General features: G+C 32.7%; 4 protein-coding genes across 5 annotated transcripts; 3 read left to right on the forward strand and 1 right to left on the reverse strand.

The window, feature by feature from the left end:
* Nucleotides 1-17,191: 17,191 nt before the first annotated feature.
* LOC107892206 (glycosyltransferase family 92 protein RCOM_0530710) lies at nt 17,192-23,105 on the forward strand. The gene is made up of 8 exons (XM_016817222.2): nt 17,192-17,549; nt 17,654-19,270; nt 21,400-21,697; nt 21,804-21,865; nt 21,942-22,057; nt 22,141-22,190; nt 22,299-22,373; nt 22,462-23,105. The coding sequence occupies exons 1-8, from the start codon at nt 17,372-17,374 to the stop codon at nt 23,009-23,011; spliced, it is 2,946 nt and encodes a 981-aa protein (XP_016672711.2). The 5' UTR covers nt 17,192-17,371; the 3' UTR covers nt 23,012-23,105.
* Nucleotides 23,106-31,845: 8,740 nt separating this feature from the next.
* On the forward strand, nt 31,846-40,394 carry LOC107892204 (uncharacterized). 2 transcript variants are annotated; one of them, XM_041101787.1, is made up of 19 exons: nt 31,846-31,937; nt 32,228-32,567; nt 32,703-32,948; nt 33,224-33,414; nt 33,495-33,666; nt 33,814-33,951; nt 34,120-34,300; nt 34,505-34,650; nt 34,923-35,099; nt 35,716-35,826; nt 36,588-36,704; nt 36,820-36,973; nt 37,070-37,230; nt 37,336-37,422; nt 38,142-38,458; nt 38,718-38,799; nt 39,173-39,312; nt 39,457-39,688; nt 39,767-40,394. In XM_041101787.1, exons 2-19 carry the CDS (start codon nt 32,241-32,243, stop codon nt 40,085-40,087), a joined length of 3,300 nt encoding a protein of 1,099 aa, XP_040957721.1. In that variant the 5' UTR covers nt 31,846-31,937; nt 32,228-32,240; the 3' UTR covers nt 40,088-40,394. The 2 variants fall into 2 exon arrangements, with proteins under 2 accessions (XP_040957721.1, XP_040957722.1); XM_041101788.1 differs by lacking the exon at nt 31,846-31,937 and having other exon boundaries at nt 32,443-32,572.
* Nucleotides 40,395-41,104: 710 nt separating this feature from the next.
* On the reverse strand, nt 41,105-43,870 carry LOC107892202 (probable protein S-acyltransferase 7). The gene is made up of 5 exons (XM_016817217.2): nt 43,478-43,870; nt 43,181-43,363; nt 42,399-42,695; nt 42,046-42,279; nt 41,105-41,964 (listed from the first exon to the last, which is right to left on the reverse strand). Exons 1-5 carry the CDS (start codon nt 43,571-43,573, stop codon nt 41,443-41,445), a joined length of 1,332 nt encoding a protein of 443 aa, XP_016672706.2. The 5' UTR covers nt 43,574-43,870; the 3' UTR covers nt 41,105-41,442.
* A 460-nt stretch (nt 43,871-44,330) lies between these two features.
* On the forward strand, nt 44,331-48,857 carry LOC107892203 (subtilisin-like protease SBT6.1). The gene is made up of 7 exons (XM_041100169.1): nt 44,331-44,551; nt 44,652-44,780; nt 44,909-45,061; nt 45,352-45,468; nt 45,873-46,057; nt 46,451-46,583; nt 48,696-48,857. The coding sequence occupies exons 1-7, from the start codon at nt 44,405-44,407 to the stop codon at nt 48,855-48,857; spliced, it is 1,026 nt and encodes a 341-aa protein (XP_040956103.1). The 5' UTR covers nt 44,331-44,404.
* Nucleotides 48,858-72,089: the final 23,232 nt, after the last annotated feature.

A 72,089-nucleotide genomic window follows, 5' to 3' on the forward strand; every position in this document is an offset into this window, starting at 1 on the left:
TTGACCGGTATCCTGAGAGTTGCCAAATTTAGTATGAGAAACTGCCAAAAGTAGGATCTATACGAAGTTCACCTTAAAAGATCAGTTAGTATAAGTATCCACCAAGAATAATATCGAAGAGTGCACCATCTTGGGTGAAGTGTTCAACATCTGCCTGTGTGAGAAACCGTCAAAAGTAGATTTTGTATGAATATCTTTCCGAGGAATGCATTTCTTTTTTAAAAGGAAATGAAATCTGTATTGAGTGGTGTAATCTATAATATGCCTAATGAGTGAATTGTGTATGTGGTGGTCAAGTATAGAAGTTGGCATATCTGTAAGTGCTCGATATTAGAAAAGTATTCACCAAAGACTGAAAAGAAATTCATAATCTTCAAGTTGTGTAAATCAACAGTAAATGTTCAAAGGTAAATTTGGATTAAAATTCACTAAGTTTATTGAACTTATTAGCACCTGTTGTGATGCATGTTCTAATTAAAGAGTTGGAATGCCTGGAGGGACCAAGCCAGGAAGAAATGTGTCAGGGTGGCAGTTCAAGTTGCGATATTATGCATTCAGGGGACACCTTAGGAATATGGCGCTTAGTACTCTACGCCATGAAAAGTTTGTTTTTTATAAATTTTTAAGTTGTAGCGTCATATGCCATTTTTGAAAATCTGATGTAATTATTAGACATTCTCTTTCATTAATTTTTTTTCTAAGAATAGTAAATAAAGGAATAAGAAGCATGTTTTAAAATCATTTTATGCTTGTAATAAAAAAATTTGTTAAATGTTTAAGTTTTGTAATAGTCGATATCCGGATCTGATAATTCAGGTTGGGTATATTGTGTTACAGACGCTATCGATTTAATTATATATATATTGTGTGCTATTTTCACTATAAACAATAACGCATTTATAGGCGATCAAGTTATTGGCCTCATAGCCGGGGATTGCGACAATGAAATTTTTTTTAGATTAACTATTGTAAAATAATATTAATTGAAAGACGAACGAGCTAGATAGTGTTCTAACTTTTATTTAATTTAATTTAATTTATTTTATTTTATTTTAGAATTAAAAAACTTATTTTGAATTTTTTGTAGTTATGTAAATATTTTTATTTTAATATTTTTCATTTACCTTATTGATTATTAGATTTAATCATGAATATTGATTTTTATAGGTCGGTGTATGAGCTATCCAAATCGAGTTGGTTGTATAGAGATTCAACAAACCGATAGAGTCAAGATTACAAAGAAGAATAGCTTGAATGTTCGAATGAACTCCCACCTAAGCCGAACGAGTATACATCCAAGAGGGGGGAGGTCTAACAAATCACTGTAGTTACGGCAAAGAATGTGACATGCCCGACTACTTAGTTCAACAAGAATTGGAATTAATAATGGACGATAATGCATAGAGGCACTTGCTTGAGCAAAATAGGAGAAAAAAAAGGCTAAGTCGGGCACAAGAAGTCTCAACAAATCAATGGAGTTATGATCGTAGGATTGTATATTACGATTATTCATCTAAACTCCCTTATAAGTCGGATTTATATAAGTCATTTCTCCATGATCTCGAATTTCAAGCTAACTTAGAAGAAATTCAAAAATGGGTGGACCATTTAAAAAAATCACTCTGAAAGAAAACAAAAGTAAGCGACACTTGGGAACATCCAATTATTTAACTGAAACTCCTAGTGATTCGTTTGACTATACGTTTGAACAAGAAAGTCGCGAGCGATAATTCCAAGCTAAATTAAAGCGAATCCAACAATAGTTGGATCAATTAAAGGAATTCTTTTGGCAAAGATCCCAAGCAAGTACTCCATTGGAAGAGTTTGGATCTGGAGATGGGAACAAATTGAATACACCCAAAGACATTTTTGATCTAATTAACATAGATGTAGATGTAGAAGTAAAGATAGAATTAACATCTAACTTTGAGCTACAACCGATTCTGAATGAAAGTGTAGACGAGTCGATACACTTTCTGGCCATAACCAAGGAGCTGCCAACCGAAGAAATTGATGAGTTTATCTCATTCTCATTTAGAAATGAAGATAAAGCTCAGGAAACCAAATTTTCTCGCGACATGAAGGGGAGGAAGCTTGAGCCAATAATAACTCGAAAAATAATTTGGGGTTGGCTCGGATATGACACCAAGTGGTTCGTGATATGGATGTTGCGTCCGTCAAAGATAAAACGATATCATTGAAATTAATTGAAGGTTTTAGTTCAGATTTATTGATGATGGAACAAATGACGGATCAAAGTGTCGAGGACTAGTTGGAAGTTCTTCTTCGGAGGCGATACGGATTGTCCCGGTTTTGAAAAAGGACATCGTTTTTAATTTTTTTTATTTCAATTTTTTTTTGTTTTTATTGCTAGTTAGATTTGAGGATTTAGATTTTTAATTTGATGTTAGAATTAGGAGAAATCAGGTTTTTGGACGTAACAGGACAAATAGAAGGTAATTAGGGACAAAAATAGACGACTAGAGGACTTCGACACATCTTGTAAAACTAGAAGCAATGTTGTGTCATGCCATGCATAGGCTATGGCGCGACACAAGCAATTTGAAGCCAACGTATTTGATGTTAAGGTGTCGTGTCGCGCCATGCATAGGCTATGGCGTGACACAAGCACTTCGAAGCCAAATTAAGGGATGTAAATACCCTCATATAGCTGTCACACCTCTTCCTCAAGATCTAACTCCAAGTTTTCGCATCCCCTACCTCCGAATTTCATAAGTAAGTTCTCTTTCTCTCTTTTCTTCATATTTTTCTAGTTCACATCTTCTATTTCAGATTAAATTCCACATCGGTTGAAAAACAAATTTCATCGGCAACTACTCAAGGTTTTGTGTTCTAAATTTGTTTTCATCAACTTTATTGTTTGGGTTGTTGTTATTTTGCTTTAATTCATAAAATGGCACCACGAAAACAACAACACACCACTCAGGCACCGAGCAATATTGATACCAATCACTTCCATAACATGGAAGTCAAGAGGTTCTATCTCCAAATGAGTTGGCATTTTTTTTATTTAGGAATGTGGGTTCAATCCCACCATGTTCGCTTGTAATGATATTTAGGATTTGTTACAATCGCCTCATTGGAACAACTTTTGTGCGACCCTAATTAAACCTGCGGTCGACGCAATTATTTATGAGTTTTATGCCTCCTTGAAGGATAAGGAAAATCGTAAGCAATAGGGATGATACAATCACTCGTGTCACCATTCAGGGCAAATAAGTGTCGATTACACCTCGTGAAATTTTTTGATATTACTATGCCTCGTATATTATACCCATGACCATTTAGAGACTTTAAATTTATTCGCATTTGAAGATTTTTTATATGGAGGGTATAATAGATTATTTGACGAAGGGGCGTGACAAGTGGACTCGCCATCCTAATACCGAGGTGCCCCTCAAATTCAACACGGGCATCATGTTCCCGATGGCCAAGATGTGGATGCAATTCATTTGCACCCACATAGCACCAACACATAACACTTCTGACGTTACTGCCTATCGAGTGGTTATGCTTTATTCTATTTTACAAAGAGACCAGATATGTATTGCTGACTGGATTTACGAGGAAATGCTAAAATGCATACGAAGCCAAAAGCAAAGTATGTACTTCCCACATTTGATCACTATTCTATTCTTATGTCTCCAATCGAGTCATTCACGAGACCTATGAGAAGCATGATTGGGGACAAACTTTATGGTCAGTTCGTTGATCTCCAACAAAAACAAAATCAAAAGGAGCAACGAACTAAACATAGGAGCGATCCTCAAGGGCCGATAAAGAGAAAGAGTAAAGCTCACATGTCAAAGATTACGAGACTCGCAAACATGCCTATCTCGGAGTGGCAGACACGATGGATGTAAGATATTGATGGCATTCTAATTTGCATTGTAGAACATAATGGATGGCCAACACTTACACCACTACCGGACATGTTCGAGTGAATTTCATCGCTGGGAGAGAAAGGCGCCAATGAAGAAGATGAGGAAGAGGAGGAGATCCCTATCGTGCCATCGTATTATGAGCAAGTATTGCTACTAAGTCGCTTATTCAAGAATAGCATTGTGATCTGCGACCCAAGCTATCACAACCTGGGCCAAACTTTAGGAAGGTGGACTACTAAAGCGTCGACGGGGCACTAGAGGGGTAAAGCACCAATGATGGAGGAGTTAGAACCTGATTTTGAGTAATACTAAACATTTTTATTTTTTATTTTAGGTTTTTATTTTTAAGGCTTATTATACATATAGTTTGTGTTTAGTTAGATGATTTTTATTTTTTAGTTAGATTAATTAAGACTCTATTTTATTATATATATAATTTGTGTTTAGTTTTTCTTTGCAAGAACCCCATATTTTTTACGACACTACAAGTATGAGCCAAATCGCAAGGAGGAGGAGTCTCACTAATTGAATTGCACATATCACGTCAATCAGGTAACCTCTTTCTTTTACCTTTCATTGCACATTAGGGACAATGTGTCAAATAAAGTATGGGGGTGACTTGGGAAATTTTTTAATTTTTTTATTTATTCTGATAGATTTTTAGTAGTTTATTTTTTTTATTTTTTCTGTGAGTGTGTGTGTGTGTGTGTGTGTGTGTGTGTGTGTGTGTTTTGTGCTTGAGCTTGTAAAAGTACAATTGGTTGGTTAGGAGCATATACCTAGGTTATTTGTTAAAATTGTAAATTTAGCCTGAAATTGGATAATTTAGGTTGTTTATATTTAGACTAATTAGTTCAATTTATTAAACTATAAATAGAAAAAATATATTAAATATACCAAGTGATAAAGGTAGATACGAATAGGTAACTATATTTGTATAATTATAGGATGTTTGAATTAAAAACAAAATACTCAATAAAATCCATGATTATTGAAACGGTATTGTATGACTAGTATAACCCTTACAAAAAGTGCTTGAGAAAAATCTCAATCGTATTGGCACAAAAAAATCATCATAAGGGATTATATGGAGAAATATCACTGCATTAGAGTTCAAAGCATGGACAAAAATAAACTGAGTAGGAAAAAAATATCCGAACTGATTATACCCTGCAAAAATAAATACTATATTCGTATATACATTTTGATGGAAATATACATTTAATTTTCTTTAACTTCTTTATTTTGTAATTTATTGAACTAATTTGTTTAAGTGTAAATAACTATAAATTGTTTAAATTTCTAGCTAGAGTTATATATTTAGGCAAATTTTCCTAGTGTTGATGCTCTGGTCTAATATCATGTATCATGTCGGCTCAAGTACATTGTTTAGCTATAGTTTTTATTTTGCTTTCGTTTGGTTTGCTTGAAGACAAGCAAAGACTTAAGTGTAGGGGTATTTGACCTGTCGTCAAATGTAGTAGTTATTTCATTCTATTTCTGCACTTAAGGAGCTTGTTTTCTAACCAACTTAATATTTTATATTATGTTTTTGGTATTTATTTATTAGGATTAAAAGTTAATTAAAATAAGTGTTTTAACACATTTTTTAGTACTGATGACCTATTAGGTAGACACGGGGCCTTAGGTAGGTTTGATTTGTGTATTTAAGTATGCAAGAGGCTTAATTTTAAGCCCAATTGACGTAGGAACTTAGGGCGAGTGATGCACAAGCTTCCCGAGCTATGAAGGCATGAATGAAAGGTCCAAAGCCACAAAAAAGCTGTCATGGAACGACACGCAATGTTTGTGGCACAAGACGCGCCCTGTGTTAAGCCATAGCAACCCTATGTTGAGTCATAGCATGAACGTAGGTCACAAGCAATGATGAAACTGACATTTGTATTTTGGCAGATTCTCGTAGATTTTATTTCTTATTTGCACCCAAATTATCAAAGACACATGGGGCATAAAGTGCACATCTTTTAGCTTATAAATAAGAGGCTTCTACACACAAATTAGGGCATCAATCAAACCATCCATCCATGAAACACAATTTTTAGTTTTCTTTTCTTTTCATGTTTGTTTAGTCGGAACTTTTCTATTCCAATGTAAAGACAATAGCGAGCAGAGATTGCTTCGGATCCGCGCTTCAATATATTTATAAATGAGCATTCTCTTTACTATTATATCTTAATTTTTTATTTATATTTCATTAGCCTAATCAACTAATGTTTGTATGAATATTAGAATAAATCTTGTGCTTTATTCATATCTTGCATGTTTCAATTATTGAACTGATTAATTAATCAAGTCAATTAATTGACAAAAGAATAAGGGTTCATAATAGGATTAGTTGATATAGATTACGCGTTCCTAAACCCTAGGCTTGATAACCCTAAGAAGTTATCATAGGGGAGACGAGATCAAGAGATAAGTAAAACCGAGTAAATCGTAGTTTATCCTAGTGGAGAAAGTGAGGTCGGGAGATAAGCGAGTATCTGTCAATTAATTAATTAGTAGAGGCCGAGAGGTAATACTAGTTAATTAATAGCTAATTCATATTAAAACCCCGAATTCTGAAATTAGTTAATCTATTGTTTATTAATTAGGGCTTTAATCGATCATAGGTTAAAGGCTTGTATTGTTGACACTATTAATAAGAAATTCCATTGGGGTTAATTCAGGTTAAGTAATTTAATTAGTTTAATCAATAATTTAATTTGGATTCACACTACAAATTCGTGACTCGATTAGATTTTAGTAATTATTTTCTGTAATTAATTTAATAATAAATTTCTCCAATCTACAATCTCTTGGGTACAATCCTCGAAATACTTACCGGTGTTTCGTTGTAAACTTCATTATATTACAATTTGACTCATATGATTGTGGACACCGTCGATTTAATTATATATATTTTTTGTGTGCTATTTTTACTATAAACGATAACACGTTTATAGGCGGTTAACCATCATCATAAGCTTTATACATAGACAAGATATTGAAACGTTATACAATAACCGGTTCGAAGAAAGGAACTCAACCTTCTATATTGGATTTCGTCTTTTTTTGGAAGACTGTCGTAAGACAGTGGAAGAAAAAGAGAACATGAGAAAGGTTGTGCACATGTCCAGATGTCTATTTCGCAATAAGGTTGGTGAGCTAATATCAGGCGAATCCCGATCCAAGACACGGACAATAAGTTAAGCATATACTCAAGTATTTACGAAGAACGAGGGATTATATGCTTGTGTGTTCCAGAAGAAATCTTACTCCTATTGGATATACTGATTTTGACTTCCAAACGTATCGGTATTCGTGGAAATCAATATCGGGCTATGTCTTTATCTTAGACGATAGGTCCATAGTGTGAATAAGTGTCAAGATTGTTACATTGCTAACTTCACTATGAAGGGTCGAATATGAAGTATGAAAAAAGCTATGACACTATAACAGTGAAGATATAGCTAAACCCCAAAGAAGCCACATGAGGACAAAACACATTGATAGAAAGTATCATAAGAGAGATGGTAGTGATTGACAAAACAATGAATGTAATCAAAAATCGAATCTAAGGACAAACCCTATGGATTTTTTTACTGAGACTATACTAGTTAGAGAGGTTTCGGGAAACATATGGAGGACATGAGAATGCAGAATATGACTCATCTATTTCACTAGGGCAAGTGGGAGGTTGTTGGGTTCAATTTCAGGGTACAAGGTTCTGAGTTCGAGATCTGGGTCTGGGTTAAAAAAATATTAAAACTATGTATTAATGACATGAAAAAAATTTATTGAAATGTCATTAAATAATTGGAAAAGGATACAAGATAAGTGACGCCCCTATTTCATACAATCCTTTATCTACATTCCCATGCGTGAAGGTGTTCCAAAATTTTAAAATGCTGAAGAGAACTTATATGTCAAATTCTCAACCTATATCACCTCTTCAACGTACAAATTTAACAACTTTTATAGCAAGGAAAAACAACTCTACGGGCATTGGGACAACTTTTACTATTATGAATCAAGATGGGACAATTTTGAAATAAGAAAGTAATTGTCTGAAGATTTGGGACCTTAACTCTTGCAAGTTACATGTCATACGAGAAGTCTTATTCCAAGCTTCTAATTTGGGTTCTCAAATCCAACTTTTAATTCAGCCTAGTAACAGAATACTTGGTCTTCTTCTAAAAAAACAGGAGAAATGGAATTGGAAGTACCAAATAATGGAAATAGATGAAATTTAACAACGGACAAAAAAATTTAGATACCAAATTAGAAAAAAAAGTGTCAAGTTCAAGTACCAAATGTTATATTAAACCGTTAAATAATAATATGGCTTTTAAAAACTATCCACTATTATAAAAAAAAACTACTCTTTTTATCTTAAAAAACTACTGAAAAGTAAATGAAATATAATAATTTGAATTCAAATAAATATAATTTTTCACATATGAGCGGATTTCAATATACTTCAGATATTTAATTTTTTAAAAATAAAATACTAAAATAATATAATTTATTTTCATAATTTTTTAACTAAATTGGTATCATGTTGAATCATGACATCAATTTACTATTCATTATTTTTTAGAAAAAAAATACTCTTTATCTTAAAAAACATCTGGTTAAAAAAATAAATGAAATATAATAATTTGAATTCAAATAAATATAAGTTTTCACACATGAGCGGGTTTCAATATATTTTGGGTATGTTTGATAACCCTTTGAAATTTTTTATTTACTTGCAAATAATTTCAACTTTTAAATTTTTAATTGTGTTTGATAACTATATTATCTTTTTACTTAATATAAAACATTCAATAAAAGTTTTGAATATGATAAGAAAGTAAATAGTTACTTATCACTTAATGTTGAAAATATTAAGTTAATTTTATTTCTAAAAATCTCATTTTATTAAAAAATTAAAACATTCAAATTATTATCTTTAACTTTTATTCAAAACTATTCAACTAAAATAAAAAATATCATATTAATAAGATTAAAATTATGAAATAATGAATTTTCAAAAATCAAAACATACCATTACGAAATAAAAAAATTATATTTCGTGCTTAATATTTACTAATGTATCAAACAATTTTATAATATAAATTTTATGCTTATAAAATACGCTCTTCCACTATTCCAGTACAAATATCACTATTGACATTTTTTAAGTTTTTTTACATACATAATACAAAAAAAAATTAAATACTTAAATGGTATGCCAATACCATTATTTACCAAAACGATATGTTTGCAACAGTACCAAGGGGTAAAGGTTGAGAGATGGGCGACACCTTTTTTTTTTGACACAATCATCGACACATCATTACAAAATGATGTATTTTTTAAAATATATATTTTAAGGGTGGAGGGAGAGAGGTGGGCGGCACCAGTATTAAAAAATATTTTTTAAGAGTGGATGGAGGGAGATAGGCAGCACTAGTATTTTCTAGTGTAGAAATACAATTTAATTGGTGGAGGGTGAGAGAGAGGCGGCACCAGTGAAGGGTGAGAGAGAGGCAACACCCATGCTATACCTATTTAAAAGCAGTGTTTTCTTAACGTTTTTGAAGGAAGAGTAGAAGGGAAAAATTTTGGTTGTAGAATGAGAGAAAATAGAGAAGAATTCAAGGTTAGTATATATGAAAATTTTTTGTGATTTTTTTTAAATAAAATATTTAGAAATTTAATTATTTTTATAGATTTATTATTGAAGATGGATAATTAATTTTTCGTAGTCATTTATTTTGATGGAGTAATTTTGACAACAACAGTTGAATGTATCTTTGAATGTAGCCAACAAATAGCAATGAGATTTAATAGAAATGTCTCAGTTGATGATATGAAAGAAAGGATCAGTGCAAAAATTGTTAGATGTTATGGGAGGAGGATCTCGAGACTATTCTACAAATTTCCAGTTTCGATAGATCCCATAAAATTCACCGAGATAAAACTTGTAGACGATGAAGACATGGAGACAATGGTCGCACTTTATTTTCGAGATTGAAGTCGCCAAACTGATCCGATTCAGTTGTTTGCTGAGTTAGTTGATGTGGAGCCAGTTGAAGATTCCACTCCATTAGGTGAAGAGCGTGGAGTTCAAGATCTGTGTATGGTGGTTTCGAGAGCGTACGTTGATAAACGATCGACTGTACGCGGTATCGACATTGATCTTAATGCTCCACCTACATCTAAGAACCTTAACTCGGGTCCCAGTTTACAAATACATCCGGTGGTGATTATGTATATGATAATAATGGTTCTTCTGATTACGATTTTGAAGATTATAGTTATCCTGATTAAGACGATGTCCTAAATGATATTGATGACAAATGCGGGAGTGACGATGGAAATGTTGGCACATCTTCAGTTTGGAACTTGAATCGAGGCATTATGATATGCAATGATCCTAGGGCACATATGTTGATCATAGATCTCGATGCGGCGCATGCGTCCGAATTCCCGGAGTACCCCGATATACTACTTGCTCACCGATCAGCCACAGATTCTGAACGTGGGGAGTTGTTTGTGGGCCAAAATTTCACAACCAAAGAAGACTATGTATTTGTCATTAAGCGATATAGCATGAAAGTGTCGATTGACTACAAAGGCATTGTGTCTAAACCGGCATTGTATATTGAGGATTGTTGGAGGTCGACAAAAGGCTGCAATTGGCGGGTACGAGCCACATTTATCCAAAGGATGCAAATGTGAGAGATTCAAAATTTTGTTGGGCCTCACGCATGCACTTCAACACGTATGATATAAGATCACTGCAAACTTGATTCCGAAACTATCTGCACGTGCATCATGCCGATCAGTTTTGTTTATGTATTGATTACCGAAATGTAAGAGTGATTTTAGTACCGAGTGTCATACCAGAAAGCATAGATAGCTAAATAGATGGTTAAATAGATGGCCATGGAGCAGTTGTATGAAGATTGGGATGCGTCGTACAATGAGCTTGTGATAGCCCGAAATAGGGCCTAATCAAAACAGTGGTTTCGTAACCACAAATCCGAAGTGAAATAGTTTAATTTTATAAATTTTTATTAATTACCGATTGATTGAAATATTGTGTGAAAATATAGATAGGAAATTTTAATGATTTAGTTAGTGCCTAATTGAATTTTTAGGATTAAATTGAGAAAAATGCAAAGTGTGACTAATTAGTGACTAAAGGACTTAATTGAATTATTGCATGAAATTGGAAGTGTTTATGTGACAAATATACCATAAATTTGTGCTATGGACACATAAGGATAATTCTAGAAAAATATCTAAGTAAGTGAGTTAAGGGAATTTTTGTCAAAATTGAATAAAAGACAAAATAAGATGAAAACAAGTGTTCATCTTCTTCAAAAATTAAAGATCTTGCTGCTGAAAATTTCATGTCCCAATAGCTAGGGTTCTTGATTTTTCTAAGCTCAATTGTAAGTGATTTCTTGCCCCGTTTTTAATTATTTTCGTATTTTTATGCTTATTGAACTTGAATTTCATGTTTCTTCCATTTATTTTAAATGGAATTAGAGTTAAAAAATTGACCCATTCATGATATAGTTGTAATTTGATGAGTGATGATAGATAATGAATGTTTGAAGTGCTAATTACGAGTTTTACTAGATGAATTTCGATAAAAATGTTGAAAAATGACTAAATTGTGAAAGATAGTAAAGTGTACATAAAGTTGTGATTTTGTGAAATTAAGGGCTGTTATGAGCATGAAATATGATTTAGTGAGGTATGAAATTTAAGAAATTTAGTGAATTTTATTTTTACGAGCTTTGGGATGAAAGTGTAATTTTTGAAAAGTTATGGGAAAAAATGTAAGTTTGCCAAAATATTGTGTATGAATTGTATTTGAATGGAATGTTGATAAAATATATTAAATTGTGTTAATATAGATCAAGAAAGAAGAAATAGTGAAAGTGATCAGGGAAAAGAGAAGGTTATCGACTAATTTACGAAAATAGTCGTTTTGCATCCGAGGTAAGTTACGTGTAAATAATAGCAATAAATTTTTATAAATTGTGAATTATATTTGATATATGAATTAATATTGAATGTGGAAGGAAACTTGTTCATGAATTATTCAAGTGATAAAGCGTTTAAAATAAAGTGTTAATTGTAAATTCTCGGTTGAACTTAGGAATAGAAGTGGATACAAGTGACATGCACTAGAGACCAGTGTTACAGTGTTACAGTGAGTCCCGGGTGTTGGGTGATCTAGCATGTGTTGCAGATTCCTGACAGCTTGTATGAGCTGGCCGGTGGACATTTCCAGTGTTATTGATCAGTGGTAGCTTCGACTACAATTCAGTGGTAGCTATGGCTACATATCAGTGGTAGCTTCGGCTACATTTCAGTGGTAGCTACGACTACATATCAGTGGTAGCTTCGGCTACATATCAGTGTGGCACTTATGTGCTAATTCTCTACGTATCCGTGTATATTCCGAGTGTTCAACGGGATTAATAATGAGTTAAAGTGAACATAAAATGAAGTGTGTATGCAGGTACATTTGAAATAATGAGCATATGTGATAAATGTTAAGTGTATAAATGTATGTGCAAGTGAATTGGTAAGATTGTGCATGTGTAAGTGATTGAAATTAGTAAGAAATGTATTGATTAGTTATATGTTAAAAATGTTAATTATTAAATGAGTACTTATTTTTTACATGTAACTTACTAAGCTATTAGTAGCTTACACCTTTCTTTCTTTCCTTTGTTTTATAGTGTTTTGAGCTTGCTCGAATTGGGGATCGTCGGAGCCTCGTATCACACTATCAACAAACTTCTCGGTATTATGTGATTTCAAAACGTTTAAAGTTATGGCATGTATAGAGACTTATTTATTTTGAGTATGTTCATATAATATGGGTAAAGATTAGCTATTGAAATGGTTAGTAAAGAATATGTTTTGGTGTTATGTATGCTTAAATGGTAATGAAAACAAAGAAACTATAAAAGAGTAAAAATTTTGCAAAGAAGCAATTTTTGGACAGCAGCAGTGACATGAATTTGAAAAATCACCAAAAGTATTAGAAATGGAATTAGAGAGTGAATGATATATATAGGATTAAAGCTTATCAAGTCTATTTTTACATGAAAGAAACGGTGTAGGCAAAGAAATTTTATATTTTGAGATATTTGAATTTTAGTGAAACAGGGTCAGAATGGTTTTTGAAGTCCTCTGTTCTGACTTTAGAAAATTATTAAAAATTGTACAGAAATAATTATGAGTCATAATTTATATGTATAGATTCCTTAGTAAGTCTATTTTCTATAGAAACAAGCAGAAACACCATATGAAATCTGTACATTGTGATAATTGATTTTTAGTGAGTGGTGGTTAGAACCGTCGGATAGTGAAATAGGGGAGTCTTCAATGAATAAATTGTACTAATTGGCTAAACCAAAAATTCTAAAAATTTTATGGTAAGAAGATAAATGAGTCTAGTTTTAGGAAAAATTTACGGATTTAAATTTTGAGTTTCGTAACTTGAGTTATAATTAAATTAGTGACAGTCATGCAGGTGGACAGTTTTGTTGTGAATAGTGAAATTAATTCTAAAAGCAAATTTTTATGCTCTGAACTAGTAAGTTAAGTTAGATAACGCCTCATCCTTGACTCAGGCAACAGTCTCAGGTAAGGGGTGTTACAACTCTACAGGGGTGGATAGCTACTATGCGTGAGTACATGCCACGGACTGTCTTTGAGTTGTAGGCACGACCTTATTACGGCCCGGACGACCAACTACAATTGGGAAGAACAGTTTTCCAACGGATGTTCTGGACGTTCGATCCATGCGTGCGAGCATTTCCCACTGCAAGTTGATTGTGTAGGTTGATGGGACCTACCTATACGAAAAATATACGTAGATCTTACTTGTTGCAGTTGCTTAAGATGGGAACCAGAACTTGCTCTTAATAGCATTTGCCATCGTGGACAAGGAGAACATGGAATCATGAGAATTCTTCCTGATGAACTTGCGAACATATGTTGTTAGGGAGGATAATATTTGCATTATATCCAATAAAGGGAAGGGAATAATTGTCGCAATTAGGTGTACCGGTGTTCTATGGAGATCCATTTACTGCATCCGACATATTGTGTCTAATTTCTACTGAGACAGCAAGAATGCAAACTGGTGGAGACAAGTTGTGAAAATGTGTAAAATTTAGTTTCAACATATATTCTAAATGTTTTTAATGATTCAACAAATTAATTTTTCATATTGTAACTTGTATTTTCTTATTACATACATAACGTACGAGCTAGAGCCACACCTTTTTAGGCAAAAGGTGACCAGACTTGAGGGTGACATGCAAGGTGAAACGAATACTTCTTTCCGAGAGTGGTTGGGTACCATGGAGCTGTGGCAATGGGCTTAAAGTTTCGATGACTGGACTCGATATGGTCAAATGACCACCAACCTGGTAGAGGATGTTAACTCAATATGGTCAAATTACCCAGGCCTTGACGTGTGTCTCATTCATCTGTCGGTAAATGGGAAGCATATATGACCTCCTGATACCCGGAGAAGTACTCCATTTATGTGTAAATACTCAAAATTCTCCTTCAGCCATGAAAATCTGAAAGTCGTTAATTTATCCTCACAATTATTAAGCGAGAGCCCTATTAAGTCATAACAAAGGGTTTTCAGATCGGACAATGTACTAAAACCCATGACTACAAAACCATCGATGGGGAGCCTTAATTGCAATGTAACATCTTCCAAGGTGATGATGCATTCCCTACACGGCAAATGAAAAGTGTAGGTCTCTAGGCGCCACCGCTCGACCAACGCGGAAATCAAGTCTTACTTCAAATCAAACATGCGGACCAATGCTGCTGATTCAAATCCAGATGCCTCCAAGTATGGCATAATACGTTCATCCGACAAATAGCCCACACCGTTGACACGATGTATGGACCACCATTAGGACTTGAATGCATAAATTAAAAAAAAGGCACATCTTATTTGGGCTTAGGTCCCCGTGACCAAATGGTCACTCAACTGGTGATGCTGCCTACAGTCAGCCCTCCACCAGCACTGGTGTCACCGATGGTTAGCCCTCCACCCCCGTGCACAAAAGTCCCGATGGCATTCAAGTCCCCATTAATTACCAACACCCAACACATTATTTTATTATTACTTTTTTAAATTAAATTTATCATTTTATTAAACCATATTTCTATTTTTTTTAATATTGGTATCGCCCATCTCTCTCCTTCCATCCTTAAAAAATATATATTTTTTAAAAAAACACATCATTTTGTAATGACGTGTCAATCATTGTGTCAGAAAAAAATAGGTACCACCCATCTCTCTCCCTCCACCCCTTTATACTGTTGCAAATATACCATTTTGGCAAATAATAGTATTGACATACCATTTAAGTATTTAATTTTTTTTAGTATTTTATATGTAAAAAATCCCATTTTTTAGCTTAATTTTTTAAATTTTGAATTTGTTTATTTTAATTAATTAAATTTTATAAAAATATATTTTAAAACTACTTCAATGAATTTTTGTACTAAATTTTCTCAATCTTTTATACATAATAAATTTAAAAAGTAAGAGTTCTATGTTGAAATTCTTTTACTATTAAAATTTAATATGTGACCAATTTAGTAGGCAGTATTTAAAATGAAATATGAAAAAAAAAATTGGATGTTAAAGTTTAATCATTTTGAAAAGTAGATTGAGTTGTAATTTAGTTGGTATTTTGAAACAATTTAGTTTTTTTTAATTGTTAAAGTTATAAATCATTTCGTTTTTAACTTTTTTATTTTTTTAATTTTTTAAAAAGTTTTAAAAAACGAATATCATTTTCGAGGAGAGCTGAAAGGTAGTTGAGTTTCCATTTCCCAAACTGTTAAAAAACAAAAATAATTCTTTTTATATTTTTTTTTCTTTTCATTGAATCTTTATGAGAAGGTTGTAGTTTAAATCTGTGCCAAAGTTTCAAGCAAAAAGAAAATAGAATTTTTATTTGAATATCGTCTCTTAACCAATTTTTTGAAAATTATGCTTTCGAAAATTGAACACCATTATAAGTACATTTAACATGCATTTCTCAATCTCAATCCTTTAAATCCTTAGACCACTCAAGAAATTGAAATAATAACATACGGGTAATTTGAGTATACTGAAACCCATTATCTTTTATTTAAAAATTTGAGAGGGGCTATAAATAATTTTAGACATAGTATCAAAAAATAAAAACTAAAAATTAAATTCAACGAAGTAAATAAATAAATATATATTTCTTTTGAAAAGGAAAGGAAAAATTCCATTCCTCCCTTTTCCTACTTTTTAAGAGGATTGATTTTCAACCTTAACTCATGGGTGATGTGGCAAGTTCTGAGATCATAGGTCTCACTTTGAGAATAGTGGTCCCTTCAATCATGGAGGCATTTGAGTTTGCATAATCAACACGAAAGGTAGCTAATTTGCTACATTATGCATATCTAAGCTTTCCGAATACGTCCACGTGGCTGTTTCTTAGCGGCTAGATGAAGTCTTTCCTCATTCAGTGTACCAGTTCATCGTTGACAGTTATTCCTTTCCAGTTTCCACCCATATGCCTTAAATTCAGTATCTTCGTTTCTCTACACATTTCTCAAACTTGTTTACCCAAATCAATAAATTATCCTTAAAATAATTAAAATAAATTTGTCTTCTTCTTCTTCAAATTAACTCAAAAGTGATATGAAATTATATAAAAATAATAATTAAGTGATAAGAGAACAAAAATTATTTATTTTAAAAAAATAGGTATTGACTATACTTATTTGAATTCATTTCATTTTATAATACGTTCTAAATTCATGGAGCTAAATCAAATATTTTCAGCAAGAAAATGTTTTATATATTAATATAATATATTTAAATTTTATTTAATAGAGTGATAAAATCAAAGCTAAAAAAATACTTATATTTAATTCCATTAAAAGTTACAACATTACCGTGAATAAGAAAAATCTCAATCCTTTAAAGGTTAATATTCTAAATGAAATAATTTACCTGTTTGGATTCTTCCTAAGTTACTGAAAACAACAATTAATCCCCAAAGCAACAAGGCCACGATTAAAAGTAGTAAATAAAAAACCCTTTTCATCATCAGGTAATGATGGCGTGGCATAATCTTATTGGAGAACAGCCAAAGAGGTGAAAAAACAAGATGAACCTCTAAACACAGAGGATCATCACCGAGGAAACGGAGGAAAAAGTAACGACCGAATATAAACCGACACGAACGGTCGAAACATCAAAGCATGATTTTGATAGCAGCACCTAAATTTTCTCTCTTTTTAATTTCTTTTATTTTCCCCTAAATTTTCTTTTCAGTTTTCGAGTACTCGAAAGAAAATCCAAACGAACAAAAATAATATTTGGATTTAAAAAACCTGCGATAATCGAGCCAAAACGACTCAGATGAATGAGAAAGTTTTTGGTTGTTCTCAATTGGTTTCCAAAGGGACGGAAATCAATGAGGTTCCGTAGTCGGAACTACATCAATTCCTGGGGCAAATTTTTCTGGTTCGCTGCTTTCATCGTCTCCACTTTCGTTCTTTTCAATGGCTTCTCCTACTCTAACTTTCGCTTTCTTTTTGGAGGTAATTTTGTCTATTTCTTTAGCTATTTCTTTTGGTTTTTTTATTCATCAGTAGCTTACTTTTTTTTATTATTTTTTGAATTATGTATTTTAAAAAAAAAACAGAAAGATTCGAGCCTGTGTTGAAGTTCGCACGCAAAACTCCAACCGCAAACGCCATCGTGTCTGGCGAACATCCGGTAACTCAGATACTCTCGGTTCGTGAAACCGTTTTGCTCCCCGATCAAGTTATACTTTTCCTAAAATACCCTCGGTCGGCTCGTTTATTTACCAAAGAGGAACTTGACTGCGTGTACCTCTCGGTTCATAACACCTCACCCGTGCCGCGGCTTAAGCAGTCGCCGGCTCGTGTTGATACGGAGCAGCTAGGTGAGCAGATCGTACGATGTCCTAGTGGCCCACGTGGACTGCTTATAACGGTTGGTTCAAAGTCAAATGGGGTCTTTCCAGCTGGTCCCACTCACTACTGGGACTCGCTTGCGTACGAAGCTTTGGTCGATAATGATAATACGACGGTCGTTTTTGTCAAGGGTCTTAATCTACGGCCAGAAAGAGTCTCCAACGCATCAAGATTTGAGTGCGTGTACGGCGAAGATTTTAGCAGGCTAAAACTTGTGTTGAGATCAGAGGTTTTATCAATAGCTCAAGAGATCGTACGGTGCAGAACGCCTTTAATTGTTTTGAATAGTCAAAAAAAAGTCAATAGCTCTGTTAAGGTTTCAGTTAGGATCAAGGGTGGAGGAACATTACCTTCCATAGCTCGATTGGGTTTCTTGTCGGATTCTGGTCGTGACCCGTTACCCACCCGAAAACCACACGAAACCTGCATTTGCACCATGGCACGTAACCAAGCGAGGTTTTTGAAGGAATGGGTCATCTACCATGCCCTAATCGGGGTACAACGTTGGTACATTTACGATAACAACAGTGACGACGACACTGATCAAGTCATCGAATCGTTATTCAACGCCGGTTACAACATCTCGAGGCACATTTGGCCATGGATCAAGACCCAAGAAGGAGGTTTCTCTCATTGCGCCTTGAGAGCCAAGGGTTCTTGTGAATGGATCGGGTTCATCGATGTAGACGAGTTTTTGCACTTGCCTACGGGCTTATTCTTACATGATGTGATCTCAAATTTAACCTCAACCATAACTAGTTTCGGACACATTTCAATTGGTGAACTTCGTGTCTCATGTTACAGTTTTGGACCGTCAGGGCTCAAACAGATACCGAAACAAGGCGTGATGGTCGGATACACGTGTCGGCTCGTGGTGCCGGAGAGGCACAAGAGTATAGTGAAGCCAGAAGCATTGAATTCCACATTAATCAATATTGTACATCATTTCCATTTGAGAGATGATTTTAGATTCATAGATGTTGATAGAAGAATGATGGTTGTAAACCACTACAAATACCAAGTATGGGAAGTGTTCAAACAGAAGTTCTATAGGAGAGTGGCTACGTACGTGGCTGATTGGAAAGATGAGCAAAACGTAAGGTCCAAGGACCGAGCCCCTGGATTAGGGACTAGAGCCGTCGAACCAGTTGATTGGTCGAGTCGGTTTTGTGAGGTCACCGACACAGGGCTAAAAGATAGGGTGTTGCGAAACTTTGCTAACCCAAAAAACTCTCTTTTGCCATGGCAGACTACAACTAATAAAAAAGCAGGAACTTGGTTTGTAGAAGAAGAAAATACAAATAAAGTGCAAGAGAAGGAATAGATTACTGTAATAGACTTCTTTTACCCTTCATATTATGATGATAATCTTTGTAGAAATTGGATTTGATTTTCTGTACATAACAAATTGTTATTTGGTAGAGTTTTGTAGCATTAATTTCATGTTATGATCTAGATTTTAAATTGGTGTTAGGAGTTTTTAAAAAAAGATTTTAGTTACATCCTATACGATTAATTAAATTATTATTTTTATCTAACTATCAATTTAGAACTTAAATGATTGTTTGGATTTGATATAGTAATATTTCAAACCGTACGTATCAAATTTCAGTTTAGGTCAATGTGTTAAACAAAATGGTTTAAGTTGGAGCTTGAACTTGGAAACTTTTTCATAATGGGTTCTGTATTTTTTTTTGTCCAAGTTAAGTTTTAAACTTGGCAACTGTTATTATATAGAGGCATGGATGAAATAATTATTCTTATTTTGGGGTTTGAAATTTTTTTTGTCAAGTTATTTATTGAACTTGGCAATTATTCTCTTATTAGGTCTTATTTTGACAATTGTTCCCACGTTGGTGGCTAAACTTGAGAGTTTTTAATACTTTAGAAAATAAAATTCAAGCCCCAAATGTGAACAAATTTCAAATTCAAGACCTAATTTAAATAAAAAATATTTATATCCCAATATAGAAAAAGTTTCGAAGTTATGTAATTTACCCCTCAAAAGAAGTATTCAAATCCTTGAAACCACTTATCCTGAAAGTTTGAAAAATTCCAATTTATACTTTTTTAAGGTTAGATGAAAATACATTTCCAAGCCCTTATGATTTGATAAAAAAAATATTTTTTGCTAAAAAGAAGGGAAATTTATTTCTTAAAAGACACTTAACCTCTATGGTTTTAACTTTAAAAAATATCCACTTACTTGACCATTGGATATATTTATTAAGCAAAATTTAAATGAAAAAGATAACTATACCTTTGTTGTTATTTATTTATGTATTTTCTATTTCGTTTATTTTTGAATTTTAATTAAATAATAAATTTAATTATATATTAAAATGATATAAAATTAAATATATTTGTACTTTTCATATATATATATTTGATTTCAATTAAAATCAAACATTTTGAATTTGTATTTAATTCAAGTATATATTAAGATTGAAATGAATTCATTAAATCGTTTGTATGTAAATTTAATTAGTTTCTATTTAGAAGGTGTGAATTAAAAATAAATTAATTAAAATATAAAAAGTAAAAGAATAATCTCAAAGTTAATACAATTAAATTAAAATTAAATAGCTAACATGTATTTGCTTAAATAATTATTTAAAAAAGTATGAGAGAAGACGAAAATTAAATCTAATTATTATTGATAACATTAAAAAAAAAAAAAAGCTTACAACTAATGAAGCCTTACTTTCCTGTTCTAGACAACTTTAGAGTCTCACTTTGTATAAAGTATAAACTATGTATGGGTTTTGAGTCTATATTTATTTCAGCTTATGTCTGCTATATATGGGTGTTGTATAGATTTAAGGTCTAGGTCTTAATATATTATTATCAATATTTATAATAATTAATTATAGTTATATTATTCAAATTTATTTGTTGTACTTGTATTGTGTAACTTAAAAAAATTGCATATATTTTAATATAATTTCATTTATAATTTAATTTAATAATAATTGAAATAATTATATTTTTATTATTTAAATTGAAACTTATAAAAATTGAAAATAATTAATAATTAATAAAAAGTAAAGTTGTCATTTTATTTAAAATTCATTTAATAATTAAACCTTATTACTCATTAGGGGTAAGTGAATTTTTTAATTAACATGAAGGGTTTGAATACTTTTCTCTATATTTAAATATGCTTTATGTCACAAATAAAAAAAAAAGTCATGGTAAATTCGAAGGAGCATTTAACTCTCCAGCTATTGAGTTAATTGATAAAGTAGAAATACTTTAAAAATTCAAATAAAATATATTAAAATTATAGGGCTAATTTGAAATTTGAGTCATGATTTAGGGATGTCTTTACAATTAACCCACTTTTTATATTTTTTGGGGTTAAAAATTATAGCCGTTGCAAAAGCCAACAGCTCAGGAACCACATTCAAAAACTTCGACCGTTAGGAATTAGTATCATTACCTCCGTAAGGGAAGCGAATTTCCATTCGTTTTCTTTTTTTCCTCCCCAAGAAAAAGAAAATGGTGAGAGAAGAAGCGAAACAAGCCCCAGAAGATTCCCAGCAGCCAAACAAAGCTGAGACTAGCCAAAATGTCGATAACTTGTTTAGTCCCAGATTCAAATCCGTGGCAGCCATGGCTGGATGGGACGAAGAAGCCCTCATCATAGCTAGTCTCGTCGTCGAAGACACCCCAGACCGCCAACAATCTAAACAAAAGAAACGCTCTGAGTCGATATTCAGCACACCGCCATGCACCAGTTCAAGAAGGTAAACTAAATAAATCCCAGAATTTTTTTCATTGTTCCTTTATTTGTTTGATTATTGATTTATTTATATGTTCATGGGTTTTTTATTCTTTTTTTTTTTAATTCAGGAAACGTAGGGCTCAGAGAACTCCATTAAATCTCGATGAAGAACAAGAGGTTCCAAAAGAAGGTGATTATTTTTGGAACCTTTCTTTTCTTTTTATTTATAAAATACAAGAACTTGAATAAAATTTGACGTTGCCTAGAGAGTGAGAAAAATTCAATGGAACAAAGAATTGTCGTGGAGGATGAGAAGAATCCAAAGGCAAATGAGCCAGCTCTTCATTGTATGGATAAACTTAGAGAAGAGCTTTCATGTGCAGTAAGAATCTTTAGATTTTGTCTATATTTGTTAACTTTCATTTATCTTCTATTAATAACAATGTTATTTGCTTGGTTTCATAGATTTGTTTGGATATCTGTTTTGAACCAAGCACAACTCCTTGTGGACATAGGTAAAAAAACCCAATGTTTTAATACAACAAAACCAGACAAAATCTGTGTTTTTCATATTGATTTTGTCATTTTAATGAAATTGAAACCTCCTTTCTCTTTGATTGTAGTTTCTGTAAGAAATGTTTGAGATCAGCTGCAGATAAATGTGGGAAAAGATGCCCAAAGTGCCGGCAGCTAATAGGGTAAAAACCAGCTCCAGTCGCCACTCCTTAGGCTCCTCATTAATGGTATAGATCATTGTAATGAACTTTCTTTTCCCGTTATTTGCAGCAATGGAAGATCTTGCACTGTGAACACAGTTCTTTGGAATACAATACAGCTTTTGTTTCCCAAAGAGGTTGAAACAAGGAAGGCTGTTGCTGCTAATGCCTTGAATAGCAAGGAAGCCTTTGAGTGTCAAAGTCCACAAAGCGGAACTCGAAGCACCCGAACGACTCGAACTCGAACTCGAACTCGAGCTGAAAATCAAGCATTGGCGGCAAGGCTGCAGAGGGAGGATCTTTCGCGACTAGTAAACACGGATACCAACATGACGAGAAGGCGAGGGGACCCGAACCAAGATAACAATGCTGAATCAGCAAGGCTGCAACGAGACAATGATCTTTCGCGGTTAGTGCGTACCGGTAGGAGGAGAGGGACACCAAGTCAAGATGAAGATGCGGCATTAGCTTTCAGGCTGCAAAGAGAAGAATTCATGGAGGCTTTTAGAGGAAGCAGTGGGCATGAAGGTAATGAGCAAACGAGGATCCCTCTTGCTTTAGCTAGAGCCAATTTGAGAGCTATGGCATCAAGAGCCATTAATAGAGGCCGCGCTGTATAATATTATTCCTTTGAAAACCTTTCTTCATTGTTGCACTTCCAATGCAACTTAGCTTTGTGCTTCTTTTCTAATGTTATGATCCATATTATTTGAATTCTTCTTGAGTTTATATCTATTTTCATTACTCTACATATTTTTTAATATAAATATAAATATATACTCCTCTTCTACCATCGAATTTTCCTTATGCATTTTAAGATTAATGTCAATTTTGATGAATTCAGGTTATAGAAAATCTTATCACTTTTTAAATTAAATTTTGAATTTTGTTTTACTATTTTAAGATCACGAAACTTTGATTAAATTTTAATTTTTGCCACCAAATTTTATAAGTTTACAAAGATGCCACTAACATTATCACATTATTATAAAAATATCATTTAACTGTTTAGTAACGTGTGTCTAACCTGGCACATTAATTGTGCCATGTGTTTGAAAAAATACACTTTTAATATTGAAATATTTGTTTTGTTTTTTATTTTTCCTTAATTTTTTACTCTTTCCCCTTTCTTCTTCTTTTCTTTTCATCCTATTTCCCTTCCCAACAAAATTAGCAGCCACCAATTCCACCACCACCAGTGACTTCCCCGGACATCAAACCCATTGATAGATCTCCCAAGGCTTTCCCTAAAAAACCCCATTTTTTTTCATCATCAAAGCTTTTGCCGTTGGTGTGATATTGTTTGTTGACTATGAGAGCAACTATATATGTTGATGAAGAGAAATAGGGGAAAATGAAAATCATCTCCATGTTCATGGAGCATAGGCTATGCTCATGGTTTTGTTTCTATGCTAGAGCGTTCACATTCAGCTCAACTTATTAGACACCAAATTTGTTTTATGAATCATATATATTGTTGTCTTATGAAGACATATATTGTGATTTTTTTTTTGTAGCGGACTCAATTTTAATATGAGTTCGAAATTATAATAAGAAATCTTCATTTGTTGAATAATAGGTTTTAATTTTTTAGAATTTTCTAATATAAATATATTTTCCTCAATACCAGTTTTTGATCCTAATTGATAATAATTTTTTAAATCCTGTTGTTCAAGATTTTTAATATTTATCCGAGTCATTTTTCTTTTGTTAGAAAAATTTTTGACAATATTTCTTAACTTAATACCTAAAATATATTTTTGTTTTTTAAAAGGTTTTCTTTTAAAAAACTGGCTCTTAGTATATCTTGAAAATTTATTTTCTCGTTTATAATAACTTTTCTTTTTGTGCCTATGGTAATACTTTAATAAATTTTTACTATTTAGTCTACTTGAGTTTTTAGATTTTAGATTATCAATATTTAAATTGTCTATTTTACTGGTTAAAATACTAATTGTATTTTGGTCAAAGTTTATCAGATAGTCATTTGTTTGAATATCTGACTCTAATTTCCTTTTTCTATATGGATCTGTTGGTTCAGTATTCATAGGTTCTGGGATATTTATATTTTCTTCTTCAGATGAAGTGGTTTCTTATCAGAATTATAAGTTGAGACTTTTATGTCTTCATCCTGATCTGTTGAAGTTTTTTCTTCATCAAATTGTTTCTTATATAATTTTGTTTTTTCAGAATTACTTGAACTACTACTATCATCATATTTTAACATATAATGATAATTAAACATACTAAATAGATCTTTATGTTTTTCATAAAGTTCTTCAATTAGTTTTAAATATTCAACTCTTTCTAGTTGATCATTACTATTAGTAAATTTTTCTTTCCAATGTTCTATAAGGGTTTTATAGGATTAGAAATCATATTCTTTTTGTTTTTCATCTTTTTTACGTTTTTTTTATGTTTTTTGTAATTTTTTAACATAGAAGTCGACTCATCGGAAGAAGTGTTTTCTTCTTCAGATAAAACTAAAATATGATCTTTACCATTACCATAGTATAAAGGACCTAAATCTACATCGGACTCGATATAATTATCATTTAAGACCTGATCTAATTTATTATTAACGCTAGTTAATTTTTCTTTAGACTCGTGGTTTAAGTCTAAATCTTTTATATTACTTAAATTATTTACTTTTTCTTCAACTGAACTGACCTTACTAAATAACTTACCAAAATAAAAAGAAGTCATATCAACAAGACTATTTATACCCTTACTCAGATATGAAACGTTGTTTTCGTTTTTAGAGTCTACATGCTTTATTAGATACTGGAGCTACAACCAGTAGTTGCAGAAAAAATGCTATTCCTATAGAAAAATGGGAACCTATGAATAATCCTATAAGAGCAATTGGAATTGATGGTAACGAAACCATAATTCAATGTAAGGCTAGAAATATACCAATCTACATAAACAATGTTAGATTTATAATACCTAAGATTTTGTGTTTTCCTGAAATGCATGGAGACATATTACTTGGTAATAATTTTATATATCAACATTTACCTTTTTCTATTGATAAAAATTTTGTTATTTTATCTGTAGAAAATTTCTCAGTGGAAATACCACTTATAGAAAATCATAAGTTTGTCTGTGATGATAATTTTACACCAACAAAAAAGGAACAAATTAAACAACTAGAAACAAATCATTGGTTGTTTAAAATCCTTGAAAATAATTTTAGTGAAGAACCATTAAAATTATGAAAAAATAGTCCTAAATTTTGTGAAATAAAATTAATTAATCCTAATAAAATCATTAGGGTTAAGCCTATGATTTATACTAAACAATATATAGATGAATTTGAAGTTCAAATAAATGAGCTATTAGAAAAATGATTAATAGAACAAACTAATAGTCCTCATTCGAGTCCGACTTTTATGGTACGAAATCATGCAGAAATTAAAAGAGGAAAAGCTAGGATGGTTATTAATTATAAAAGACTAAATCAAAATACTATTTTTGACGGATATTTTATTCCTAGAAAGGAAGTTTTGATAAACCACGCTAAACAAGCCAAATATTTTAGTAAATTTGATTGTAAATCAGGATTTTGGCAAATTATGCTAATTGAAGAGTCAAAACCCTTGACCGCCTTTAGTGCCCCTAATGGTCATTATCAATGGAAGGTAATGCCATTTGGTCTTTGTGATGCCCCACAAGTTTTTCAAAGATGGATGGATTCCATTTTTAACAAGTATAAAAAATTTTGTGTGGTATATATAGATGATATCTTAGTTTTTTCAAAAACACTTGAAGAACATAGAAAACATCTAAATGTTATTTCTCAAGAATTCCTAAAACATGGAATTATATTAAGCCCTAAAAAAATAGAGCTAGAAAAAACAGAAATTGAATTTTTAGGATTAAAATTATCTTCTCATGGTCTTCAACTCCAAGATCATATTATTGTAAAAATAAAAGAATTTCCTGAAAAAATAGAAGATAAAAAACATCTTCAACAATTTTTAGGAATAGTCAATTATGGGAGAAACTTTTTTCCAAAATTAGCTGAAAAAATAGGAAAATTATATGATAAATTAAAAAAGAATATTTGCTTCTGTTGGAATAAACAAGATGAAGAAATTATAAAAAAATGTTAAAGCAGAAATTACTTATAATCCAAAAGTTTATTTACCTAAAAAAGAAGATAAACTAATTTTAGAAACAGATGCATCACAAAACTATTGGAGATGTATTTTAAAAGCTAAAACAGCTAATAATAATGAAGAACTTATATGTGGATATTGTTCAGGAAAATTTAAACCAAATGAAGTCAATTATATCATTTATGAAAAAGAACTTTTAGCTATTAAAAAAGGAATAAAAACCTTCCTTATTTATTTAGCTCCTGAGAAGTTTATTATAAGAACTGATAATCAAGCTGTTAAATAGTTTTTAACTAATAATAGCTTAGAAACTGTACCAAGAAGGATTAGGTGGTATAATGATTTATGTACTTTTAATTTTGAAGTTATATATATAAAAAGTGATGAAAATTTTCTTGTTGATTTTTTGAGTAGGCCTTATAATGGATAGAGGTAAAAAACCTCTACAAGAAATAGTAGGTGAATGGACTACAATCCATAAAAAGTCCAACAAAGGGAAAGCAGAATCAAACTCCAAAAAAGGATTTGTACCTGCACAAATACCATTCTATCCTAACCAATGATATTATGTGTCTTATCCAATGGTAAATCAACCACTTGGAAATAATTTTTCAAACATGGTGTATCAATCACCAATGTCTCAAAATATGAATTCAGTATCACAAACAAGTTTTGCTGAAATCATCAAAAGTTCAGAAAATTTGTTGAAACAACAACAAATTGAAGAAGAAAAAGATTTTTCAAAAATAAAAGATTTCTATAATCCTGGTTTATCACCAAAACTCTATGATTTTATAAACGAAATATGGAAAACCCATATTTCAAATCAAAGGGCTAATTTCCGAAGAGCTCTTACAAAATTTTCATTATTTTTAGTTGAAAAAACAACTAAAGAAAATGAAACTGAGGATTTATTATTAAAATCTATTTTATATAGAGAGTGGGATGAATTCCAGTTAGAATTTATTGACATTAAGGAGACAAACAATCTTCTTGATATTATTCAATATTTTATTCATAAAGGAAAAAACAATTCTATTATGAATAAGGTATTTAGAATATGCATGTATAATAAAGCTAGGAAATTATTACCAGTAGAAATATTCACAAAAATAAATGCAGTAATTTACAGACAGCAAATTCAATTTCAAAAAGCTTTTTCAGAATATTTCTACAGGCATATGTTTTTAACGATTATTTAGATAATGAATTTCCTACTCTAAAATATAGACTTGATCATGAACCATTTGATATAACCAATATTGAATGGGGCTTTACTAAAGAAATAGTTGTGCAAAATTTCTCTTTTCATCTTTTAAAAGATTTTCCAGCTATTGTAAAGTCTGTTTTACAAAACATCATAAACAATGATGATTTTTATTACTATTTTCATATTGATATTAGTAGTCTAATTGGTATAGCTGAACAAGAAAAATTTTATCAACCGTATCAAATTTGGATTATTAAAAAGATGATTGGAACACCCCAATTATCTGCTGTTAATGAACATAAAGAACATTTGTCAAAAACAATTGATGAATGTTATAATAAATTTGAAAATTATCAAGTCCAAATAGGATTAGAATTATTATCACAAGCCTATTATCTTCTCCATGATGAAGTTTATAAATTATGGACGGATGGAAGAAGAATATTGGCATTTCCTAATGGAAACATCCAAGAGGAAAGAAATGAAGAAACGGTGAAGCTGCTAAACAAGATTATTGAAATGGAGATAGAAGAATTTCCATCTCATATCACAGAAAAAATAAAATATACATGGGAGACTTGGAATTCACCACCAAGACTTTCATCAGATTCTTTACATTTGGACGAGATTGAAGAAATGAATCTCGACAACAGACAAGAAGGTTGATGTCAACAAAGATGACAACCTGATTCACATACCAACAAAAATTTGGTAATGTTGAAATCATCATGATGAAAGCAACCATTAATGAAGAAGACAAAAAGTCTTAATTAAGTCTTAATCATCATTAAAACAATGATGATGTAAAAGGTGACAAAAGCAGCTGTAACACAAGCAGTGACAACAACAGTCATAAATGCAAGCATGACACATGGAATCAACCAGAGCCATGCAAAAAGAAATGAAACGTGGAAACAACCACATCCATGAAAAAGCAGAGTCCTTATCAGAAACACTGTTCGGGATTTAAAATACAATTGTATAGAATTTTTAGAATTCCTCTATAAATAGGGAGGAAAGCTCAATTGTATAACATTTTGAAAATTACCTACTACTTTTCTTTTGAAGTTTTCTCTCTTGTAAACTTTTCCTTTTGTAATTAAAAAGAGTCGAGCAATTGCAATCATAAGATTAAGGGTTAGGGTTGGGTTTATCGGAATCAAGGGATAGCCTTGGGAGATCCATCGACGGGTTCAATGTCTGGGGAAGCCACCGTGGTGGTGGAATCAATTGGTGGCTGCTAAGGTTTGTTGGGAAGAGAAATAAGATGAAAAGAAGAAAAGAAGAAAAGGAAAGAGAGGAAAAGAATAAGAAAAAAAAGATAAATAAAGAAATAAAAACATTTTAATATTAAAAAATTAACTTTTTCAAATACATGGCATATTTAATTTGTCACGTCAAATGCATGTTATCAAATAACGACAGTAAACGGTTAAGTAATGTTTTTGTAATAATGAAATAACATCATGACATCTTTGTAAGTTTCAAAAATTCGGTGGCAAAAATTAATAATTAATCGAAGTTCAGTGACATCTAAGTGTAATTTGCCTTTCTATAATCAAATTTATTTTTAATTAATTTTTATTATTCAATATAAACGAAAATTCTTACAATTGTTTTACTTTAATAACTATTAATAAGCTAAGTTATAAAAGTATAGGAAATTAATAAATTAAGTTAATTTTTTTATTTAACTAATATCTAAAGCTACATGCATTTAATTAACTTTTTAATTAATGTATTTTTAATTAGATTTTAATCCATTATTTGAATTGTATCATATTTAATGTATAAAATAGTTTTGATTGATTTAAATAATAAAAAAGCACAAAATAATAAATAATATATATAATTGAAATAATAAATTGTTTTCATAATTCAAATATAATGCTAAAAATTTTATTTTTAATATGAAGTAATATAATTTTTTAAAAAGATAAATTCATTAATTCATTCAATGAATAGAACCATAAAAAAATAGCAAGCACTCGTTGTAGATGGTAAATTAAACTCTTCACTATTTAATTTTTATTTATTATTTTCTTAATAATAAATAAATTGATCATAATAATAATTAATATAAATATTTTAGATTTTATTATATAAATTTATTATTTATAAATATTATATATAAGTGGCCAAAAAATATTATATATAAATATAAAGTTACTTATTATATAAATAAATAATAATATTTTTTAATGGAAACATAATAATTTAAATGTAAAGTAATTCGATATAAAATTTTAACTTTATTTATTATTATATAAATTAATTTAATAAAAATAAAAATAATATTTTCATCAAAATCATTCTAAAGAAATTGCTCCTCCTTAAAATTGTCTTTCATTCTCAACAAAATCTCCTTACAAGGCTAGCAACAAATGGGATGTTCTAAATCAATATGTATAAATAAAATTAGAAAAAAAACATATAAAGTGAAAGATTAATTATCATGCAATATTTTATATTAAAAAATTATATAAAACTCAAATTGAAAAATATAAATAAATAAAGTAAAAATATTAATTACCTAATATTTACAATAATAATTTCTCTTTTAATCCGTCTTTTGCTTTCTTGTTTTTCCTCATTGAAAAAGTTGATTTGATATTAATAACTATACTGATAATATTAAAAAAATCAATTAAAACAGTAATTAATGCCAAGTGAAAAATAATATATACTGTAATTAATAATGAAATAATATCCATTTGTTTCTCAATATGCTATTTCAAATTATAATATAAACCACTTACAAAAATTTTAAAAAGAGATCATAAGGTTATATCATCTCATCATCAATTAAAATATCTTCTCTATCTTTCTAGTGTTATTATTATTCAAATATGATTTGATATTATCTTTTCGAAGAACCATCGCTTTAAAACTCCATTATATTTTATATAATTTTAACTTATTAATGTTAACAAATTCCATTTTTTTAACAGTATTTTTTCTTGGACACTATTTGATCAAATATGTCTAACTACGAGATGTTATTTATAAAACTAAACTCAAATTTTAATTGATATATAACTCTAACAATAGTTACGTGATAATTAAGATACGTAGAATTCTATTCAAGCAATAACTTTATTTCACATCAATAAAATTAACACGATTTTTTTAAAATAAATTTAGCACAACTATTTTTATGTAAAAAATTTAACTAATTATTGTAATTTAGTTATAATTATAATTATCACAAATTTTCCTATATTTTATGTTTAAATTTCTATTCAATTAATAACTCTATTTTAAAATTAATACAACTTTTTTAACTAATAATTCTAAATTAAATATCATAATTATTTTTAAATGTCATTGAAATAATATGATGAAAAATAAAAAATATTCTCATCAGTTCAAAAGTTTTTTTTTCTAAACTCGTACTTTTATATATGTTATAGATGAAAAATAGAAAGATATAAAGAAAAGCAAAGCTTTTAACTTTTTATAAAATAAACATTTTTATTAGATTTAAAATTTCAATACTAAATTAATTAATTGTTGTTAACTGCAAAATTCAATAAAAGATTATTACTAAATTCAATTAAATAAAAGTAAATCACAAAAATAAATTCAATATTAAGTTAAAAGTGTAGGGATAAATATACTTGTCACTATATTTTATAAAATTTTATGGATTAATTGCATCAAATGTCTCTCAATTGTGGGATAAATTTCAAATTGTTTCTTAAATTTTGATACGTTCCAATTGAATCCTTAAATTAAAATATTGTTTTAGTTAGATCCTTTTGTTAGTTTTGTTGTTAAATATCAGCGTGTATCTGATGCATATGTGTTTAAGAAATGAACCGCATTAGATTGAAACTGGAAGCTAGACTAATAGGAAAACTTGATTAGAATGTTGCTTTAGTTTGGGGATTAAATTGGAACGTACTTAGTGACCAATCTAGAATTCGGTGCATAGTTTAAGGACTTTTTGTGGAATTAACCCAAATGTCATCGAGAAAGTAAAGATTCCGCGATCCAAGGCCACTGAACCGGTGTTGAGGTCCAAACATTCAAACCGGCCCATATTAAAATTGGGGATCCGACCCACCAGAAAAACCGCCAGATCCTAAAATTCAGTTATTTAGAAACAATCCCTTCCATTTTCGGTTCGTCTCCTTCCAACAGAAAGCAAATGCGCTAATGCTCTCTCTCTCCTACCTCGCGATGCTTTGGATTTTCATCTCCGACCAGGTTTCACCTTCACAATTCCATCCTTTTTTTTTATCTTCAAATCAGATAAACTGAAAAACCTTCATTTTGCTCTTAAGCTTTTCAAATGAAATTTGTTATTATTCTTTATTTCGTCTCTAATTATGCTTTCTGGAGTAGATCTGCTAATAATTAAGCTAAATAGATTTTTTTTTCTAATTGCCTGTAGTTTTAAAAATTCGTTTGTTTATTCAAATGTTGCATTCCTAAGATGATTTTGTTTCTTTTTCCTTCTTTATTTTTGAATATTTATCTATCTTTTTTATGTGTAGTGAATGTTCAATTATGGAAAGCGAGAGAAGGAAAAGTAATGATTCGAGAATGCAAGGGTTTAGGCCTAGTTTAAGAGCAGTGGTGCTTATAATTGCGCTGCTATGGGTTGTTGTAGTTACTTTGTATGGTTTATTGAAGCCTATATCAAATGGTTGTGTCATGACATATATGTATCCAACTTATATCCCCATTTCCACTGCGGAGGGCGTCTTGTCCGCAAAATATGGTTTGTATTTGTATCACGAAGGTTGGAGAAACATTGACTTTAAGGAACACTTGAAGAATCTCAAAGGAGTTCCGGTTCTCTTTATTCCAGGAAATGGCGGTAGCTACAAACAGGCAAGGTCCTCCTTTTTGCCATTGTTGTTAGTATTGGTAGTGCTTCATTGTAGATAGTCAATAACTCACAAGTATGTTATTCAATCTATGGAGTTGCTTCTAAAGGGTGTTTACAAGTTTTCACCCTTCTTATAGGTTCGTTCCTTGGCAGCTGAATCTGAGAGAGCTTATCAAGGAGGTGCACTTGAACATACATTCTATAGAGAAGCTTATCTAACTTCTGAGGAGGGAGGGAATGCGGATGTGAATGACTTTCAATTGCCAAACCAATATGCTAACAGGCTAGATTGGTTTTCTGTGGATCTTGAGGGGGAACATTCTGCAATGGATGGTCGGATACTTGAAGAGCACACTGAATATGTTGTATATGCTATTCACAGGGTATCATTTTTTTCCTTCGAATTTTAGTTTACAATGAGAAATTGGCGATAGTTTTTTTTGAACCGTTTGACATGGAATTTTGAATGTTTTATGCATGGTTCTTTGTTTTGAGGTCACACTTTTCACTTCATATGTTTAAAGTACTGCAAAGAGATAAAGAGTTTAAAAGGTTAAATCAACTAAATCATAGATTACCTTGTTTGTTTGTTTGACAATGTCATATCAGGCCTCATTTTGTCTTTGAAGGCTCATAATTACCCAACTTATTATTGCAGATTTTGGATCAATATAAAGAATCGCATGATGCCCGGGAAAGAGAGGGTGCTGCAATCACTGGTAGTTTGCCAAAAAGTGTTATATTGATTGGTCACTCTATGGGTGGTTTCGTTGCTAGAGCTGCTACGGTCCACCCCCATCTAAGGAAATCAACTGTTGAAACTATTCTCACTCTTTCAAGTCCCCACCAGTGAGCTCTTTGAGAATTCTCGTCTATCTTTTCTTTAAAATTCTATTTCTCCCCTTTAAGAATCTGCTATTTCTATCCAGATCTCCTCCTGTGGCATTGCAGCCGTCCCTGGGTCACTATTATGAAAGCATAAACCAAGAATGGAGACAGGGTTATGATGTTCAAACCACTCAAACCGGAGAATATGTCTCAAGCCCAAAACTATCTCATGTAGTTATTGTTTCCATTTCTGGTGGTTATAATGATTATCAGGTATTCTTCGAAATTTGGTGTGGTATGGTTTGGATTAGATTGTTTGCTTCTATAAAATGCAATTGGTGCTTTATGTCTTAAGTATATATCTTGCTTGAAATGTTGAACCTTGCCTGAATATATCATGGTCTCCTTTTCTGACTATAGGTACGCTCAAAATTGGAATCCCTGGATGGCATTGTTCCTCCCACTCACGGATTTATGATAGGCAGTACAAGCATGAAAAATGTATGGCTGTCGATGGAACATCAAGCTATTTGTTGGTGCAATCAACTAGTTGTGCAAGTAAGTGGAATCTATTTTCCTGACTGCTTCTCTCCCTTTCCTTTTGGATGGTTAAGTTGGGAGCTGGATTTACTTCATTTGGTGGTCAGGTGTGGCTACCATTGAGATGCTTCAGCTTTTTGGAGCACAAATTTTGTTGACAATTCAGAATGTAAATGTTTCATGTAGGTGTCGCATACTCTCCTTAGTTTGATAGACTCCAGAAGAGGCCAGCCGCTTTCTGACACTCAAAAAAGACTTGCAATATTATCAAAGATGCTTCGTAGTGGAATACAGCAAAGTTTCAAGTGGAGATCACAGTTATTCTGGTCAACTCGTGTCCCTTTTAAGGATGTAAAATACACTGCTGGTATTATCTATCGGGACATTAATGTTTCAATTTTATATTTTATGAAACTTAGGAACTCTTTATGGAGATATATATGCATGTAATTACCCTAGCCCACAAAAGAAAGTTATTAATATGTGGTGGAACTTGATTACTCATTGAAATAATAGTAAAAATATAATTCCTAAATTTCTCTAATCATGATATGTTATGTTATGCTTGCAGTTTCTCAGGATCATACCTTTTCTGACTGTCCTAGCAGTGTTCATTGGAGTGATGACGTCCCTGAGAGGGATTTGTATATTCAGAAAAAAACTGTTAACATTTTGGCTATGGATGGGAGAAGGAGGTGGTTGGACATACTGGAACTGGTGAGCTTTATTTCACATCCACAAACTTTTAGATTTTTTGTCTCATTGGAAATTTGTGTAAGCAATGTCAAACCCTAATTGCACAGATTTATATCTTGTCAGCAGAAATTCTTCTAAGTGACAAAGTTTCACTAAAGCTGCTCCTCTCAGCTTAATATTCCTTTGAATCTCCCCCCACCCCCCACCCCCCCCCCAAAAAAAACTCCATTGCCCCTTTTATATTTTGACTTACTAGACAATGCTAACTTCATTTAGTGTACTTCCATGAACAGGGGTCAAACGGAAAAAGCCACTTTATATTTGTGACAAACCTTGCTCCTTGTTCTGGAGTCCGAGTTCATCTTTGGCCCCAGAAAGGGAACTTACCTTCAGATTTGCCTGCTGGTAAGAGCGTTCTGGAAGTGACATCAAAGATGGTGCAAATTCCTGCAGGACAAGCACCAAGGCAGGTACTAAGGACTGTACTTTTTGAAGTTATTCTATTTGGGGAAACAATAGTGCTCAAGTACTTGCTACTATTTATGCTATACACCTATTGGGAGTATGTAGCAAGTCTCTTGATCTTTTATATGTAAAACTCAAATAGTAACGCAAGAGCTTTATTATTTTATTGTTTCAGTTTATTTTATAATAATTTAAGTATTAGATATATTTTGGACAGCTAAGATTATTAGTTTGAGGGTTAAGTCGAGTGTTAAGAATAAAACTTTATTTGCACAAAGTCTAGTAACTTTACTTGCAAGAAAGCCTATACAAATAGCTGTAAACTTAACAGCCTGCATTATTTTGCCTTTTAATTAATATAAAGAAACTAAAGGTTTTTTAAACCCTAAGTTTTATAGAGTTCTATCTTCTTTATTACTGTTTGTTCAGCCCTAATTTATGCTATTAATGCTATTTGTCCCCTAAACCACACTAAATAGTCTCTGGAAAGTTTAAGTCTTGTTACTAACCAATTTAATTGGTAGTTTTTGTTCTTATTGGAGCAGCAACTTATTGAGCATTCTGATTCATAGTAATTGTGTTTACGTTGACACTCCTGTTTTTATATGCTCTGCTTACCAGATTGAGCCTGGCAGCCAGACTGAGCAAGCATCTCCATCTGCTCTACTTCATTTGGGCCCTGAGGAAATGCATGGTTTCAGATATCTGACTATCTCAGTTGCACCTCATACGGTATTGTTGCCGTTAGTCCTTAATGCCCTTTCCTTTTACAGGAACATCAACATCATGCACAATAGGATTGTTTCTGGATATTTCTTTGCCTCTTTTGTTCTCATTCATCTTAAGGATTTACCTTTATAAGAATACATCATGAACCAATCAGATACCTTTTATCTTTGATTCACTGTTGATAGCTTTGTGCTTTAGCTTAGCTATCTATATTTGAAATGCATTTGACCATAAAGTTGAGAGAGTAAAAAGCTATACTGCGAGATCTAAAAGGGTTGTTGAGTGCTGACACTTATAGTTTTGTGCATTAACTTAGCTATCTATATTTGAAATACGTTTGTCCTTATAGGTAAAAAGGTTGAAAACTATATTGTGAGATCTAAAAGGATAGTTGAATGCTGAAACTTTTTAGTCATAACTATTTTCCCCGCGTTTTTGTGATTTTCAACCTGTTGTGGAACCTATCAAAATTGAACCTAATAAAAATATTAAGCATTGGTATGCATGACTTTGATTCTAGACTGTTTATCCCTGCCTCATGCAGAATTAATTTTTTCCATCATAATATGTTTATTCCTAGGTCTTAGAGTAATAATTTTATTGTTGCAATACATGAAAAGGCACATATTTTTTGTATACCAAAAAGTCGGGCTTCTTCATATTGCCTTTTGGTCCTTAAATAAAAATGGTAGTGCTTCTCTCTTATTTAGGATATAGTTTAAAATTATTGTAGTAATTGTTTGCATTGACTCTGTGGTGCTCAGACTATTTCAGGCAGTCCACCAACCACCTCCATGGCAATTGGGCAGTTCTTTAATCCAGATGAAGGAGAGATAGAATTCTCTCCTATATCGATGCTTTCATCAAGACATTTTCATGAGGTGAATACCTATAGTGCAGTCATCTTACTTTAGAGGGTTTGGAAACTTAAAAGACATGTTTAATGTGGTTTCATCCAGATGATGACTATTTGGTAATAATTTTGATGTTGTGCAGGATATCTTTTTTAAGGAAGATCACCCCCTTGCTTTCAATCTGTCATTTGCAATTAATTTAGGCCTATTGCCTGTTACTTTCTCTTTGAAAACTACAAGCTGTGGAATTAAAGGTTCTGGGCTTCTTGATGAAGGTGGAGATATGGACAATACTAGTAAGAATCTTAGTGTTTCCATTTCCGTTGCAATCCTGAAGTTCTAGAAGCTTGTTTCATGACCTGAATGTTGTTCTTTTCTGCTGAGCCATTTAGAGCTCTGCAAACAGCGTTGTTTCCCACCTGTAGCATTTGCTTGGGATCCTACATCTGGTCTTCATATATTTCCAAACTTGTACAGTGAGACTCTTGTGGTTGACTCCTCCCCAGCACTTTGGACTTCTACTGGGGCTGAGAAAACCGTTGTTCTCTTACTGGTGATGCGCCACATCTTTCTTGCACGTAAATGTTACCTTAATTTCAAAATTCTGTTATTCTGTTCTTAAAATTTACAGCTCTTTATCTTCTTGATACCACTGCAGCTTGACCCACATTGTTCATACAAGGCAAGCTTAGCTGTTTCTGTAACTAAAGCAGCTAGCAGATACTTGCTTCTATACTGTCCAAAGGTGAGCCAATCTAATATTCAGTGCTTATTTTTCTTTCCTGGTTTCGTCTAAATCCAGATACTAGTTTCTTTACATCCTAAAAGGTGAAATAATAATTAGAAATTATCTGGTGGATGTTTCTTTAGAATGCTACGACCTCTAGCTGAGTTCACTTGGGTGAAGATATTGTGCAGTATCAAAATACTGCTATTTCAAATGATATTGCATTGTTATTTACATTTGAAAATCACAGTGCGCTTGTTGTAATTGAATTATATGTTGCAATGTGCTAGCCTATAACAATTGCAATGCAATGGCTGTTCTCTACATACTTATAACAGTAACACAAACAAGCTAGGAAATGTTTCCCACCTAAACATGTAAAAATATAGGGTGCTGTAACCAGAAGCAATTCCCTATAAGGGTTCTCCAGGGAACCTGATGATGATGTCCAAGAGATTTATGTAAGGAATGAGTTTTGATGTGGAAATGTTTTATAACAGCTATTAGTAAATGTTTAGAAGCTACATGTGCTGAAGCAAATTAATAAAGGACACGTCATACCCTCCCAGTTTGTGCATATTATGAAAGTCATGTATGTTATGATTATCTCTTAGGTCTTTGAATGAAGAGAAAGAGAAAAATTCTAGCATCAGATTCTATAGTACCATATGCTGCTGTTTTGATTTGTACTATGTACAGTCTATGATACTTACATGATATTGGACTTTCTTGTACAGATGTTTGCCTTCAATGTTGCTGTTTTATTCTTTGCTCTGATGCGACAAGCACATGAAAGGCCGATTCCTTCTATACTAAAAGCTGTGGAGACCAACCTAAGAATACCATTCCCATTTTTGCCTTTAGCTGTTGTACCTATTTTGTTTTGCTTGTTCTTTTCCTTCATAACATCTCAACCATTTCCTCCATTCTGTAGCTTCATCATTGTGTCAATAACTTGTTACCTATTATCAAATGGGTTTATAATTCTACTGATATTGGTATCCGAGTTGGTCTTCTATGTGGCTGCCTATTTACATGTTTCCATGAAGAGGAGGTTGGTCGACTGTCTACCTTTCTTGTTGGATTAACATCGAAATGTCAAGATGAATATTTTGTGAATTATATACAATGAATACTTTAGATAATTGAAGAAAATCCCTAGAGAAAACTAAACAACTTTCTCTTTTCTTTTCCAACTGCCATTATCATGATTTGATAGAATTGGGTGATTTGATATATGTATCATATAGCATTCATTTCTAAATGATGTCTATTTTGGCATTCTACCTCATGCTAGGTTTAATTGATTGCAGGTGGGAACTACGGAAAGGAAATTTTTTCTTTTTGTTTCTTCAGTGGTTTATGAATCTTTCATCCAGATTCTTTTCATTGAAGGTAGACTCTTGGCCTCAACTATCTATATCTATTTAGTGGGTTCAATCTCTGTCAAATCTTTTGGATTCATAATCTCCTTGCATCTACCAAAACTTTGAAGTGCACTCTGGTTAAATAGCATATTTAGTTAGTATAACTGTGAATGGATGTTCCCATTTCAACAATACCACTTCCAACATGGCTTGAATCTGGTTTTCTTGGTTTTGTACTTGCCATTTGTATATGAGGCTTGTAGAAGTGAAAGTAATTTAATGTCTAATCTGGTGAACATAACAATTTCTAGTATTTGAAGATTTATCTGTCTTTCTCCATTTTATGTGCAAAGTTGATGCTGTGATTTGTTTATTTTGATCTTGATCTATTTTTGGAACAGGTGGTAAGGATTCTAAGAGCCAGACCTTTATTCGTTCCAATATTCATGGCAATTATTTTGTCTACATTTGTACATCCGGCACTTGGTCTATTAATTCTACTCTTCTCTCATGCTTTATGTTGTCATAGCTTTCTGTGCAAGTAAGTGCCGGTTGACTCTATCATTACCATTTTATTGGTTCCCTTTTAACTTTTTATTGGTAGATTCAACCTTTTGCACTCAACTATTTTCCGTACGAACTTCTAATTTGTTTTGTTCGTATGCTTTCCCTTTTAATGTAACAGCTCTTTGACAGCCTCATTACGCAGTAATGTACGGAAAAAGGAAGTTGATGACAGAAGTGAAGGCAATTGTTCGTCTCAGCAAGTTACATCCCAGCCTGGTTCCCCTTCAAAAGAAAACCGCCCCAGTTATAGTCAAGCACAAGAAGATATCTTCCATCAACGGCATGGCTTACTGGTGCTGCACCTGGTTGCAGCACTAATGTTTGGTCCATCGTTGGTATCTTGGTTGCAGGTATTAAATTTCACCTACATTTCCATGACTTTTTCATTTATATGGTTGATATTATACGACGTTTTTGTGGGATTGCAGAGAATAGGAATGCACAAGAGCTTTCCTAGGTTCCTGGATTCGCTCCTATGCATCTGCATGATCCTACATGGTATCTTTAGTTCGGAGTCATTGGTAAATTCCTCATTGCCCTTTCCACGAATCCTGGGTCAGGAAATGAGTCTGAGTTTCATCTACCTAATAGCTGGAATATATTGCTATCTCTCTGGTCTCAATATGGTGCCGTATAAAGCAATGTATGCCATGGGTGCTGTTAGTATCATTTCCTTCACGTCGACTGTCGTACAGGTTTGGACCGGAGCACCTAGTGACAGAGGAAAATGGAAACCCCGCAGACAATAGAAGGTAACTGCATTTCAGCCTTGTCATTGACAGTAGGTCAGATTGGATTGGAGTTTATAGGCCCCATTTTTTTGGCACATGAGGTTAAATGAGAACATTTTGATGGGATATTAGAAGGAAAAGGTAGAGCCATTTTTATGCGGATGTGCCATTATTGCTTGAAAAACCATTTTGTTTTTGAGGAGAATTTTGTCATGTAATTTTGATTTCATTTGGATTGAAAAGGATTGGTTATTTGTAGATTAGAGAAATATGTTTATTTTGAAGCCAGCCCTTTTTAGACAAATCAAAGTGAAAGTTGCAGTTTTGAAGATTTCCTAGTAATTCTTTACTTGTTTTGATAGATGTATGGATTATTAATTTATTATGCTGAAATTACTTTTATATGATCAATGGATTGGGTTTAATATCTGCATCATTTAAAAAAATTAAAATAAGGTCAAATTTTGACATAGTTTTCATTTAAAAAATGACAATTTTTTCATCTATAAACAATAGGTTGCATTTGTAGAAATTAAAATGATAAAAGCTTTAAAAATATTAAATGAAACAATAAATGATATTTTTTTATTTATAAATAAAAACAAATTTTAAACAATAAATATTAATCCTTTTAAAATTTTACCTTATTTAATTCTTTTTAACAATAAAAAGACAAATGATTAATTTAATGGTAAAAGATCAATCTGATCCAATCTCTATAAGAGTACCTCCAAGTACTTTTGCCTATCATAGTTCACAAGTGAAACTAGGAAAATGCTATATGTTTTTAATAAACGTATATAAGATTGTTATTAGTTACATTGACAATGGTATTAAAAGTTCTCACTTGGGACTAAAAATCTACCATGCCTTTTATTTTTCAAGTACGTATAAGATTATTATTATATGCACTAACAACAGAATTTAAAACATTTAGGAAGCTTCAATGTATAATTTTTTCTAGTTTCATGAACTTCGCTTGTTTTTAACGACACTCACAATTATCCTCTCCTTGCACACATATAAAAAGTCAGATTTAGCAAACATCAACTGACAAGTATGTAATTACTAGTAGAGTATTCAATTACACAAGTGAAACAAAAAGAAACCCAAGGGCAAATTTGAATCCAGCTTCTAATTATAAGACACTAAAATGAATCCACAAGGTCACTAAAATTTTTAATGAAAAAAAAAACATACTCACTCTCGTACAAGATACAACACACCAATTCTTCCTCAAAGCACAAAGGGCCAAACCCACACTTTTCAAACACCCTGCCAAAGCCAAAAACAAATGTGTCCCCATCATACACATGATTCAAAGAAGAGCCACACCTTAGCAGTCAAACCCTTTTCTCATATCACCGCTTTGGTTATGTCTGCCGGTTTTCGGTTGTCAAATTGCTGCGGCCGCTGCTACTTCCAATAACTCGATTTGGTTCCCCCACTCTAGCTGCCAAAGCAAGAACTTCAGGTGACATTTCCCATTGACCACTTCTTCTACCCCAACTAGATCGCCTGGGATGAATACTGGCATGCTCACCCGTGCCATCTACTGTACTTCTAAAATCTGGTGATAGTTCTCCTAATTCACCCTCCTTAACATTTACTCGCTCACTTGTGAATTGCCCTTCGCAATCATCAGTGGTGGCCCCATTATCAACCCACACTGTCTTCCTACCCATTTCTATGTCATCCGTGGCCTTCCCCATATTCGGACTCATAAAACCACTGGCTCGTGTTGGTAACACTGGTTCCCTCGGCACCTTCGCACTGAAGTTGTTCTTGGATGATGGAATGCTGGAGCAAAATATCTCCTTGAAGTTGTCAACCACTCCTTTGTTATAAGGGTTTGCTCGACGATCATATCGGTATCTGAAATTCTCATACGTTGTCTGCAAAAGCAAAGGAACAGAGTGTTACATTGATCTAACAAACGAACTAATGTAACAACATATTAAGGATGAGTATCTTACCTGATTTGTACTGATTAGATACAAATGGAAGGCAGTCAAACCACCAACAAACCACATTGAAATGAACGTGTAAACTATTAAAACAATGGAAGCCGGGGTTTTAATCATTGCTTTCCAAATTGTTGTGTCCTCTGATGCCATGATCCTACTAATGTAGACCCAACTGAATGCGAAAACATATATACAAAGAAGGGTTGTTGAGAAGACAAACATGAAGAAGAACCGATAATTTCGCTGCAAACAGGAAAAAAAAAGGTGAGATAAGTAGACAGTAAAAAATGAGGAAATCTGAGGACAGTGGTGAAAATTTTGCTGCCACAAACAAGTATATGCTAATCTAAGTTCCTACACACCAGTCCAATACATTGCCCCACCCAAGGACAGTGGTGATCAAATCGTTCTACACAGTTATTGCAAATCGAACAGTGTGAGCAGCGAGGAGGCCTATAAAGCATGCAAGTGTCACAATATTTGATCTTCACAGAGATCCCATTGACTTCCACTTCTTTAATCCGTGGCAACCGTAATGGTGGAGTTTGCCCAGCCCCAACATCCGCATTTCCATCAAAACTTTCTGGCTCCGGAGGGTGTGCATTACGTGGAATTATACCAGGATCTCTCCCAGATGTTAGCAGTAAAAGAACTAAATCCTGAAAAAGAAGAAACAAACACATTTATGAGCTTCAAGTTCTGTTTCAGAGAAAATTACAAAGATTCTCTGAAATGCCTGACAAAATCTGAATATGCCAGGGGGGATTTTTTTTGTTTTTGTACATGTAAGACACCATTTGAATCTTTCGAAACATGGTAGAATTGAGACAGTACAAGCATATTATACTTTATAAGCTAGAATTTGTTCGTATTCTTTTATCATTCATCTTAATGCTATTCTAAGCTGCCATGAGAATAAAAGGGGGACCATAAAAGCTATGATCATAGATAATTACAAATTGGAGTCAATATAGCTAGCCAAGAACAGAAGGGGGTGTGTAACCAATGTAAACACTGGTAATTCGAGAACATCATGAACTAACACTAAATTGGGTTTGTTTCATCTTCCTAACATTGTAACAAAAGGTTTGTTCTTTTCATAAATAGCAACTCATTGATACAAGAAAATTGAAGAAAGACTTACATAGAGAGTGAAGACAACAGCAACAACCATAATTGAAATGCCCAAATGATGAGAAAAGTCATCCATCAATTTCCTAGCAACAAATACACAGAAAATGGAGACTGGAGCTAATATAAGTAAAATAGTCAGCCCTAATGATCTTACATCTGGTCCAAATATAAACCTCCCTTGAAATAAAAATATCTGCAAAAATAAAAAAATTAAATTTAAAGCCCTTGCAAAATTCATGTCCTTTTAACTATTACTTATAATCAAAATTACTATAGAAATTTCGAAGACAAAAAAGGAAAGGCTTACATTGCTGCCTTTCCAGGATTGGTAAACCCGTAAATCACCCGGTCCGCCGCCGATGGAACTCGGATCCGATCGCTGGGTTGGCGGCGCCACATACATCTCTCCCTTTTACTCTCTCTCTCTCTCTCTCTCTCTATTTAACTCTCAGAACAATAATAATAACAATAAAAAGGACTTAAAGATGAGACTTTGAGAAGAAAGGAAGGAGGTTTTAAGTGGAAAAACGGAAAGCCATGATGAGAGTGAGTCAAGGCGAGGCGAGTTCAATGAGTAATAGCGAGTCGAGGAGTCGGCGACAAAGGTCAAGGGGATGAGCTCTTTCTTTCAAACGAAGAAGAGGAAAGGGGACCAATAGTTGGGGTTTGTTTCTTCGACCGGGAATCCTATCCGGTTCACTTGTTGAACTTTTTCACTATGTTTGGTTGGGTGTAGCCAATACACCCCTAATCCGTGGGCCCCACTTAAGCCCCTCTTAAGCAGGTGTTTGGTTCAATGTATTGCCTAATACACCCCTAATACGTTACGCCCTTAATCCTCGAAATTCTCTGTTTTCTAATCCCTGGCTTCTCCTCAGTTTACATCCGTTTTATTTTTCACGCCCTAATTTGCCCTCTGTTTCCTGGGTCTGTCTCTCTTTATCTCCTTCATTGCTTGCTTCGCCTTCGGCCAGTAGCCCCAATTTCTTGTCGAGCATGCCATAGAGAAAGGCAAGAAGAGAGCTGCTTCTGTTTTTCTTTCTTTGTTTTCTGTAACAGACCCAGAAGTTTTAACCCAGAAGCCCCAAATTCTTCTCCTTTCTTTCTTTGTTTTCTGTAACAGACCCAGAAGCTTTAGATTGACGAGGTTGTCAGAAGCTGAAGATGCAACAACTCCCTCTCAAGCTTTAACCGAAGAAGGCAGAGAGTTACCTCTTCCTCTTCTCTCTATCTGATGAGGGCATTTTCCCGCCAATGCAATCCCGCCACACCATGCTCTCTGCTCAATCTTTTGATGTTGTTTAGTGAAAAAGAGAAACATTTCCACCATTTAGGTTTAAGTAATTCCTCACTTAATTGGAGTCGCCATCTTTTGATGCAGGTAAACATTTTAATTTGATTAACTAAATTTCCCAAAGCCAAATTTATGAGAATTTAAACGAGGGAGGAAAGTTATGGAATTTCTTATTTTTATATCGCAGAGGTCTCAAGTTACTTCCTTGTTCGGAGCGGATGCTCTTTGGAGAAAAGGGTATACCGGTGCTAAAGTCAAAATGGCTATTTTCGACACTAGAATACGTGCTGATCATCCTCACTTCCGAAACATTAAGGTACATCATTAGTGGGAAAATGAAGTTAGTTGAACTTTTGTTGGTGTGAAATTATTTTCTTATTGAAAATAACTTGTTGGTCTTCAATAGGGAGTTCTGATAATCACTCTTGCGAGTAAATTTTTCAGGAACGAACTAATTGGACCAATGAGGATACTTTGAACGATAACCTTGGACATGGGACCTTTGTGGCTGGTGTTATTGCTGGTGAGGACACAGAATGTCTTGGCTTTGCACCAGATACTGAAATTTATGCTTTCCGTGTTTTTACTGATGCACAGGTAACACAAGTTGGTGTTGGATATTTTGTTTGTTTTTGTATTTTGATTGATGTTGCACCAGGCCTTTGCAAATCTCACCCTTTTTGTTGTTGGTTTCCTTTATATTTGATCCATTTGAAAATTCCTAGCATGCACTACAGAAGTTGGAAGCTCTTTTGAACTGTTCATTACTATAATTAGAAGATATATATCATACAGTATATCCATCAACCTAAGGACTTTCCCTTTAACATTTGTTATTCTATAAAATTTGGCTGGATTATGAGAATTTTGCTCTCAGCTTATTGCAGGTATCATATACATCTTGGTTCCTTGATGCTTTCAACTATGCTATTGCAATCAACATGGATGTGCTAAACTTGAGCATAGGTGGACCTGATTACTTGGATCTCCCATTTGTAGAGAAGGTATGATTCTCATGGCCTGTGGTTTATTGGTGTTCATTTGTCAAGCATCATTAATAATTTTGTTTCAAAACTGCAAAATTGTCTAAGTTTGGTTGTAGTGGCATGTGGAAATGCTTCAATCATAATGCATTCACTTGCTTCCCACAGGTTTTTTGGCCTCTCTTAAATCCCATGAACATGCTATGATCATTCAAATTCATGAGTTGACTTCCTCTTTCAATATTTTGCATTTTGAAGAAGTTTGCTTGTTTTCTTTGGACATTTATTTCCAAATATGGAAGGATTAGCCAGTGAAGTTACCCACTCTGCTGTTGAAACTTCCACATTCAGTTTTGCATGCTTATCCTTACATACAATGGAGCTGAACGTTTTTGGTTAATGCTTGCTGCTTTATGGTTCTCCAGGTTTGGGAAATAACAGCCAATAATATTATTATGGTGTCAGCCATTGGAAATGATGGGCCATTGTATGGCACTTTAAACAACCCAGCAGACCAAAGTGATGTTATTGGTGTTGGTGGAATCGATTATAGTGATCACATAGCCTCATTTTCATCACGTGGCATGAGTACTTGGGAGATTCCTCATGGGTAGTGTATTGCTCTATTCTACGATATTAACTGTTCTTCACTTTGTTCAAAACATGCTCTTCTAGCCCATAATCATTTTCATTTTAAGAAAAAAAAAGGCTAGGACGCCTCTCCTGGAAAGTTTATTTTGGTTGGGGGTGTAATGGTGACAATGAAACTTAAAATATATTTAATTTTGGAGTAGTCACTTATTAATTTAACTACTATACTATACTTTTTCTTTAAAGGTATTGAGGTCTTGTTATCGGCCCTTTCTTTTTAGTGTTGATCGTATGAAGGCTTTAAATTATTTTCAATTTCATATACTTTATGATATTCCATGTGTAACTCCCTTATTAAGCAAGCTTTATTGTCCTGATCATGAATATTAAACTTGTTTGATTATCTTTGCAGTTATGGTCGTGTCAAACCAGATGTTGTGGCATATGGGCGGGAAATTATGGGATCCAAGATCAGTACTGGTTGTAAACAATTATCAGGCACTAGTGTGGCAAGTCCTGTGGTTGCGGGTGTTGTATGCCTGCTTGTTAGTATCATTCCTGAGAACAGAAGAAAGGAGATTCCCGATCATCCAACTCAAATGATCGTTTTCTTTAGTTTACCTTCTGTTGCCCGATTGGAATGGGTCAGAAGATTTCTTTCTCACCATTAAAAATCAATGTTCAAACTTTTTGATGTTGTAAAACTATATAACATATGGATTATGATGTACAATTTCATTTTCATCTAACTTTTTCTTAATATAAGTTAATTATGTTTATGCAGAATATAATTCTCAAGTTATATATTGATTTTAGTAAATTCATATAAGAACAATTTATTATTGAGAATTTTATGAAATTATATATCACTATTAAATTATATTTAATATTAATTATTTTAAATTGTATAAATTCATATAAGAAAATTTATTATCAAGTATTTTATGAAATTTAATATTAATTATTAAATTATATGTAATAATTATTATTTTAGATTATACAAATTCATAAAATATAATTTATTAGTTATAATTATTTTAAATTATTTTAAATCATATATTATAATTAAAATATATTTAATATTAATTATTTCAAATTTTCATTTATAGTATCATATATTATGATTTGAGTAAATTCATATAAGAATATTAATTATTAAGAATTTTATTAAATTATATATTTTAATTAAAATATATTTAATAATAATTATGTTAATTTATATTTTACAGTATCATATATTATGATTTCAGTAAATTAATATAAGAATATTAATTATTAAGAATTTTATTAAATTATATATTTTAATTAAAATATATTTAATAATAATTATGTTAATTTATATTTTATAGTATCATATATTATGATTTCAGTAAATTAATATAAGAATATTAATTATTAAGAATTTCATTAAATTATATATTTTAATTAAAATATATTTAATAATAATTATGTTAATTTATATTTTACAGTATCATATATTATGATTTCAGTAAATTAATATAAGAATATTAATTATTAAGAATTTTATTAAATTATATATTTTAATTAAAATATATTTAATAATAATTATGTTTAAATATGATTAAATTATTTATTATTGATAATAAAAATCTTATTATAATTTAAATAACAATAACAATAATCATTTACCAAAACAAATTTATGCTAAGGGTATTCTAGTCATTTTAGTTTTTTCTATTATGCTATTACACCTCTATTCCATTCAACCAAACACAAGATTACTATTACGCCTCTATTCCATTACATTCAACCAAACAGTGGATTAGCTATTACACCTCTAATCCAATACACCTCTAATCCCAATACACCTCTAATCCAATACGCCTCTAATCCAATACAGCGAACCAAACGTGCCCTTTGAGTCGAATTAACGTGTACGTAGGTATTTCTTATAATTCAGGCCTAATTGCATTAGAAATCTTCAAATTACTGTTCATTTTTAAATTTAAAAAAGTTAATTAAATCCTTAAAATATTAAAATTGCATAAATCCAAATTGAAATATATCAAATTTTAAACTAGATAAATAATTGAATTTAACATGTTAATAATAAAAATCCAATTAAATTTGGACACAAAGATTGTGACTCTTTTATCAATTTTATTATTATTATTATTATTATTATTATTATTACAATCCAATGCAAATGAGCTGGATAACGCAACCTTCAGATTGGTGCAATGATGCCCAAAATTTGCACTTTATTTCTTTAGCATTTTATATATCCATTACTCCAACAAAAACTCAAATCTTTTTAATATATTTTTTTTCAAAATATTTTTAAAATCAAGATTAAACGGAAAAAATGCATAAATTTATTAACTTTTTTAAAATTAAAATTAAAATAATAGAATATATAAACTTATAAATAAATTTATTTTTATACCATGATAAAATTGAAAAGATATATAATCAAATGATTGGGTCACCACAAATTCACTTATAATTTCACCAAAGTAATAATAAAAAGATAAATGTACCTCATTTTACAATTTTAGAAAGGCACAGATGAGTTTTTTTTTCCCTAAGCGAGGCACTGCAAAATATCTTGAAACTTGGGGAACGAGGAAGCTCAAAGCTATCATGTCCATCACCATCGTCCTTTCCCTTATCAAAACCCTCTTTTTCCTTTTCAGGTCCTTTCTTCCCCTCTGAATTCATCTTCTTCACATTCTTATTACGTTCCTTTGCATGCGTTTCTCCATCGCCACCTTCAGGCAAGGGCTTGGAATTGGATGAGAGTAAGAGGATATTATCCACAACTGCTCGACAACCGTTCTTTCGATGAACAATTCTGAACTGATAACATGCCGAAGAACCTCTTCCCTCTTCACACTTTGAAACACTACAACCCATCCCTGTTGATTGCAATTTTACCCTTAATTTTCTCAATATATATATATGTTTTGATGGAAAGAAAAACACTATGGATATGAAATGACAAATCCAACAATTATACTGGGATTTGCTAAGATAACCATAAGAGGGTGAAGAGATTGAATTTCACGTTCACTTGTTAGCAGTTAACTATGTTATTTAATTACAACCTTCCCATTTAGTTTGTTTGTATGGTATAAAGAAAATCAGAATTTTTTTTTTATAGAATAACGAAAATTAGCATTAGTGCAACAGCTAAAAACAAATTTGTTTTAATGTTTTCTTTTGAATGATATAGAGAAAAAACCCTTAGACTAATATGTTTAAAAAAACTAAAAAAACTTTCTATTTTTATTCATGAAAGTCATTGATAAGAAATATATTTAGATAATATCTTGGAAAAATTCTCTTTCTATTTTTGAATCCCCGAAGAACACTTCTTCTCCGTCTTCAAAATTTTCGGTCATTATTTCATCTAATGTTTATAATATTTGTTTCTGAAAATCCAAAATCGAAATTTGCAAGCAGAGTATGTGTAGTGCCAACAGTGCCAACTACTTCATGTGTATTGAGTATGAACAAGGCATAAAAATAATGAACACTTGATATGCTTATGCAGTTAGGTTTCTTTACGGTTTACGAAGTCTTGCCCAGAGTGATATTCCATTATCTTAGCAACACGTATAACTAGTGATTTACAACTTCTAACACTCACCTAACTAGACTTCTCACTTTTGTACCTAAGATCTAGAAAATTCCTCTCTTAGTTTCCCTCCTAAAAACTTTAAGACATTAACCAAGTAGCACACTTGATTTTTTACTTAATGCACTTACAAAAAATGTTCCTTAATGAACAAGAATAAGTGCTCTTAGTTCAGTGCATCACCTATACAAGTCTCCTTAATTTATAAGAAATCGAGATTTGCTAACATACTACATAAATTACAATCAATCTTCTCATGAAACAAGCAAGATAATAAGCATAAAGAAGATATTCAATTAGCTTAAGAGAAGTCTTGAATCTTTAGGATATAGGGTGCTGGTCATGCTTGCTAACATCTAACAACGAGCTATCTTATCAGACTCCTCCCAACATTTTCTAGCCTCAACTTGAATGGCCAGAGGGCACTTATTATCAAGAACTAATTTAAGTTTCTCACAGCTCAAGACAATTATCATGTTCCTTTTCCATTCCTTATAGTTATTTCCATTCACTTTGTTTTCAGTGAGTATGTTAAATAAGGGAGTTGGCGCCACTTTCAAATTGAAAATAAAACATTCATATATTAATATCTTTATATTAAACAAATGTTTGTAAATATTTTGCAACGTTATGATATGCATTAAGATGATGCATGCATCTTACATTAAACATTGAAAATGTCTGTAAGTTGTTACAACGATAATTCCTACACCTATTGAATCAAACCACCTTGGGGGTGATCAAGATCAACTAGTAAAAACATGGATTTCCATCCAATTAGTACATGAACCTAATTCCACAGGCATTCACACATACTAATAATCTTGTAACGTTTGACCATTATTCTAACTTAAGCATAACTCATTGGGGAGTTATTTAACTAGAAGATCTTGAGTGTATAACCATCAACTCAACACCTATCGCATCATGCACCACAAATGAGTCATCTTGGGACAATCTTACCTAGTAGCATGCTATGACTAGTTGTTGATCGACTGTTTAACGTCACAGCAACAATGTGCAAACGTACACTATCGATGCAAGTATAGTAGACAGATGTGAGTCTGTCGGATATCAATCCCACAAGGATGGTTGTCTTTTGTCTATTAATGTCGGTTCAATAATTAAATATAAACGGGAGAAATTGTGAGGATAGTTGCCGATGCAATAACTTAAAAATAATAAAATAAAATATGATAATGATAAACTGGGATCCCCAATATGAATCTTTAGCAGAATACTAAGTGCTCACAAGGTATAAAAGGATAGGTGATTGTCGAGACAACAAAATTCAATGTATATCTTACCAAGCGTCACTCATCTATTCAATTTGAGACTTAAACATGCATACTAACCTCACCTTCCAATGATGACAATATGACACTATTAATAACAAGTGGACTAAATTTCTCTAATCCTTACTCAACTTCCATTGTAACGCTTGTTGGCTCAAACTGTTACTGCACTTTCCAATGTCAGCGACTGCAATAACACTTCCGTGTTAAAAAAATATTCAAACCCCAAGATTAAACAATAAAAGAAAGATTGAATAAGATAACATTTAACCAAGAATTCATGTGTACTTTAATACAATAGGAAACAGAGAGTAATCACCTGCATTTAGAAAGAAATAAGAAAGAATCGAGTGGAGAATACTATTCCTAGACAACTCGACCGAATCTCCTTATTCCCTCTTGTCTTCCACTTAGGTCTCCTCGTTAGAAGCTAGTCTGCATCTAGTTTTCACATTGGATCACCCGTGAGAGGCTTAAGCTGCCATGGCCGCAAGCTTCAAGGTAGGATGATGAAGATGATGATAAAAAAAAACCATTTTCTTTTCTTCTCACGTTCACCTTTTATGTCCTCCTCCAACAGTATAGGTGTCCTTTCCTTAAAATTATTCTATCCTTGCACGTACAGGTTGGTTATACCTGACTGGACAGCTCATGCAATTTTTGTTCTTATCCGGATAGTTGTCAGGTGTGGCGACAATTTTGGACGCAATTTGGAATTAACTCATGTATCGACATTAATGCAAAAAGATAGAAAAATTAAGGATAAAATAGGCTAGGATTCACTGAGTTATAAAATGCAATTTACTAAACTGAAAATGCTAAAATATATGCTAAGGATAACTAAATGGGAACAATTTAACCAATAAGTAAGGGGAAAACCTATGTTCTTTCTAGTGCTATCACACCCTAAACTTGAGTTTTTACTTGTCCTCAAGTAAAACAGAAACTAGCAAGGCTAAAGAAATATTTACTAAGGCAAATGATCATTCTAGCAACTTGAACCCTCTAAATTCCCAATGAATGAATCACATTTAGATGAAAGAATATTGCATCAACAATTCACAAGCATGAATGAATAAGGTTGCAACTTATTCAATACTAGCATCATGCTTCAAACCTTAAGTTCTATGTACCAATACAACATTTATTGTACAATACTATGTATTTATAAATTATATATATACATATGTTTTTTGGAATAAGGGATATCGTTGCGTTACTGTACCTTTGTTCCTGAGAAGTAACGATGGGGTGCAACAAACCCCTAGGGAGTATATAATTGTGCCGACACACACTCATGTAACGACAGCCTTTGGCCAAATTGATTTTTCTAACGCTTGTATTGGAGTGTTCCCTCTTTAACATTCTATACTACACCCACTTTGGAGTGTCTCTAATTTATAACTATATATACATATATAAGCAGCTGTAAAAAGCAGATTCATTCAAGATTGCATTCATTCATTACTAATGCAACCTAATCTATTCATCAAAGAATTAAAGCTATAACCTTCTGTCAAATTTATCCAACTCATTCATTGATAATTCACATGATTTAAGGATTAAATATCGAATGTAACAAAAATTTTTGAACAATTTTCATTAACTATAATTAAACCTTTTATGCTTCATTTTCAAAAAAATAATTTTGAAATGTGGGTGCATTTCCAAGCCCAATGTGCATTCCCCCAAACTTAAAGTTTTCATTGTCCCCAATACACTAACATGATAATGTAATGACAATAAAAATGTAATGACAATATATACTTATCAAAATAAAACCTACAACTACATGCAATGCATGAATACTACAACTAAAGTTTAAAATGAACTAATTTAGTTATCTTCAGCCGTCGATATGGCTGCATGATGTTTCTTTCTCTTATTTTTCTTCTCCTCTTTCTTTCGTTTTTTTATCCTTGGAGTGCTTCCTCTTCTTTTTTTTGGGCGTTGCAAGGCCCTCGGATTGCTCCTTAGTTCCTGACTCTACCCTGGCATCATATGCTGCTTCCTGTGTAGGAGCGACCACCTAGAGTGGTCCAGTGTAGACCACTATTACCAATGAATTGCATTGCTTCTCACTGATTACCTCAGCAACTTTCGTTGGTCTTGCTCCATCTGGCTCTAAAGTATAAATAGTTGCACCTAGAGACTCGGGTGCGGTGAAAATATTCTCAATAGAATCTTCTTTTTCTTTTTCTTTTTCATTTTCAGCAACTTGTTCTTCTTCAGCAACAACTTCCTCTTCTGCAGCAGCAACTTCCTTCTTTTCCTCTTGATCAGCAAAAATACCTTTCTCGAACCAGCTATCAATCTTTTGTAGGCATTCTTCAATGTCCCTGAATTCCTCGTCTTTCTCATTATTAGAGACTTGCAAAATAGGTGGGGATGCTACCGATCTGTTTTAGTCTTCTAAGTTGTCATCAGAGGAAGAGAGGTCATAATTTTGAATGATTGTTGGAAACACTAGGAATACCAATAGTGGGGATAGGCTCAGTTGGCCTAATGTGGCTATAATAGAACTGTTCCAGGCTTTGGTATAAGCATAAAAAAAATCCTAAGATTTATCCATATCCTCCACTATAGCGACAAGCTTGATCTACCTATTGTTGATGGAATTGACCATTTTTTCGACATCCTTCAGTTTGTGCCATAATGATGTCTTTGCATTCAGTTTGTTCCTTTGTTGTCGGCTTTGGCTTTACTATTTCTTGTTTTGCTGGTTTCTACCTCCTTTAGTATTGGCGTGTCTTTGCCACGAGTCATTCTTTCTACAGAGGCTTCATTGATTGGGCCCTTATTTTCTAAAACTTCCTCACCCGCATGGGGCACGATTCCTCTTTGTTGGCACAATAACATCACCAGTGATGGGAAAACCAAGATTCTAGTTTGCCAATTAGTAATTTCTTGGTGAAGTATTGCTCCTACATCAATTTTTCTGCCTTTGACGATAGAATGTATCAGACACATTCTGTCGAAGGTGACTGTGGTGCTTGAGTAGAGGTCTTTAGCCTATAGTTGACAAAATAAAACCAAATTTTGCATTGCTGCATCAGGAAGCAACGGTGCACGTATAATTCTTTTAATGGGAACTCGTCCACACTGCTCCCTCGACGCACAAGTCTTTCACCAACAGGTCTCATTTTTCATCTGTGATGTCATCAATGAACTCGAAGTGTTCGTCGACATCGACCTTGGTGTTGTATAGCTCGTTGATTTTTTCAGCATCTCATGGTATTAAGCCTTCTCAAACAAAAATAAACTCTAACTCATGATCATATAGTTAGCATAAAAATCACGTACCAATGAAGGAGAGTAGCTCTTAGGATGGGTGTAAAAATTTTCGCATTTTAACTTCAAGATGGTTTTAGAGACTTGCTTACCTAAGTCTTGTTGTGGCGAAAGGGAAATGCCTTGTTCGATATGGAAGTTTCGCTTTAACATGTTGTCTTGAAATTGCTCCTTTGCCACTTTATTCAAAAAGATTACTAGCTCTTTTGTCTGCACTGGCTTGGGAGATTCCAATTCACGAACTGTGGTAGTAGAGGGCGCATGTTCTCTAATAGATTTGGTGACTTTCTTGACTGAGACTATTATTTTTTCCATCTTTTTTTGAGGGAAAACGGTTTAAAGTTAAAAAGATATGATCTTGAGAAGAGAAAATAAATAAAAAATTGTTGCTTGAATACGTTACAGTCGGTACAGTAGGAGAAGATTTATAGTGGGTGAAAGAGGAAGATGGAGAGGTGTGTTGTTTTGTGGAGAGATATAAGGCTGGCGAGAATAGTTGTGTCTAATAGAAATTGAGTCCGCTCAGAAAGATCAAACGACTGAGTGATTTTTGATCCAACAGTGGGATCTGAATTTCCTTGAATTCTGATGAGTTATAAATGGTAGTATAGACTTATGAAATGCGTTGACAGTAAGATTTCAATGCGTCAACAATGGTACCTAATTATTCCGCAAAAATAAAGGAAAAAAAACTTGAACGAAACATTAATAAAATAAAATAAAATCACGGAGTGCTAATTAAAAATTAAAACTTTTCGACCAATTTAATGGTCTTTGCCTGTTTTTGATCATTGTTGCCAAAATAGGGTTTCAGCCTTTGTCCATTTACTTTGAATTGGTGTTCATCACTTAAATCTTGAATTGTGACTGCACCATAAGGAAATACGTCGACAATTTCAAAAGGTCTAGACCAACATGAACACAATTTACCTGAGTGTAATTTGAGTCGAGAATTGAATAATAAAACTTGTTGACTCGCGATAAATTCTCGCTACAAAATAATCTTGTCATGCTATCGTTTGGTCTTTTCCTTGTAAATGGCAACGTTTTTATAAGCATTTCTCCTAATCTCCTTTTGTTCAATGATATCCAGCAGCCTTTTCTTTCTAGCCGCTTGATAGTACATGTTCATTTGCTTAATTGCCTACATTGCTTTGTGTTCCAGTTCAACTAGTAAGTGGCATACTTTCCTAAAAACCAATTGATACGGTGACATCCCTAATGGAGTTTTGTATGTTATCCACAATGCCCATAAAGCGTCATCCAATCGAAAAAATCAATCTTTCCTCGAAGGGTTTACAACCTTCTTAAGAATGTTCTTAATTTGTCGATTCGATATTTCGGCTTGTCCATTGGTCTGTAGATGATAAGTAGTAGCCATTCTATGATTAACTCCATATCTCTTCAGTGCGATTGCCACTTGGTTGCAATGGAAGTGTGTACCCTGATCACTAATTAATGGCTTTGGTGTGCCAAAGCGGGTGAGTATATGCTTGTGAAAAAATTTTAGCACTGTCTTTGCATCATCCTTTAGGACTGCAACAGCTTCAACCCACTTCGAGACGTAGTCAACAACTACTAATATATAAAGATTTCCAAATGAACTTGGAAATGGTCCCATGAAATCCATCCCCCAAATATCGAATAATTCAACCTCCATAATTGGCTACTACAACATTTCATTGCGTCGAGATATAAAACCAGTACGTTGACACCTACTGCATTGATTCACAAAATTGTGGGAGTCTTTGAATAATGTTGGCCAGTAGAATCCTGATTGGAGAACCTTAGTAGCAGTTCTTATACCACCAAAATGACCTTCATAAGGAGCATCATGGCAATGCTTTAGGATTGAAAGCATCTCCTCTTCCGGAACACAACGTTGAATGATGTTGTCATTGCATACCTTGAATAAATATGGCTCGTTCCAATGACTTTGCTATGTCACGAAGAAATCTTTCTTTTTTATAGCCTGTGACACGCAATGGGAGTTTCCCATACACTAGATAATTAACAAAATATGCATACCAATGAGTTGCATCTACAGTAAATAACTGCTCATATGGGAATGCGTCGACAATTTGAAGTATGTTTTCGTCTTCACTACTAACTTTCAATCAAGATAGATGGTCTGCAACTTGATTATCTGAACCCTTATGGTATTTTATCTCGATGTCTAATTCTTGCAACAGTAATATCCAGCGTATTAGTCTTGGTTTGGCATCTCTTTTAGCAAAGAGATATCTCAAAGTCGAATGATCAGTGAATACAATAACCTTTGGGCCAAAAATATGGACCAATTTCTCTTTTTGAGTTACATCCAGTATTGCAGAGACAATAATTGGGAAAGTATTGTAATCACCTAGAAATACATATTTAAGATGATGAGGTAGTGGTTTCAATTCTGAAGTAGGAACTTCTTCAATAGATGGTTTGAAAATTGGGGTTGTTCTATTGGCTAGGTCTAAGGATTCGATCCGCCATCTATGCTTGAGTTTAAGATAATTAGCTTCAACCCTACTATCACAATCATCTAAGGATTCGGCATCAGATGTCGCTACAAACTCTTCAGAAAGTACTATGCTTGGGTCATTGCGTTCTTCCTCAATTAGATAATATATCATATCGACAGTATGACATCCTTCTTTGTTCTTGCATTGAATAGATTCAAAAACACTAGAGGTGACTTGCTCATCATTAAGTCGCATGGTTAGTTCACCTTTATAAACATCAATAAGAGTTCTGCCGGTGGCTAAAAATGGTCATCCCAAGATTATGGGAACCTCCTTGTCTACCTCAAAGTCAAGTATGATAAAATAAGCTAAAAAAAATTTTATCCATACGAACTAATATGTCTTTTATTTGCCCTTTAGGTTGAGCCAAGGATCGATCGACTAGTTGTAATGTCACTGCAATAGATTTCGTATGACCAATTCCCAACTTTCTGAAAGTAGATAATGGCATTAAATTAATGCTAGCTCCCAAGTCGCATAAAGTCTTACCCAAATAATGACGGCCAATTGAACATGGGATGGTAAAGCTCCTAGAATCTTTCAATTTAGGGGGTAACTTGTTTGTCAAAATAGCACTACAGCCTTCTGTGAGTGCAATAGTTTCAATATCAATGAGTATCTTCTTCTTGGACAAGAGGTCTTTCATAAATTTCCCATAACTCAAAATTTGTACCAGAGCATCCACTAAATGAATTTTGATCTGCAATTGTGTCAGTATGTCCAGGAACTGTTGATACTACTTGTCATGCTCATTCTTCCTAAATCTTTGTGGGAAGGGTAAAGGTAAAGATACATCTGCTTGCGCCGACACCTTTGATTGCGTCGACAGTTTCGAAGGTTAGAAATTAGGCATATGAGTGACAATTTGTGGAACTTCTTTGTTTGACATATTGGCAAATTCTTCAGATTCAACCTTCTCACCAATGATTACGCCATCCGTATCTTGAGGTGCTACAGTAAAGTCAATAAACGGTCCGCCAGTTTGTTTACCACTCCTAAGAGTGATAGCCTTACAATGTTTTTCCCCCTCGGACTAGGATTTTCTATCGCTAGGTAATGAGCCTCGTGGTCGGGTATTTAGATTTGAAGCAAGTTGTCCTAATTGTGCTTCCAATGCTCGAATGAAAGATGAGTTCCTTGTACGATAGCTTCCGTGCGAGTAATATGCTCCGACATTAACGCCTTAAGAGTTGCTAACGAGTCAGAAGTAGAAACTTGAGTGTATGGTTGCTGTCGATTTCCTTGAACATGCTAATTTGGTATTGAAAAGTGTTGTGGCTACATCAGATTTTGGTGCGAATGTGTCTGGCCTTGCTGTGGATGCATTTGAGTGTGCTGATTGTAGTTCTGCTGTTTTTTATTGTAATTCCCTTGTGCAAGATTATAATTTCCCTAGGTAGATGTATTCTCATATCTGAATGTCGCAGCATTTTGTCCACCATTCTGAGTTTCCCAAAACAGTTGGTTGCGTGCAGAGTTGTTGTAAGAGTTACCATAAGAATTGTTGCAGATGTTACTAATATAACATGCATTCTCTGCATGTTGTGGACAATCTTCATAGCTATGGTTGTCACTACAAATCTTAGAACAAAAAGTAGGAACATCAACTTGCTGAGAGACTTGTATAGGCCACTAGTCCCTTACATATTTTTAATCATGTTTGTGAGAGAAAAAACTTAAGCACTTAGTGTGGTTATTGCATCCAATTCAATAACTCCTGGAGTAGTTTTTACTTGTGTAGCTCAGGAGATAGAGTATTGATAATCATTTTGATAAATTCTCTTAAGAGTTCTCACAACATCATTACAAATACAATCCAGTAGAGGTCCATTGGCTGATGCGTCGACAAGTTTCATTGTATATGAATTTAACCCATTATAAAAAATCTCAATTTGTGTTTCTGGTTGAATGTCGTGCATAAGACAATGTCGAATTAAAGATTTATAACGTTCCCATTTGGTGTGAAGATTTTCATTATCCAGCTGATGATAAGTAATAATATCATTTCAAAGATGAGCATTCATTATCGATGGGTTAAATCGCAAAACAAAATATGTTGCTAGTGCATATCAAGAAGTAATTGATCCTGTAGGTAGTCCAAAAAAGCAAGTGCGGGCTCTTCCCTGTAAGGAATAAGGAAATAATTGCATCTTTAAGGCATCATCAGGAATGTCTTGTTGACTAAAGGAAGCACAAATTAATAAAAAGAATTTAAGATGTTCTCTCACATCTTCATGAGACAGTCTAGTATATTGTCCATTAGAATTCAACATTTGAAACATTACTGGCTTGAGTTTAAAATTCCAAGCTTGGATTGTTGGCCTAACAACTCCTGGTTGTAAATCATCTAAGATATGTACTACCAAATCTCGTATAGTCCTATTTTGTATGCGAGCATCTTGCTGCAACAATGGGTTACTAACATTTTGCTATTGCATCGGGGTATGGCTACATTGTTCCCTAGTAGAGCTATATTTCTTTGTTCTCGAAGTCCTTCCAATTTCTGGATCAAAATCAGTAAGAAAATCCAACTTGCTTCGGGTCATAAAACACCTAAATTGAAGTTAAAGAAGTAGCAACAAAGAAAAATCAGTTTGTGAATACTAAATATTATATAAGGAAAATAAAGTGCAAAAACACACAAAAACAAAAAAAAACATAAAAAAATGCCATCATTGGCAAAGACGCTAAGAAGTTGATCGGCTATTTAACGTCACAGCAACAATGTGCAAGCGTAAACTATCCATGCAAGTATAGTAGACAGATGTGAGCCTGTCGGATATCGATCTCACAAGGATGGTTGTCTTTTGTATATTAATGTCGATTTAATAACTAGATATAAACGAGATAAATTGTGAGGATAGTTGTCGATGCAATAATTTGAAAATAATAAAATAAAATATGATAATGATAATCTTCAGTAAAATACTAACTGCTCACAAGGTATAAAAGGATAGGTGATTGTCAAGGCAATAAAATTCAATTTATATCTTACCAAGCGTCACTCCTCTATTCAATCTAAGACTTAAACATGCATACTAACCTCACCTTCCGATGATGGCAATATGAAACTATTAAGAACAAGTGGACTAAATTCCTCTAATCCTCACTCAACTTCCATTGTAATGCTTGTTGGCTCAAACTGTCACTGCACTTTCCAGTGTCAGTGACTGCAATAACTTGAAAACAATAAAATAAAATATGATAATGATAAACCGGGATCCCTAAGATGAATCTTCAGTAAAATACTAAGTGCTCACAAGGTATAAAAGGATAGGTGATTGTCGAGGTAATAAAATTCAATGTATATCTTACCAAATGTCACTCCTCTATTCAATCTGAGACTTAAACATGCTTACTAACCTCACCTTCCGAAGATGGCAATATAGCACTATTAAGAACAAATTGACTAAATTTCTCTAATCCTTACTCAACTTTCATTGTAATGCTTGTTGGCTCAAACTGTCACTGCACTTTCTAGTGTCAGTAACTGCAATAACACTTCCGTGTTAAAAAAAATTCAAACCCCAAGATTAAATAATAAAAGCAAAATTGAATAAGATAACATTTAACCAAGAATTCATGTGTACTTCCATACAACAAGAAACAGAGAGTAATCACCTGCATTTAGAAAGAAAGAAGAAAGAATCGAGTGGAGAATACTATTCCTAGACAACTTGACTAAATCTCTTTATTACCTCTTGTCTCGCACTTAGGTCTCCTCGTCAGAAGCTAGTCTACATCTGGTTTTCACATTGGCTCACCTGTGAGAGGCTTAAGCTGCCATAACCGCAAGCTTCAAGCCCATTTCTTTACTTCTCACGTTCACCTTTTATGTCATCCTCCAACAGTACGGGTGTCCTTTCTTCAGAATTATTTTGTCCTTGTACGTACAAGTTGGTTATACCAAACTGGCCAGCTCACGCAATTTTTGTTCTTATTCGGACCGCTGTCAACTGCGGCGACAATTCTGGACACAATTTGGAATTAACTCATGCAGCGACCTTAATGCAAAGAGATAGCAAAATTAGGATAAAATAGGCTATGACTCACTGAGATATAAAATGCAATTTACTAAACTGAAAATGCTAAAATATATGCTAAGGATAACTAAATGGGAACAATTTAACCTATAAGCAAGGGGAAAAACCTATGTTCTTTCTAGTGCTATCAATTATCCTCTTTGAAGAAAAAAATTCTTGATATATTGCATGATAATACCTACCATAAAGGCTGATCCAACTATCATACGATTATAAGAATATTTTACTTACTTTTAGGAAGTCTCCTCTATGAAATCCACATGATAACTGCAAGTCCGTCTCATGCCATCATAAGTGGCCATTGATGGAGGTCATAGGTCTTGTTTGGGACCTTCTCCCAGTAAATATTTTAAATGCATGCAAGGTTTTTAATTTCCGATTTCAATCATTACTAATCAATATATGCATGACAAGTACATGTGACATTCTCCCTAATCTATATGCCATGCTTATCTCATATATGCATGAACGTACATTTTCAGTCATAGAATTATCATTATGCTTATCTCATAAAATTAAAAGTATAAAATTAAATGACTCAAACCAACTAAAATTTCCATGATTCCATCCTAAAAAAACTGTGAAATTACCAAATTCACCCAAAAGCATACTTTGGCTCTTCAATTTTGCCACCACAAACTTTTGTTGCGGTACCAATTTACGTTTCTATCGTCGTTGCCGTTTTTGTGTCATCGTCGTCGGACCACCACTAGACACTGCTGAACCACCATCAATCACTTCTTGGTTTGGCTGGGTTGGGTCTGCATTGTCTCGATTAGTTTGGACGTGTCTCGATTTTTTGGGTTTTGCCGGAAATAATTAGGTTACAAAATTCCTATGTCTGTTTTCGGTTCATATATTTTATTATAAATAAATGATAAAATAAAACACTGCATGGAGATGATAGTCTACGATCTAAAATATACATGCTCAAGATAATAATAAATTACAATTAAATTTCTAGGAATGAAAGTTTTGACAAAATTACTCCATAATGAAATAATAAAATAATATCATACATTCGTTAACATACACTCCTTTAAACATGCATACAATTACGAGAATGCAATATCTTGTCAAATATAAGCATACATGAAGAAGAGAGAGAATTTCAGTGTTGATTTACACTATAAACATAGCACAGCCGTAGCTTTGATACCAACAGTTAGAAAAAATCTGATTTGAAAACAGTTTCTTGGACAACAAAGAAAAATTTTTTGAAAACTGACCAGGTTTGTGATATTTATAGCAATAACCCTAAACCAAAATTATACCTATATTTTCAGATAGATGGATCATTGTCGTTCCCAGCTTTCAACAAAACAATCATCTCTACTATTCTTATACCACTAATTGCTTCGAGTGTGGGCTCGAAATAATCAAATCAAGCATATAAACTAAAAATCATTTTCTTTTCTTTTGGGGTGAAAATGAAAATTCTATTCTCAAATAGAAACTGGCAGAATTGTTATTTCGAAAAATATATTTAATAGTTGAGAATAAATTCCCTCTATTTTTCGGTAGAGTAACAATCTCTAAAAGTTGTGTTTATAGCCCTATTCGTGCCATTTATTTATAAGGGAAGAAGGTAGAAACCTTATTGAATTAGAGAAGTTTATTTTAAATAGAAAAAAAAAACTTCTTACTTAGAGTAGGATTAGAGAAGTTTATTTATAGGGGATTTTGGGCCCCTCTTAAATCAGGTCTAATTACGAGTACTTCTCGGACTTTTTGACCTAGTACTTTGTAATCTGATCAAACCTGATTCTATTTTTCTATTTCCCAAAATAAACTTCAATATTTATATTTAATTAAATAATTTTCTCACTCTTTACCCCTGATAAAATTATAATGATTTTACCCCAGATAAAATTTATGAGAAAATATATTTAATATTTCACCATTCAACTTATTCATTATGATCTTATGATTTATTTCCATTTCTGAGCTTTAAAATAGCTTAAAAACATAAACTCAATCTTACAATCATTTTTGAAAAATCCTTGTTCATTTCTAGATGAGTTAATTTCTTATTTCCATTTTCATTTCCATTTTTGAGAAAACCACATATATTTCCAAATTATTTCATTTCTCCACTTTTATTTTCATTTTGGAGAAAGCCTTAATCATTTTCAAATGTTTCCTATTTCTCCATTTCTCTATTTTTATTCATTTATGTTTATTTGATTCAACATGCAATTCATTTATGGTTTCAATGAGTTAGCGAAGGGACCGATTGGACATATACAATTGAGGCTCAAATGATTTATAATTAAGTTCTAGCTTTTTGCTTATTAATTATAAGCTCATTTAGTCACGAAGTCATTCCACTATTGTATCGTGGCTAAGCTCTCCCCAACGGCATACCATCACGAAAGCAACTTGATCAGTGCTCGTCTAATGACCTTGTTATAAGTGTGTTACCCTCATAGGATATCCTTAAATCTCTATGGGATAATATCCATTCTCCCAATATGATCCTATTTTATCTGATGGTAACCATTACATCTTCCTTCATTAAAACTCAATCACTATCAAATTATGACCAAGTCATCCATCACAAAGACGAAGGACCCGTGGCCACGTTTACTTTTCATCAACCATGTAATGCCAATGAGAGGATATCATTCACCCATGTCTTGGCATATGAACTCCACTATTGTGAATGATGCTATAGATTGCAGAAGTCGTATACCCGACACATCAGATTCCGGTTCCTTGTCTATTCGAACTTAGGCTTTTATTTACATCAAAGTGTACAAGTCACACATACATAGTCCGTCATCCATTCAAGGATTTAGGTATGCCACACTATGAATGTCACAAGTGAATAAATCCATAAACAGATTCAAGATCTAATCTTCTTAGGTCAAGTCTGAAGTACTGTCAGTCCAGTCAGTCACATTTATGTCTCTATCTTCTAGTAGTCATCCGCTTTGATGCTCAAGACAAAACATCTCTCCAATTGGACTTGATAGACGATATATTAGTATTTCAATCAGTTTTCTCATTTTTTATTAGACTAAGGACATGTTTAGGTTTTTCTACTAATATAAGTTGTCTTTCCGTATTACGATCCGACCACGTAATATTGCTTAATATTAATTTAAACATTAGACAACCAATGAGAAACATTTGCTTCGATTTTGCTTTGCGTGCAAAAATCATTTGAGAACAATCATAAAAAGTATTAATGTAAGTCATGAATAATTTGATTAACTAATCTATTAAAAAAATTACAAGTGTATATTGACGAAAATACTACACTTAGGGCACTAAATCCAACACCTTAATCCTTTAGTTTAATATCATTCAGCTTTGTTAAATTTCATTTATAAAAAATCTTATCTTTGGTGTTTTTATTTATCCTTCTTGCTGCTATTATTTTTTCCATCAAGCTTTTACAAGAAAGTTTGGGTTTTTATTCACTTTTCTTTAAGTTTAAGTTAATGTCTTCTTTGCTTGAATTTTTGTTGTTTATGTGTTTAGATATGTGTATTAGTAGTTAAATCTTAGGTGGTTGGTTGATGGAAGTGTTGCCTAGTTAGTTTTTGGTTTAGGGACTAAATCGTAAAAAACTACACTAAATTGAATAGACTTAAAAAATTAGGGTTGACAACCCTAAGATAAAATTTAGGTAAGTGAGATTGAGAAGAGATCTTATCCAATAGCAATTTGATACTCTCAGATTCGTTGGTGAGGTTGAGAGATAAACCAGACTAATTTTTCTAAGTTGGTAAAATGGAGATCGAAAGGTAAATTTGAACCAATTTAGAAGTTTAAATGGTTTAGTTCTCTAATTTGAAGGTTAATTAACAACATGGAAGTAAACTAACTTCTATTTGTTATTAGTTTGTTAATTTTATAAGTTTACTTGTTTTACATTTTAGTCATTTTTAGTCTAGATAATTAATTAGCTTAATTAACCTCAAATTATACGTTGCCATAATATAGAAGTTAGTGAGCAGCTAGCTAGACTCTTTTAATAGCATGTCCATAGTATAGAAATCATTAAACCGCTGACTCCTTTAGGTTCGACCCTTGTAATATTCTGATGTTTCATTGGACATTGTAAATATTATAATTAACACTGTACGCTTGTAGTTAAAACCACACACTTAAAATTGTTTTATAAATTTGCTTATTTTTTGTGCAAGCATGCACGCGGGTCAAGATGTTGGTGCCTTTGCCTAGGATTTGGTGTAAGATTTAGTGATTTTTAGTGATTGATGCATGTTTGTAGGGAGATAACTAGCCAAACCTAAGCTTATAAATATGACACTATATTTTAATGTCCCCCAACAAAGGAATATTCAAATAGAGGTGGAGAATTCAAAATAAGTTGAGTTTGTGATCCCGCTATTAATGATCCCTCGAAATGTACAATTGAATGGATTTAATTTCAGTGAGAAGTGGCTCATAATTTACCTATCGAAGCGATCTAAGTCAAGACGGGATCAATTTGTTCATTCGCGGAAAGAGGTCCTTATCATACGATCTAAGTTAAGATGGGATCTAAGTCAAAACGACAAGTGAAAGTTTCTAGCACTTCGTGGTAGTTTAACTTTGGGGAGTCATTTATCACCTGAAAAATCATTTATAAGTTGTCATTGGCAACTTTGGTTTGTTGTAAATAATTCAATTATTTGATTGAGAGTCCATTTACATTTATTTAGTTTAATTTTAAATTTATTGCATGTTAAATTTAGGACTTTGTAGGTTTTTTTTTTTTGTATTTGGGAGTTTAGGCTAAAAAATTAGGAATTTTGGGTATTTGACAGTTGTATCGTGATACCCATGGGTCAATATCGTGATAGCATAGATAGTTTCGGTGGGAAGCCAAAACATCCTTCAATGTCACGATACCAACCCCTTGGTATCGTGACACCTAAAATAGTTTCAAAATTAGTTTTGGACCTAATATACATAGGGACATCGCAACATCTAGTGGTGGATATTGCGATACTGGGCTAATTTTTCTTCGGTGTCGCGATACCCCAACCTCGGTGTCCCGATACCCCTGTCGAATTGTGTAAAAAAAATTCATTTTAGGTAGCGTGACCCATGATTCTTTCCCATTTAACCCAAAACCTCAACCTCAAACCCTATTTTCCTTTAGTTTTAAGCCATAACTCCCTAAAACTCTCCCCCAGAATCTGAATCCAGTGAAGACTACTAGTTACATTTCTTTGCATTCTTTTTATTTTTTATGCGAAATGTAACTAAGTAATTACTGAATTATTTTGGACAGAACTGGTATTTGCTTTTGTTTTAGCCTTTATTTTTTTATTTGCATGTGTTTTTCTTTGTGTGTTTTGTGTTTTTTTATGTAATCCACCTACACGAGAATTGCACTAAAAATTTGAGCTTCAACGTGGAGGTGGATGATCCTAGCTTACATTGACGATCGCTCACGATATTCTGGGAAGTTCGATAATCTTTTTTCGTTTTTTGGGCTTACACATTGGGGACAATAAGTAATTCAAGTGTGGGGGGAACTGCGCAAGTTATTTTGCTTTGTTTTTATGTGTGTTTTGCATGTTTTCAGATTTTATGTCATTTCTTTCAAAAAAATTTCAAAAATATTTTTCTTATGTCTTTTTTTTGTTAGTGTTTTTGCACGGTGCTTGGACGGTAATTTGGCAATTGGCCATTGGTTGTGAATACTAAATAAGTATATTGGACTGTCAAGCATGTATATTTCGATTGATAGTAGATAATTTGGTATTCTTAAACGTAGACTAGTTAGTTCAATAAATTAATCTCCATAATAGATTAGAGGCAATTGTTCTTTATGGAAAATGTATCAATTGTGCCATAGGATAAATGGATTGTATAGAGGCTTGTAGATAAATAAAGTTTGAATCGGTAGTTGTTCATTCGAATAAATGTAAGCATGCTAAAGTTTGTGTCTTATGAAATGTTTTAGGATGGACCTAAGTCATTGTTTGTATAGCCTAGAGCCTAAATGCCTAACTCGTATGCTATATGCCTTTAGTTCCTATACTTTGAGCCTCAAGTATCCTTTTCTTAATGAGCCTAATTTTTGGATCCTTGAGCTTAAATTGAGTTGACAAACTCAACCACTCTCTATTTTTAATACTAAAGCACACTATGGAATGAACGTCAAGCCATGGATATTGGGGGTAGGTAGAGACATTTTGGTGGCTTCGTTGTGTTCTTGAAAGAAAAGAGAAGAGAGTGTTTGATATAGTGTATATAGACTTTTGCTAAGTATACTTAAAGGAAAAAGAAATTGAAAAATCAAAATATTGTAAGAGTTAAGAGCATGGTGAGTATTAAAAGCATTGTGAGTGAAAAAATGAAATGTCAGACCCGAAAATATTAAAGGTTTGGCATAATTGAAATCCTGAATACTTAATTAGAAAATTTTCTGTTTAAGTGGGTTCTAGTGTAATTATGTGAACCTTACGGGCTGGTTGGGTAAATAGTGAGATCTTAAATTTAATTTTGTCAAATTAAACTAAAAATTTTTATTAGTGGAAACATTATGATTAAGGGTATTAATAAGACTGATTGACTTCGAATTAAGGGAAGTAGTGGTGGAAAGACTATATATAGGGAGGATTCTTCATACTGATATTCATTTTCTCTTATTCTTCTATCTTGTTCTTCTTCTCTAGTTCGTTCTATAAGAAAGGAAAATTAGAAAGCTAAGGTGTTATCATAAAGATTTGAGAACTGAATAATCTGGTAATCTTTCTAACTCTATATTTTGATTTAAGTAAAAGGAAGGAAGGTCAGGGAATTTCAACATAATTCATTTTGAACTGTGATGTTAAAGTTATAGATATCAATTATAGTTCTTTTACATGCATATGGATTAAGGTTTCTTATATATGTATACTTTCATTTTGATATCTAAATAATTGTTATATTTGGCCAACCAAGAAAAAGGAGGCCTAAGTGATAAAGGGAAGGCTAACTAGGTGTAAGTTGTGTCAACTCAGGTATTTTGTTGGTAAATTTCTAAATCCAAACTTTCTGTGGTTATTTTATATATATGTATTGTGTTTTCATGTTGTGGATGACTTCATGTTCTGTTGATGATAAGTTGCAATATCATGGACAATTTATATAAAGTTTTGTTTTACAGTTGCATGTTCGATTATATTCTCTAGTTTATTATTTAATAAAATTTCATTGGGAAAAATACTTATTGATGTAGTTACTGTTGTCAAGGTCCGCTTGATGATATGTTTGGTATGATATGTTGTGTTTACAATAAAATGATCAATTGAATGCTTGCTATATGTCTGTCTTAATTATGAATGATATGCGATGTATGGAGGGTTGTTTTGGTGCATGAAAGATGAAGAAAATGTCATGTTGTGCACTCTATGCCACGTGTTATTTAGCTTTGCGGAGGTTCAGGTGTATAGTACGGAGAATGTATATGCATGATTTTTGAATTTGCAAAGTTTTGGTTGGATTGTACAGAGATATATGCACAAATGAATATGATAACCCAATGTGAGTTCTATATATGTATGAGACTTTGCAGAGTCTAAGGCTTTAAGCCTCATAGGTGTAAACAAGTCTATGCCCATGCCATATGAAATATATGAAAGTCCGCCAAATTTATTCAATACGTTTAGGATTAATGTAACGACTCGAAAGTCAGTGGTGTCGAAAAGTATGATTTTGGAACCCCATTTCTATAAATCGGACTCGTAAATATATTTATTAAATATTTATGAAGTTATTTTATAAGTGAATTGAATTTTGGTCAAGCAATTTTGTTGAAATAGTGCTTATTAAGGTACAAAAACTAAATTGTAAAAGTGTCAAAGGTTCAATTTGTAAGGAATCTTTAATTAGAATACGACTAAATGAATTATGAGGCAATTAAACTAATGTTCTTATTATATTGGACGGTAACAAGAGTTAATTTTTAAAAATATTATAAAATTTTAACTTAAAATAAATGAAATAAATTAAGACATAAGAAAAGAAATGATAGTAGTGGATTGAAAGAGAAAACATTCATTCTCTTTTCATCCTTAAAATTTTGAAACATAAGGGAATGAGAGAAAATGAAACGACAAGGGTTTCCAAGTGTTCAAACTTCAACTTGGTTAGTTCAATTTAATCTTTTTCTTGTAATTTTTATGTTTTTAGAATCTGGAAAACTCAAACAAGCTAACCTATGTCATATTTTTTGATATTGTTAAAGAACTAGGAAGCTACCATTGTAGATAGTTGAAGCTTTTGATGATATATTGATAGGTTTTAAGTTTGGAGTTGAAAAAGGACCAAATTGTAAAGCCAATTAATTATTTTTTGTAATAGGGACTAAAATGCACAAATTATGAAATTTTTTGTATAACTGAGAAATAGGAAGTCCTTTATGGACTCTAGTGATTTTGGTATCATACTTGGGGTTTAAATGTGAAGGATATGTTAGTCTCGGTTTTAGGGACTAAATTGAATAAAATGAAAAAGTTGATTAAATTTGAATTGAATGTGAAAATGGTTTTGTATTAATAATTTTATATGTTATTTTTAATTCTTACCTAACGTTGACCCGGATTCCTCGAAAAAGAAAGGAAAAGACAATGTCATCGACAAATAGCTTAGAGTTCAGGGTTTTTGTTTTTATAATCCAAACTATCTTGTAATTGTTGCATATTGATTTGTTGTGCATGGTAAGGATATAAGGTGAGATTCCTTGGTTTAAATGAAATGAATTGGATTGATTTGAAAAGATTGATGTTACGAGGATTAAATTGAATATTTGTGAAAAATGTGTATGTTTAAAAAATGTGAAATTGAGCATATATATTAAGATGATTTATTGCTGTTATATGTTGCATGCATGTATTCGTGATGAAAAATAAATGTGAATTGAGATATTGGCTGATAATGAGTTGAGTAATGGATAGCCTATTAACTGTTCAAACAGAGTCGAATATAGTTGGCATGCCATAGGATAGGAAGAGTTCAGGGTTACTTCGACTACGAGTTGATAAGGCACTTGGTTCCAATTTGCTTCGGTTAAACTGATGAGACACTAGGTGCCAAACTTATTGATAGCACTGGGCACAACCATTTGCTTCAGATTTATCCAATGAGGCACTAGGTGCAAAATTGGTGTGTTGGTTGGATCCATGTATCTGTCTAAGTTCGAGTCATGTTGATAGGGAATAAATGGTAAAAATGAGATACTCGATATTGAAATGGAAAGTAAATGAGAAAAATAAATGGAATGAGAAATGGAGTACTTAAATGTGAAATGGTTTGGAGCACTAATAGAAATGTTCATTTGAAATTATGGTTTTGGAAATTGAAATGGAATGTATCATCTTATGAATTGAGATATCAAATTATTTGTGAAATAGATTGCCATGTTTCAATATTAGTAAAATGTATTTGAAGTGACCAATGAATACATGAACTTGCACATTTGACATGTTAATTGCATAGCATCATCTAATTTTAACTTGAGCATTTTAAATGTATTATGTTTTGCTTTTCTGTCACATTTGACATGTTACTTGAATAACATCATCTAATTTTAACTTGAGCATTTTAAATGTATTATGTTTTTCTTTTCTGTTTGGATTATAGAAGTACCATTGAGTTATACTCAGTGTACGGTTTTGTTTTCCGTGGGCAGGTTAGGTACCTTATAATTTAATTGTCAACTCAGAATCTAGCATCAATCTCGAACTCAAGTGTTGGTGATGATTTCGTTCTGGTCTTGGCATGCACCTAGGATGTCTTATGGTTATAATGGTCATTTTGTATTTTGTTGGCATTTATAGACAATGTACATAAATATATATGTATGTGTTGGAAATAGTCATGTAGTTGCTATCTTGTTAAGTACCTTGGTTTTTATGCTTAATGATGTAATGGTTGATAAAATAATATGTTACGTGATGTGTTTTGGTTGATACTTGGTTATGGAATGATGGACGATATGTTTAGGTTATGTTTTGGAAATGATTTGGTAAGTTCGATGCTTAAAACATGAGATTGCTTGAATGGTTATTTGATGCTTGATTAGGTAATAGTGAAAGTGCCATTGAAGTTTTATTAGGTTGGTATGTATGTGGTCTTTTGGTTGGTTTTAATTGTTGATTGAGGAGCCAATTGTGGCATATTGGTCAGACACTTAGGTTGGTTGTTACAAATGATGATTTTTGTTTGATTTTGATGCTTTTGAATAGTTGGAATGTGGTTTAAATGGTTACTTGTTGCCCAAGTGAATGTAAGTTGAATAGCTTGTTTTGGAAGGTATTTTTAGGTACACACGGCCTGGTACACAACCGTGTGCCCTATACAGTTTAAGACACAATTGTGTGATCTATAGAATTTGGATGATTTTTGGTGCACACGACCACAATTTGTTACATGGTCCAACGACATGGCCATGTGACATTTTTTTAAATATTTACACTTTTGACCCACACGGTCTTGGTGAGTGTACATGGTTGTTAGCACGACCATGTGACTTCAACCCCACACAACATCATTTTGTTGCTCAACTTACCTACACGATCGTGTTTCCCGTCCCACACGACATTAACATTTCCACACAGTTAGGGGACATGGCCGTGACCCATGTTTGCAGATTTTCCCATCTTTTTTAGTTTCAATTTGATTTCTATTTGTTGTTGGGTTGGTTTTAGGCTTTCGTAAGCTAAATATTAACCTGATATTGATTGAACTAGATGATATACTTGCTCATATGTGATGGAATGATATTTACATGAGATTTTGAGCTATAATTTTTATGTATTTGTTTTATATTTATTTGTAGCATCCTATTGCTCGGGTTTAGGGATCACACCAAGTAAGGGGTGTTACAATTAAAGTTAAATGTGAGATTTCACCAAAAGAAGTTCGCAACAAAGTTTTCAAGTATTAAACTGCATGTTTAAATATGTTTTATCAATGAAGTTTCTTCTATGAATTTGCATGAATGGACTACTATATTCTTGAATCCTTATATACGAGTATGCATGTTTGAGTTCGCCATATTGTGAATCTCTTTCAATGAATTCGTATGCATGAGCTGTTGTATCCATGAATCTTTTTTTAGGTTCACGTGTATGAGTATGTATATAAAAGTCGTAGGGTTGTCCACCAAGTTAATCTGAAATGACTCTCTCTCTATTCAGTGGGTTTATATTAAGATCTTATGCAAGAAGTTTGTACGAAAAGACTATATACCTTATGATCTTTCACTAGGAGAAATTTTCATGCATATTCTATCGCGCCACTATGTGGTTTATGCTCAAACAGGAGCTGTGAAATATGATCTCAAAAGTTTAAGCTA

The sequence above is a fragment of the Gossypium hirsutum genome, chromosome D09 (genome assembly GCF_007990345.1).
Source record: "Gossypium hirsutum isolate 1008001.06 chromosome D09, Gossypium_hirsutum_v2.1, whole genome shotgun sequence".
Classification (NCBI taxonomy): domain Eukaryota; kingdom Viridiplantae; phylum Streptophyta; class Magnoliopsida; order Malvales; family Malvaceae; genus Gossypium; species Gossypium hirsutum.

What these genes read in the sequence shown, in the direction of transcription:
- LOC107892206 (XM_016817222.2), top strand. Translation starts at nt 17,372, where the DNA reads ATGAGAAAGTTTTTGGTTGTTCTCAATTGGTTTCCAAAGGGACGGAAA. An exon ending in CTTTCGCTTTCTTTTTGGAG is followed by an intron (nt 17,550 to 17,653) that starts GTAATTTTGTCT and finishes AAAAAAAAACAG; the next exon opens with AAAGATTCGAGCCTGTGTTG. An exon ending in TAAAGTGCAAGAGAAGGAAT is followed by an intron (nt 19,271 to 21,399) that starts AGATTACTGTAA and finishes TACCTCCGTAAG; the next exon opens with GGAAGCGAATTTCCATTCGT.
- LOC107892204 (XM_041101787.1), top strand. Translation starts at nt 32,241, where the DNA reads ATGGAAAGCGAGAGAAGGAAAAGTAATGATTCGAGAATGCAAGGGTTT. An exon ending in GCAATCAACTAGTTGTGCAA is followed by an intron (nt 33,952 to 34,119) that starts GTAAGTGGAATC and finishes TGTTTCATGTAG; the next exon opens with GTGTCGCATACTCTCCTTAG. An exon ending in CATGTTTCCATGAAGAGGAG is followed by an intron (nt 38,459 to 38,717) that starts GTTGGTCGACTG and finishes AATTGATTGCAG; the next exon opens with GTGGGAACTACGGAAAGGAA.
- LOC107892202 (XM_016817217.2), bottom strand. Translation starts at nt 43,573, where the DNA reads ATGTATGTGGCGCCGCCAACCCAGCGATCGGATCCGAGTTCCATCGGC. An exon ending in AATCCTGGAAAGGCAGCAAT is followed by an intron (nt 43,364 to 43,477) that starts GTAAGCCTTTCC and finishes TTATTTTTGCAG; the next exon opens with ATATTTTTATTTCAAGGGAG. An exon ending in TGGGGCAATGTATTGGACTG is followed by an intron (nt 42,280 to 42,398) that starts GTGTGTAGGAAC and finishes TCCTGTTTGCAG; the next exon opens with CGAAATTATCGGTTCTTCTT.
- LOC107892203 (XM_041100169.1), top strand. Translation starts at nt 44,405, where the DNA reads ATGAGGGCATTTTCCCGCCAATGCAATCCCGCCACACCATGCTCTCTG. An exon ending in CTCACTTCCGAAACATTAAG is followed by an intron (nt 44,781 to 44,908) that starts GTACATCATTAG and finishes TAAATTTTTCAG; the next exon opens with GAACGAACTAATTGGACCAA. An exon ending in ACTTGGGAGATTCCTCATGG is followed by an intron (nt 46,058 to 46,450) that starts GTAGTGTATTGC and finishes TTATCTTTGCAG; the next exon opens with TTATGGTCGTGTCAAACCAG.